Below are 72,089 nucleotides of genomic sequence, written 5' to 3'. Positions count from 1 at the left end.
GTATTTCTTTATTTTAAAAAATCCTGATTTTATTTCATATTGTTACCTCTTGTGAAAGAAGAAATCTCATTTCATCTGCTTCTCCTACTCTCTTTTTCCTTTAAATTTCTTAAAATCAGGATTGGCTTTTACAAGGAATTGAAATTATCCAATCAAAAGGTATTTAGTGAGCATTTAGTTTGTGCCTTCCCTTTGGGGATAGAAAGAGTGAAATAAAGCACAACCCCCATGTGTGAGAATTTACCATGACATTTGGAGAGAGAATGTAGCATACACAGAGAATTTGATGCACACACGTATTGTCACGCAGCAGCCTACCCGTCTGTCCCCTCATACCTACCCCTAAAGAAAGGAGAGTCTGTGAGACTAATCCTTTCAGGGACTTTGCTTCACCTTTGTGCTTACACTTTATGTCTCCCTGTTTGGCCCAGGGGATGGCTGGTCAGCCAATGACAGGTAAGATTACACATGGGGGGAACGACCTAAGCCAGGCACAGCTGCATGGGAACCAACAGGAGAACCCACGGGGTTGATAGAGGTGGGCACAGACCCCCACCTTCCCCCAGCTAAGGAGAGATTCTGCCTTTGTGGCTGCATTCCTTCCCACAACCTGCTTGGGAAGAGATTCAGTGATGTAATAACATCAGTTCTCCATCTATCCATTTCAGTTATTTAAGTTTCAGCATAAAGGTTTTGTCCCTTGGGGATGTACATCCTGAAACTGACGGTTCCGCTGCTTGCAGGCAAGTGTAATTAGTTCAAATCAGTTTCTTAGTATAATGTGTGAAATTCATAGACCATGGAGAAAAGAATGTTGCTTTCTTGCGTGTGCATCAATAAAAGCCACAAGGCAGCCGATTCGGGGCTCTCAATCCTTTGAAGTTGTGAGACCCTTGGCCTCCTGTTTCATAACTTTCTTAATTTCTGTTTCTTTCTTAACCCTTCACTACCCTTTCTCATTCGCTTACTGCCTGTATGGCGCTGGACACCATACACACGTATCAGCCCAGTGGATTCCCTAGGAGAAGGACAAATAGAATTACAGCCAGGTTCAGGCACCTTTATGTTTTCAACCCCTTTAGCATTGCACGTGGCTTTGAATCACTACAATGTCTTCTCTTTTTAGACAAAAACACAAGACCATGTGCATCATGGAAAGCCTCTCTGAGGCTTAACAACAGCTGAAATTTCTTACTCAAGTCCCTTCCCATGTTTTTTATATGTCATATTTCAAAGTTATGAAATAAGAATGCACCACGATTTCACATTTAATTGAAGTGTGCAGTATGCACAGTGCTTTCCACATTTGTGCCATTTTGATTATTTGGTTAGAGGGCAGCACATGCAGCCTCACATTCCCACATTTCTTCATTCTCTAGGGAACAGAGCAAACAGCACCATAGAGTTGTGTTGTTTTGTTGCGTTTTGTTTCATTTTTTTCCTCCTCCCCCCTAAGTCGTAGCAAGATTGTACAAGCAAGTGTGTCAATTTTACAGCCAGGGAGGTTGCTTAGAGGCTGCGAGGTAAGCACAATTCCTGCCTGAATTCCCCCGCTTTGGGTCAAGTGTGTGTACTGAATCTAATAGGATGCATTTATTATGAAGAAAATTGTAAAGTTACATTTAAGTGTTTTGCAGTTTAAAAAGTTAAACCAACTATTCAGAGTCCTTGGTAAATTTTGGAGAGAGTAATCCCCTATAGTGAGGCTCACCCTGCTAAGCTATGTCCCTAAGGTGAGTGAGCATTAGTTCTCAGGCCATGACTTATTTATTCTGTCTCAGCTAGATGCCTGAGGGTCCTGCTTGATGTCAGGCTTAGCTCCTTTCTCTCATTCATATCCAATCACCAAGCCCTGGGACTGCATCTTCTAAATTGTTCCAGGATCATTTTCCCTCTATTTTTTCCTGCAACCACTCGCTTAGCCAAATGGTGTTCCCTGTGGTTGGTTTCCAGGTGTCCCATAAGTCACCTGTGTTCATAGTGTTCCAGAAGCTCCTGTCTTATGGCACAATATACCTAAAGATCACTACATTCTGAGTTCCATGCAGCTAAAACCCTGGAAGCACAAATACTCCAGTCTGAAACTGGCTTCTGTGGATGGTGGGACTCTTTCTGGCTTGATCCAGTAACAGAGACTTCCCTAACTGGTGGCCACGGCTCCAGCTTCAGCCATGAAGGTAAATCTCTCTCTTGCTGGAGTATATCCCAAACATCATTTAAAATTTTTCTTCAGTTTACTTCTGCAGAGAGTTCCAAGAAGTTACCCCAGTTGTTTTTCTCCCATGTCTATTTTTTAATGTCTCAGACCCAAGTTACTGCTTGTCCTTGGTCAACTACAAAATTGAAAAGAGTCAGTTTCTCCCGAAACTCCAGTCCCTCATATACATTCATAACTTCAGATGTTTTCTATCATATATAAGACAGGAGCAAAAAGGGCTGGGGGTTACTTCCCAAGTTTTGCTCTAAGGATAAGGACATGGAGCAGTCAGATAGGTTATTATTCCCTCATTCCAGACTATCGAGTGGGTAAAGGAATGTAACTTATTTCCTCCAGGGCAAAGATGACTTTCTTACTATTATCCTATCCATGTGCTTTGAGGTGGCCCGAGTGTCCCACTGCTCATCTCTATGACGCTGAAATTTTAACATCCAGAGTAGGCTTTTTCAGATTATTATTATGTTATCTCTTTACTTGTTATATAGATCTGTTCAGATTTTCTATTCTTGAGGAAATTTCTGGAGGTCGTCTTTTTATAGAATTTGTCCATTTCATCTAGATTATCTAATTTGGTGAATAGATCTATTGTTGAAAATGGTGTGTTGAAGTCTCCAATGATTATTGTTGAATTGTTTATTCCTCCCTCCAATCCTGTCAGTTTTGCTACATGTATTTTGAGGCTTTGTTAGGTACGTATTATGTTTACAGAAAGAGCTATTTGGGGCAAGTTAATTAATCCCTTTAAGTGCATTTTCTCTAAAAACATTTTATTGAAAAAAAACAGCAGTAATAATATAAATTAAAAACTCAGGAATATTGGGAGAAAACAAATCCTCAGCAGTGCCAGTCCCAACTTGAGTTCCTCTGCGTCATTTATCAGTGAGACTATCTCTCCTTGAGAATTGTATTCATGGTGGTCAGTTGCCACAGCATCCCACAGATGCCTCCTTACTGCCTTACTGATGGTGTTCCAGAATGTGCTTCCATGAGGTCATACATTCTGTGTTCCAGGTTCCTTGGATACAAGGAGCACAAACACCTCAAAGTGCAGGCTATCTCTGGAGAGGCAGTCAGAGTTTTTCCAGCTGTGATCCAGTAACGCTGATTCCTTCAACTTACAAGGGTTCCATTGTTGAATGTCCCCGTCTTTCTTCCTGTGAAGGTCAAGGCCTATCCTTTAGGGTAAATTGCCAGAGGAATTACTGTTACCCTGGAGACTCCTGATTAGTAGGTACTATTTGATACCTTTCGTAGGTACTGCAAACCTGCCTTGCCAGAATTTAAGCTGTGGAGTGCTATAAAGCAGACAATTTATAAAGTATACTTATAGATATAGCTTGTAAGAACACTTTTAAAATCTTTCCTTTTTACTGCTACTATGAAATGCAGGATTTGTCATAAACTCAATGCCCATAGGAGGCTGTCTTATTATATGGCTCTCTAGTATGCTTTTGAAATCTCTTAGAGGAAGTCTCTCATTGTTTATCAAAATTTTCTTCCCTTCTCAGAAATTTTCTCTGCTAGATGAACTTTAGAATCTAAAATGGCCCGCTAAAAATCTTATTAAATTATTTTTATTTTGTGGTATTTATATATCAATATGTGTGTGGGAAGAAGGGGATAAATTTACATCTCTAAAATATTTAGACTTCTTCCCAGAAATTATATTTGCATCTTTTCAATTACATGTGCCTTTTAAAATTTTATAATGTTCTTTTATATCTTAGATATTTCTTCACAGGTTAATTGCTAGGTACTTAAAGTGTCTCTGGATGTCTAAATGATGTATATTTAATGACATTTTCTTGTTGGATTTTGCAGATGCATGAGAATTTTTTATTTATGTATTTCTTATATGGTTTTCTTAAACATCTTTTAAAAATAATAGACTTTTAAAAATTTTTAGTAATTTTTTATTTTTTACAGTTTACATACAATATTATATTATTATGTTAGTTACAGGTGTACAACATAGTGATTAGACATTTATATAACTTACGTGGTGATCACCCTGATAAATCTAGTACCCATCTGACACCATACATAGTTATTACAATATTATTGACTATATTCCTTAAGCTATACTTTACATTCCCATGACTATTTTGTAACTGCCAATTTACACTTCTTAATTCCTTCCTCTTTTTTTCACCAGTTTCCTCAACCCCTCTCTGATCTGCAACCATCAAAATGTTCTCTGTTTCTATGAGTTTGTTTCTGTTTTGTTTATTCATTTATTTTGTTCTTTAGATTCCACATATAAGTGAAATCATATGGTATTTGTCTTTCTCTGTCTGACTTACTCCACTTAGCACAATATCCTTTAGGTCCATCCATGTTGTTGCAGATGGCAAGATTTCATTCTTTTTCATAGCTAAGTAATATTCCATTACATATATGTGTTAACAGAGGCTCACAGGGATGTCCAAGGGGGACTCAACCCGGAGCAGCAGTGACCAGTTTCTTGTCTTCATTCAAGAAAGAATTCAAGAGTGAGACAGATGGAGGAAAGCATACGAGGTTTATTGAAATGAAAGTACACACTTGAGAGAGAAGTGCAACAAACTCAGAGATTGAGTTTTGCCCAGGAAGTCTTGACCAGGGGTATTTATACCTCCCAGGGGCAGGTTTTGGTAATATCCCATTGACAAGTCTCATCAGTTTGCTCCCAGCAGCTAGGATCATCAGTTTCTTGCTCTTTCTTCCTTATTTAGCTCCTCCGAACTGTTATGGCATCAGATGCATGCTGGGAGTATTAGCCACAATGTAAATGATATTACAATGACATTATAATTAGCTAAAGGTCAGGTCCTGGTCAAGGGGATTAGCCTTGCTGGTTAAAACTGGTTCTTGTTTTTCTCCACCTCCAGGTGCTGGATAGAGTCACTTGTTACTTGTGTAACCAGTGAGGTGCCTTACATTGTATCTGGACAGGGTTTGTCAGTTTCCTAGGCTACCTATCCTGCCTCATATGTACCACCTCTTCTTTACCCATTCATCCACTGATGGACACCAAGGTTGCCTCTATATCTTGGCTATTGGAAATAACGCTGCAATGAACATATGGATGTACATGTTCCTTCGAAGAAATATTTTGGGTTTCTTCAGATAAATACCCAAAAGTGAGATTACTGGGTCCTTCTTTGTCTCTTGTTATAGCCTTTGTTTTAAAGTCTATTTGGCCTGGTATAAGTTTTGCTACCCCAGCTTTTGTTTTGTTTTGTTTCCATTTTCATGAATTAATCTCTTCCCATTCCTTTACTTTTAGTCTATGTGTGTGTCTTTCAATCTGAAGTGAGTCTCTTGTAGGCAGCATATTCATTTAGCCACTCCATGTTCTTTTAACTAAAGGATTTAATCCATTTACGTTTGTACTTGTAGGTAGTAATTGTTGATACTGTGCTTCCCCGAAAATAAGACCTAGCTAGACAATCAGCTCTAATGCATCTTTTGGGGCAAAAATTAATATAAGACCCGGTATTATATTATATTATATTATATTATATATTATATATATTATATTATTATATTATATTATATTATATTAATTATATTATATTATTATATTATATTATAGACCCGGTCTTATATTATAGTAAAATAAGATTGGGTTTTATATTAATTTTTGCTCCAAAAGATGCATTAGAGCTGATTGTCTGGCTAGGTCTTATTTTCAAGGAAACATGGTAGATATGAGTTATTACCATTTTATTATTCATATTTGATCTTTTTCTTCTACTGCTTCCGAAAGAAGTCCCTTTAACATTTCTTGTAATACTGGTTTGGTGTTGATGAACTCCTTTAGTTTTTACTTGTCTGGGAAGCTCTTTATCTGTCCTTCAATTCTAAATGACAGTTTTAATGAGTAATCTTGGCTCTAGGTCCTCACTTTTCATCACTTTGAATATTTCCTGCCAATCCCTGCTGGCCTGCAAAATTTCTGCTGTGGAATCAGCTGATAGTCTTATGGGAGCTCCCTTGTAGGTAACTAACTGCTTTTCTCTTGCTGCTTTTAAGATTCTCTCTTTGTCTTTAACCTAGGCATTTTAATTATGGTGTGCCTTGGTGTGGGACTCTTTGGGTTCATCTTCTTTGGTACTCTGCACTCCCTATGCTCGTATGTCTATTTCCTTCACAAAGTTAGAGAAATTTAACAGCACTGCTTGCTGAAATAAGTTTTCAATCCCTTGGTCTCTCTTCTTCTTCTACTACCCCTATGATGTGAATGTCAGTATGCTTGATGTTGTCCCAGAGGCCCTTTAAACTATACTTGTTTAAATTTTATTTTCTTTTTGCTGTTCTGATTGGGTGTTTTATGGTACCTTGTCTTCTAAATTGCTGATTTGATTCTCTGCTTCATCTAATCTACTGTTGATTCTGTCTAATATATCCTTTATTTCATTTATTGTACTCTTCATTTCTGACTGGTTCTTTTTTTATGTTTTCTATCTCCATTTTTGTTTCCTATCTCTTTGTTTGAAGGTCTCACTGATATCACTGAGCATCCATGTAACCAGTGTTGTGAACTCTAAATTTGGTAGATTGCTTGTTTCCATTCTTTTTAGTTCTCTTTCTGGAACTTTGTTCTATTCTTTCATTTGGGGCTTCATTCAGGCTGTCTCCTTGTTTTTGTTTCTATATATTAGGTAGAGTTGCTATGTCTCCTGGTCTTAGTAGAGTGTCCTTATGTAGTCACACAACAGCCTAGCCAACTGTCCCCCCATGTCTTTCCTTAAGGAAAGAAGAGTCTGTGAGACTGTGCCTTTCTGGGACTCTGCTCCATCCTTGTGTTTACACCTTATGTCTCTCTGTCTGGTCCCCAAAAGATGGTATGCAGCCAAAGACTGGTAAGATATCTTACGGGAGATACAACCTAAGCCAGGCGGAACCGAGTGGGGACCCCCAATGAGCTGCCTTAGAAAAATAAGGGAAGGGGCTTGCTTCCCCTTCCCCCTGCCTAGGAAAAGCCATTGCCTGCTCTGGCTTTTCCCTGGCATCTGTTTGTGAGAGAAGTCATGAGGACAATAAAGATCAGTTCTCTCCACTTATCTCAACGGAACTGTTACAATATGAGAGACTTGACCCTGAGAGGGCACATACCTTAATTAAGACATCATGGGACCTTGTGCTTCGGTTATTTACAGACAAAGGGTGATTGGAATAAACATTTTTCTGCTATGATGTATGAGTCTCACAAACCGTGTAAGAAACAATGTTACTTTCTTGTATTTGTATACCTATCGATAAAAACCTCCAGTCGGCCTTATTCTGGACTCCAGTCCTCTAAGACTGAGAGACCCCTGGCCTTCGGAGAGATTTAACTACATTAAGTCTCTGTTTGTTTCTTTCTTAAAAACTTAACCCAAATCGCCCCTTCTCGCACCCTCACTGCCCGTGTTGCGCTGGACACGACATCCTTATATAGTAGGTGTTCTGTGGGGCCAAGTGGCACAGTCTCCCGGGTCACCTGAGCCAGGTGCTCCAGGTGTATCCCTTGTGTGGGTTGTGTGTGCCCTCCTGTGGTAGTTGAGTTTTAGTTTCTGTTTGCACATCAATGGGAGGAATTGACCCACAGGCTGATTGAGGACTGGCTGTGATTCCAGTGGAGTAGTTGTTGTGCAGCAGCTGATCCTATGTAGCAGGATTCACTTTAGTATGGCTCTGGTGCCTGCCCAGTCTGCCCTTTGAGTTTGTCATTTTTGGAGGCAGTTGGGTGGTGGCCTGGTGTGGTCTGATGCTGTCTGCTGAGTATATTGGTTCTGGGGCCTCTTGGGATGGGTTCTGTTGCAGTCCAAGGTCAGTCACTGCCTGTGCCCTGCCTAGGGTCACTTGGAATGATCACAAAGTGATGGTTGCCACTTGTGCTGGGCTTAGAGGTGCCTGGGAGAGGCTAAGCTGGGAACTGAGGCCAGCTGCTGCTAGTGCTGGGCTCGGGGCTGCTTAGCAAGAGGTATGGGGCATGCCAAGCCAGATGCTACTTGTTTGGGATTTGTGAACCTTTGAGAGATTATAGTAAAGTGCAGAGGATGCGCCAAGACAGGCCATTTGTATGGAATAGCCACTGGAAATTGCTTGGGTGGACCTGGAAGCTGTATGGGGTGGGGTCTCAGGGAATCACCAGGGTGGAGCAAACGGTGTTAGCTACGGTAGGTTGATGGAGACTCAGATATAGTGGCCACCTGGTGGACTGGGCAAGGGCTCAACAAAGGAACAATGGCTTCAGCCAGCACTTGTGTCTGGAGAAAGCTGTCCCTTCAGCCCTCACCTTGAAGCCAGACAATTCAGTTCTTCCCTGTATGTCCTCACATCTTTTGAACTGTTTCCCCAGTGCTGGAGCTCAGAGCAAGTGAGTCCATCAGCAAATATGTCTGTGTGCTGGTGCTTTAAGAGAAATGCCTGAGATTCCAGCAGCCCTGTTTCACTCAGCCACAATCTACACTGGTTTTCACATCCAGAAATTGTGGGGACCTCTCTTTCTGACACTGGAACCCTTTCTCTCTATCATCTATCTTTTCTTTCTTTTTCTTCTCTCCTCTCTCTCTCTCTTCCTTGTCTCCCTCCTTCATAATTCCAATTCTAGACTCTTCAGTCTGGCTTTTGAAGACCTCCATAACTTGACCTGACCATTATTAACAATGTATTTCTCTTATTTCCCTAACACATGTCCTAAAATCCTGGCAAACAAGTCTTTTTGTGGATTCTTATCTATAGCTGATATTTTATACCTAAAAATTCTACTTTGCTTTTCCTGAATTCTTCTTTCACTCTTCTGACTTCCCAAATCCTTTTCATCATTGCTTGATTTCTGCCTAAAGTACTACCCCTCTTAATGAAACTTTCTTGACTACACCTCTTCTCTGTGAAAGCATCACCTTTGTTCTACCAGTGGCACAAGAGATTGGGTCGTAGAAATGAGCCCTTACCTGTGGATTGCCTCAGTGTTCCATGAGAGTGGCACTGTTCCTCTCTATAACATTGTATGTAGCTTGAGAACAGGGATTAGAATGCAAAGATTTGCTTCTCCTAAGAAAGTCTCCCCCAAATTTATATTACAATACCAGCCACTCATTCTGGCTGGCTTGCCAGCACAGCTACACCTGCTCCTGAGTGGATGCTTTCACATTTTATGGGTTAATAAATAAGCACTTCATCACATATATGGTAGCAGAAGGAAGTTAGACTTTGGGTGGTGAGCATGCAATTGAGTATACAGATACTAAATTATCATGTGGTACACCTGAAATTCATATGTTATTAACCAAAGTTACCATAATAAAAAAAGTCTAAATTTTTTTTTTAAATAGAAAAAAGCTTATAGAATAAGGATACAAAGAGAGAGAGAGAGAAAAAAAAACCCACTTAGAGGATTTAACAATTCCAAACAATCAACTGTGAGCCACAAATAAAGCAAAAACTCTTATTTTTCAGAATGATTTCTCTTTCTCATTTGATTTATTTCTAAGAATTTGTTTAGAAAATTTAAGAAAACAATTGAAATATTGTTGCTGCCTTAGGAATTTTATCAAATGAGTAAGCTTTGTTTTATATTAGTAATTTTAGTTCTGAAATATTTTTGTGGCACCAAAACAGTAAATACATGGCCCTAGATTTTTTTTGCTGTTGTTATTCTATTCTTCCACCAATTACAGGATTTGGATGGCTAAGCTTTTTATTTATAAGATTTACATAATAAAAAATTTAGCATTTCAAAATTTTAAAGTATACAATTTAATGGCTTTTAGCACATTCACATTATTTTGCAACCATCATATCTAATTCCAGAACATTTTTATCACCCCACAGAGCAACGCTGTATCATTAATGGGGAGCAGTCATTCCCATTCTCTGACAAATACTAAACTGCTTTCTGTCTTTATGGATTTGCCTGTTCTAAATATTTCGTATAAATGGAATGTATTTTCCCCCCTTCATTCCATTAATATAGTGTTTTACATTTATAGTGTTTTATATTATAGTGTTGCCATGCAGCAGCCTACCTGTCTGTATTCTTGTACCTGCCCCTAAAGAAAGGCGAGCCTGTGAGATGGATGTTTTCAGGGATTTTGCTTTGCCTTTGTGCTTGTGCCTCATGTCTCCCTGTTTGGCCCCCAAAAGATGGCTGGTCAGCCAATGATGAGTAAGATTCCCCACGGGGGGACAACTCAAGCCAGGCGCAGTCAAGTGGGGACCAACAGGAGAACCCACGGGGTTCATAGAGGTGGGCACACCACCCCACCTTCCCCAGGCTAAAGAAAGCCTCTGCCTCTGTGGCTGCATTTCACCTTCCCAAAGCGTGCAAGGGAAGTGATACAGTGATGTGCTCTCCATCAATTCATATGCATATAGGTTTTGTCCCTTGGGGAAGTACAGACATCCAGAGACTTATGGTTCTGTTGCCTGCAGGCAAGGGTGATTGGCTTTAATCAGTTTCCTATTATGATGTGTGGGATTCTCAGATCTTGAGATTGACAAGCTTTATTTCCTTTACTTCCCCACCTAACTAATAAAAGCTAGTGCATAGGCCCTGATTCAGGGCATCCAGTCCTTGAGACTGGGGGTCCCTTGGCCCTGCTTATAATCTATTATTGACTACTGTCTTTTCTTAACCCTGCGCCACCCTCCTCGCTCCCCACAACCCTCGTAGTGCGGGACGCGACATACATTGATCTCCAGATGTTGAACCAGGAACCCATTCAGTTATGGTGTAACTTTTAAGATGCTGCTGGATTCAGTTGCTAGTATTTTTTTGAGGAATTTTACATCTATACCTATAAAGGATATTGGTCTGTAGTAGACTTTTCTTGTGACATCTTTGTTACACTTGCTATTAGGGTAATACTAGTATCATAGAATGAGTTAAAAAGTGTTCCCTCCTCTTCTAATATTTGGAAGAGTTTGAGAAGGATTGGCGTTAGTTCTTCTTTAAGTGTTTGGTAGAATTCATCAGTGAAGTCATCTGGTCCTGGGATTATCTTTTTAGAAAGATTACCAATTCAACCTCCTTACTCGTTATTGGTCTGTTCAGATTTTCTATTTATTCATGATTAAGTTTTTGTAATTTGTGTGTTTCTAGCAATTTGTCCATTTCATCTAGATTAATTTGTTGACATACACTTTTTTTAAAAAATTAAAGTTTATTGGGGTGACAACTGTTAGTAAAGTTACATAGATTTCAGGTGTATAATTCTGTATTACATCATCTATAAATCCTATTGTGTGTTCACCACCCAGAGTCAGTTCTCCTTCCATCACCATATATTTGATCCCCTTTACCCTCATCTACCACCCCCTCTCCCCTTACCCTCTGATAACCACTAAACTATTATCTGTGTCTATGAGTTTCTGTTTCTCATTTATTTGTCTTCTTCTTTTGTTGTTTTTGGTTTATATACGACACATCAGTGAAATCATATGGTTCTCTGCTTTTTCTGTCTGACATATTTCGCTTAGCATTATAATCCCAAGATCCATCCATGTTGTCACAAATGGTCCTATTTCATCTTTTCTTACCGCCAAATAGTATTCTATTGCGTATATATACCACAACTTCTTTATCCATTCATCTATCAAAGGACATTTTGGTTGTTTCCATGTCTTGGCCACCGTAAACAAAGCTGCAACGAACATTGGAGCACACGTGTCTTTATGGATAAATGTTTTCAGATTTTTTGGGTAGATACCCAGGAGAGGGATTGCTGGGTCGTACGGTAATTCTATTCGTAATTTTTTGAGGAATCTCCACACTGCCTTCCATAGCGGCTGCACCAGTCTGCATTCCCACCAACAGTGTATGAAGGTTCCTTTTTCTCCACAGCCTCTCCAACACTTGTTACTATTTGTCTTGCTGATGATAGCCATTCTAACTGAGGTGAGGTGCTAGCTCATTGTGGTTTTTATTTGCATTTCTCTGATGATTAGTGATGTTGAGCATTTTTTCATATGTCTATTTGCCATTTGTATGTCCTCTTTGGAGAAATGTCTCTTCAGGTCCTCTGCCCATTTTTCAATTGGGTTGTTTTTTTGTTGTTGAGTTGTATGAGTTCTTTGTATATTTTGGATATTAGCCCCTTATCGGAGGCGCTGTTTGCAAAAATCTTCTCCCATTCAGTTGGTTGCCTCTTTATTTTGTCGATGGTTTCTTTTGCTGTGCAGAAGCTTTTAAGTTTGATATAGTCCCATTAATTTATTTCAACTTTTACTTCCCTTGCCTTTGGAGTCAAATTCATAAAACTCTCTTTGAACCGAAGGTCCATAAGTTTAGTACCTATGTTTTCTTCTATGCAGTTTATTGTTTCAGGTCTTATGCTTAAGTCTTTGATCCATTTTGAATTAATTTTGGTACATGGAGACAGATAGCAGTCCAGTTTCATTCTTTTGCACGTGGCTTTCCAATTCTGCCAGCACCATTTATTGAAGAGGCTGTCTTTTCTGCATTGTATGTTTTTTGCTTCTTTGTCAAAAATTATCTGTCCATATTTATGTGGGTTTATTTCTGGGTTCTCGACTCTATTCCATTGGTCCATGTATCTGTTTCTGTGCCAGTACCATGCTGTTTTGATTATTGTTGCCCTGTAGTATAAGCTGAAGTCAGGGAGTGTGATACCTCCAGCACTGTTCTTTTTTCTTAGGATTGCTTTGGCTTTTAGGGGTCTTTTGTGATTCCATACAAATCTGATGATTTTTTGTTCTAGTTCTTTAAAAAATGCCATTGGGAATTTGATGGGGATTGCAGAAATCTGTATATTGCTTTGGGTAATATGGTCATTTTAATTATGTTGATTCTTCCAATCCATCAATTTTGGTATTTATTTTCTATATAGCTCATATACTTTTATTCCCAATTCTTCCAATGTTGCCTTCTTTTGCATTTATTTTTAAAGTGTACCATTTTGATTCCTTCTCAAAATGTATGTTTTGTATATACATATTTATATATGTACAGGATGTATTTCTGTATGTTTTTTCTAGTTATTTTATTTTGTTACCCTGAAAATTATAATTATCGTCTTAAATTTATAACAAGCAATTATAGTTTGAATTAATACCAACTTAAATAATATACAAAAATTCTGCTCCTATACAATTTCATCCCCCTTTATGTTGTTATTGACACCAATTACATCTTTATACATTGTGTGCTCATTAACACGGGTTTCTAATTATTGTTTATGCATATGTCTTTTAAATCACATGGGGGGAAAGAAGACTTACATGCCAAAAATACAATAATAATAATACAATACTGATAAAAATACAATAAAATTGATTTCATACTTAACAGCTGCCTTTCTGGCTTTATTTATTTACTTATTTACTTACATGGCTTCAAGATTCTGTCTAGTGTCCTTTCATTTCAGCCTCTAGAATTTCTTGTAGGCTAGGTCTACTGGTGACAAATTCCCTTAGTTTATCTGAAAAAAATCTTAATTTCTCCTTTAATCCTGTCAGATATAGAATTCTTGGTTGACCTTTTTTTTTTCAGCACCTTAAATTTACTATCCTACCGTCTTCTGACATTACTATCTAATGAAAAATCAGCTGTTAATCTTATTGAGGATTTCTTGTATGTGACAAGTCTCTTTTCTTTTGCTGCTTTCCTTTTTCTTTTGACAGTTTGACTATTATGTGTCTTGGTGTGGATCTCTGCATTTATCTTACCTGGAGTTCATTGAGCTTCTTGACTGTGTAATTTCATGTATTTCACCACATTTGGGAGATTTGGGGTCATTATTTCTTCTAACATTTTCTCTGCCCTTCTCTCTTCTTCTGGAACTCCTATTTTGTATATGTTGGTATGTGTAATGGTGTCCCATTGTTCTCTAAGGCTCATTTTTATTCACTCTTTTTTTTTCCCTGCTTCTCGTATTTGATAATCTCATTTGAACTACCTTAAAGTTTACTGATTCTTTTTCTGCTGTGAATCCCTCTGATTTTTCATTTCAATTATTGTACTTTTCAGCTCTAGAATTTGTTAGTTTCCTTCTTGTAATTTCTATTTCTTCATTGATATTTTCTATTTGGTGACACTTTATTCTCCTGGTTTTATTTCTTTATTTAGATTTCCTTTAGCTCTCTGAGCATATTTTAATACAGTTGATTTAAAGTCTTGATCTAGTAAGTCCAATGTCTGGGGTGTCTTGGGGACAGTCTCTATTAATTTCTTTTTTCCCTGTGAATTGTTCATAATTTCTTGTTTCTTTGCATGCTTCATAACTTTTTGTTGAAAACTGAAAATTTTGATTACTACAGTGTGGCAACTCTAGAAATCAGATTCTGCCCTCTCCCAGGCCTTGTTGTTTCTGCTTGTTGTAAGTTGTTTCTTTAGTGACTTTTCTAAACCATTTTTGTAAAGCCTGTATTCTCTGTAGCCAAAGTCTCTGTTCTGTTAGCTTAATGGTCAGCTAATGACTTGACAGAGATCTCCTTAAACACCTAGAGCCAAAAATACAAAATACTTTCATTTTGTAGGTTGGTTATGTGAGGCACTCCAGTGTTTAGACACGCTGTCTAAAACGCTGCCTTAGCCTTTATTCCTCTGTGTAGCCTTAAAGTTGGCCAAAGGTGAAAGATTAGGGTCTTTTCAGGTCTTTTATGAGCTTATGTCCAGCCATAAGCATGTAGGTGGCCATCTAGATTTCCTGGTGTATGTGTAGACCTTTTAAAGCCCCTATTCCCCCCTACCCCCAAGTATCCTAACCTCTTCCTTCTCAGACATTTTGGCTATTGTTTTCCCCTCTGTTATCTCTTGCCTCAGGTGGCTGAGATTAATACATTTACCTTTAAATGCTTTCAATAAATGCCACTTGAGAATCTGCTTCTGCCCTGGGGAAAGTCCAAGTTAAGTGAAACAAAGGCAAAACCTTGAGTTAATCCTTCAAGGAGTCACCAGATGAATCACACAACCACAATTTATTGGGGAAAAGATCCACATTGTTTCCTCTGGTACCAACAACCCTCACCCAAAATATGGATGAACTGCTGTCTTCATGGCTGCTGCTGAGCTGGGGATGGGAGATGTTAGGTAGATAAGCTATAATGCCACAGCACTCTCTTACCAAAGTCCAACAGCTTCATTCTTCATTTAGCATTCCCCTCCTTGTTTTAAGTTTAATATATTAAACTTAAGTTATATATACATACACACACACACACACACACACACACACACACACATATATATATTAAACTTGTTATATATTAAACTTAAGTTATATATATATAAGTTTAATATATATATATGGATTCCAGAGCTCTGAAGAAAATTGATTCTCACAGTTTTTGCCAACTTATTCTTTGCTTTTGGGGAGGAGCAGAGTTTAGAATTCCCTATTTTACCATTTTCACTGACATCACTGTTGCATGGCTAAGTTTTATCCTGTTTACAGCAAGTAGAAGTGTCATTTTCTTAAAAACAGAAGTGAAAAAAAATGATAGGAAGTTCAGAACCAGAGACACTCTTGGATAGTTTTTGAGTATATAAATATTTTCATGAACTAGGTGTTCAATACTGCTGAATTAATGTGAGAAAACAATACCAGGCTCTAGAAAAATGAAAGAAACTCTAGTCTCAAGCCAAAGAAGAGATATTATGTGTTAATAACATATAAAGGACTCTCATTAAAATAAATGTTCAGTCTCACAGATATTCAGAGATATTAATTCCCTTAGTAAAGACATTTTGAGATACTGAGAACTATTTATATTGGGATATATGGTATAAATCTATTTGTACTTTTTTCCCCCACTGGTAGCTATCCTGATCTAAATAGTATTTAATTTACTGTGTCAGGACTTGAAAACTATCAAACAATAACAACAACAACAACAACAACAAGAAACTTAGAAATCTATGATTTATGAAAATATTGATGGAAAACATCGCATTTTCAGGCCATTTTAAAAGAATAATCTTCATAGAATTTATATCCAAAATAACCTAAAGTTTGAGGCAAATTTCAATGAATAATATTTCTGGTCCATTTTGAAGAAAAAAATGATGTAAGACTTACATCCAAAAAAGTCTATAATTTGAATATAGATTTAGAAAAACATATATTGGTGAATATGGGTTTGGTGAAAAATTATGGTGAGTAATTTGTGTCCAAAACCTTCCAAGATTTAGCAGATTTGGATATTTTGGTTTCACACTACTTCAAAAGAAAAATATGGCATATGACTACATCCAAAAATCATTATTATGTCCAAGGCAAATTTGGATGAAAAACCATCTTTCTGAACCGTTTTGAAAGAACGGTTGCATGGGACTTAAATCCAAAGAAACCCACTTTTTGGGAAAAAGCTGGCATAGAGCTTATGTCCACGAAACTGCATTTTGGAATGAACTTGGATGTAACAAGTATCATGTTTGGGGGCCACTTTAGAAGAAAATCTGGCACAGGACTTATGTCCAATAAATCTTACTATATTAGTATACTTTAACAAAAGGTAACCTTTTATTGACATTTGCAAAGAACAATTTGGCACAGGGCTTACCAAAAGCCCCACAATTTGAGGACATTTGGGTGAAATGTCACATTTTAGACCACTCTGGAAGAAAATTTGGCAAAGGAATTAGTCCAAAAACTAAAAAATTATTTGAGTCAATTTGAAAAATCACATTTCCAGGCCATTTGGGAAAAAAGTCTTGCTAGGACTAATGTCCAAAAGATGCCAAAATCTGAGTGAACTTGGATAAGAAATCACATTTTCTGCATATTTTAGAATAATCTGTTGTAGGACTTATTTTCAATAAGCCCCCAAATTTGAGCAGACTTGGTTGAAAATATCATATTGCTAGGGATTGTGGGGACACCTAGCTGGCATATAGCTTATTTCCTAGAACTCCACTATTTACATGAAATTGGATTTTTAAAACCATGTTTCTTGTCCATTTGGGGGTAGGAGAGTATTTGACAAAGGATTTGTGCTCCCCCAAATCGATGATTTGAATGAATTTTTATGAAAAAGTATACTTTTAGGTGATTTTGTGAAATAATGTAGCAGAGAATTTATAACCATAACACCCTAACAATTTGAGCAAATATAGATGAAAAAATTTTTGGGTCATCTTAGAAAAATCTGGCATAAGAATTATTTCCAAACCCCATAAGATTTAGTAAATTGGGGTAAAAAAATTGATTGTTCAAGACCAGTGTGGTATTATGGCCAGAAAATCTCCCTTGTGCCAATTTAGATGAAAATGTCTTTCTGGGCCAGTTTAGAAGAAAACTCAGATGTGTAAGTTTAAATGAAAAAATTAAACTGTTTGAGTGAATTTAGATGAAAAATTGCATATCCTGGGTTATTTTGGAATAAAATTCTGCTGTAGAGCTCATGATCAAGCAACTCCTCTACTTGATTGCTGAGGCATTAGTAAGTCTGAAATTGGCAAATGTAAGTCCTTCAACTTAGTTCTTCTAAAAATGCACTAGATCCTCTCATTTAAGTACATAGAGATGTTTCTCTCATCCTCTGACAACATAATACAGTTTTATTTGTGCATAATTGACTTATTTAATGAATTCCTCTATTAGTGAACATTTTTCTTAACTAAAATTTTAAGTTACTACTGCACTAAAGAACTTATATAAACTATTTTGCACATTAATATGTATAGCTATTAATTTCCTTAAGCAAGATTATGGACTCAAGGGGAATATAAATTTTTAATTTGGGTAGATATCACCAAGTTGTCCACCATAAGACTAGTACCAATTTATATTCCTAAGACTAATGTATAAGAGTACCTGTTTCCACAGTATACAATGGTATGTTTTTAAATTTTGTAATTTTTGCCAACCTGCAAATGATACATCTCTGCAAGGTTTTCATTTGTATCCTTACTGACATTAAAGATATTTTCAAATGAAAAAAATGACTTCCTATACTGTGATCTTTCTGAGTCTGATCAGTCTGTCTGAGTCTGAGTATTTTTTGTTGCATTGTTAGTTTTTAAAACTCCATGTCTAGAGATACCATGCAGATATCTCTGTAATATGAACTATAATATTTCACTCAGTTTGTCTTTTGTTTTGGCTAAAGGTGGGTTGCCTTGCAGCATTTATTTTTGTGTAGCCAAACCTGACCTATTTTCATTATGGCTTCAAGATTCTGAGTCAAAGAAGTCAATTCTATCTTATAAAGGAGTTACAATTATCTATTATTATATAACATACAACACTAAAATTTTGGGCTTAAGAAAACCATTTTATTATCATTATCCCTCACAGTTCTGTTTACTGACTGGGCTCAGCTGAATGGTTCTCATTTAAGGTTGGAAGTCTTGACAGAATGGAGTTCCAAGATGACTCAATCACATAACTGGAGTTCATGTTCACTGTTGGCTAGCTCAGCTGGAGCTGTTGACCAGAGTGACTCATGAGGCCTCTCCATGTGGCTTGAGGTTTACACAGCATGGTAGAGGGGTTCAAAAAGTAGAATCTGTAAGGTTTCTTATGAACTAGCATCAGAAGTCCCATAATACTTCTTCTTCTACATTCTATTGATCAAGCAAGTCACTAAGGCCAGTCCAGACTTCTGGTGAGGGTAACTAGTGTCCATCTCATCATATACTCCTGTGTATGAGACTATATGAGAAGGAATTGATGATGTTCATCTTGGGGACTATCTCCACAGTTCACCCTCTGAACACCAAATTTCATGTCCATCCCATGTGAAATATACACTCATCCTTAAGACCCCCAGTCTTATCCCATTATGGCATTGGCTCAAAGTTCAGTATCTAAATCAGGGCAGGGTATATATGATGCTTTAACTGAAGACTTGTGAATAAAGAAGCATATCTAACATCCAGTGTTGATGCAGGGATAGGATAACCACAATAGCTACTTCTATTTGAAAAATGGAGAAATAGCATACACACACACAGCAGGCACTGGTTCATACAAATTCTGAAATTCAACTGGGCACATGCCATCAGCTCTTTGATTAGTGCCCAGTACTGCCTCTTGGGAGTAATTCTCTGTAGGTTTTGTGTCTACACTCTTGAGTTATTCTTCCTTTTCTATAAGAAATGATCCGTATTTGCAGCTTAGATTTCTCAGCCTGCCTCTCTGTCCAAAGAGGTTTTTCTTTGTCCTTTTCAGACTATGCTGTGTTTTTATTACAAATGTCATGGGTTGCCCAGGCCTCTTATTGAAGTTCACTCCATTAGAATGAAACCACATCTACAAAACTCTTCAAATCAACCGCTCTCTGGTTTGGGTTGACTGTCAGGGTGCTGTAGGACGGTATCCTCAAAATTCATAGAAACCATTTTGTGTGATTGACAGGGTCTAGGAGCTACATACTTAAATCTTCTGACAACGTAAAAAAGGGTCTTACAGCTGCATCCCTGAGACGATATTTACCTTAAAGGCCACTTGTCTTGGGCAAACCCTTTGGACTGAAACAATGGAGGAGGTATGATTAAGAATCTTCAAATATCTTCAGCTTTGTAATTGGAAAACTATTAAGGGTGTGAGCCTAAGGGGCCTTAAACCAGTTAGTAGATGGCTGACATGGGGATTGGGCGTGGGATGGAGTACTGAGGAGCATGATTGTAAGTTCTAAACCCTGGTATTATAGGACTGATTTGGGAGTGTGGCTTTAAGAGCCTTTTCCCTGTTGTTGGAGGGCTGAGGAGAGAAGATGGTTAAAGGTCTTTATATTATTGGAGTGCTGATGAGGTGGTATAGCGAGGGGTGACCTGATATGAGTGTGGCTGGAGACCCAAGATTCTGAGACTAAAGAATTGCTTGGTCATAGCTCAAACACCAAGCCCTGAGACTTGAGTGTGGGGACTTGAGGGTGTTGAGGGCGCTCCATGATGGGAGAACCAGAGACTAAAGCCTGAGAAAAGCAAAAGAGGTGGTTAGTGGATGATTCAGCAAAGGCAATAAACACCTGAGAGGTAAGAAGAGATGCAAGCAAGAGAGCTGTCATAAAAGCCAAGGCAAGAGGGCAATTGCAGATGAAAGTGGACTCCAGAGGAAGACATGTTTTCTGGAAGAAACCTGGAAGATTCCCTCCCCTCACCTGAAATCCCTGAACACAGTTCCTAGATTCTCTAATACAAGGGACCACTTTCCAATCAATATACTAGTGACCCAGTTCTTATGTCTCCCAAGGAATTGAGTTCTTGTGGAACAGTGGATTTTGGAAGAGTTCAAGATATCTGTACCACTCCTTATTCCCTATCGTTATAGATGAGTGAATGAGGTACACAGCCAGGTTACAGATTTGTAAAGAAGCAAAGTTTATTAAAACAAAAGGCCACAAAACATGAAGATTTAGTGTGGGGAAAGTAAACTAAGCCAAATGTCCTCTGACCACTTATGGAATGCATTTTTCTACTCCATTTCATGAAAGTGTAAAAATGTTGATTTAGTCCTCACCACCATCTTTACTTTCAAAGACCACGTAAGGAGTCAGAATATTGCCCCAAACAGAGAAGAGGTTTGAGAGTCAGGTTGGAGTGGTGGATTGTGGTGGAGATGTTTCATCCTCCTGTGTCTGTTAAGGTGAGACTACCAGCTAAAGCCTTGCCCACAGGTCTTGCACACCTAAGGCTTCTCCCCCTGATGTGTCACCTGATGTAAGATGAGGTGTGACTTTTGGATAAAGCCTTGGCCACACTCTGTGCATACACAAGGCTTCTCTTTTGAATGTACCCATTTATGCGTAATTAAAGCGGACTTATTGCTAAAGCCTAGTCCACACTGCCTGCACATGTAAGGCTTCTCCCTCAAGTGTTTCCTTTTGTGCCTGATGAGACCTGCCTGGTGACTGAAGCCCCGCCCACACTCCCTGCACACATACGGCTTTTCCCCTGAGTGTGTCCTCTGGTGTGCAATGAGGTTTGACTTCTGGCTGAAGCCTCGCCCACACTCCTCACATACCATGGGCTTTTCCCCTGAGTGTGTCCTCTGGTGTCTGATGAGATTTGACTGCTGGCTGAAGCCTCGCCCACAATCCTTGCACATGATGGGCTTATCCCCTGAGTGTATGTTCTGGTGTCTGTTGAGGTGTGACTTCAGACTAAAGCCTCGTCCACACACCCCACACACATAAGGCTTCTCCCCAGTATGTGTCCGTCTGTGTGAGATGAGGGTTGAATTTTGGCTAAAGCTGTGGCCACACACTCCACATACATAAGGCTTCTCCTTTGAATGTGTCCTCTGGTGGTTGACGAGGGTTGTCCTCTGTCTAAAGCATCGCCCACACTCCTTGCAGGCATAAGGCTTCTCGCCTGAGTGCGTTCTCTGGTGTGAGATGAGGTTCGACCTATCACTGAAGCCTAGTCCACAATCACTGCACACAATGGTCTTCTCCTCTAAGTGTGTCCTCTGGTGTCTAACGACAGCTGACTTCTGGCTAAAGCCTTTCCCACATTCCCGGCACACATAGGGCTTCTCCCCCGAATGTGTCCTCTGGTGTATAATGAGGTTTGATTTCTGACTGAAGCCTCGCCCACATTCACTGCACATATAAGGCTTTTCGCCTGAGTGTGTCCTCTCGTGTATGATGAGTGTTGACTTCCGGTTAAATCCTCGTCCACACTCTCTGCACACAATAGGTTTCTCTCCCGAGTGTGCCTTCTGGTGCCTGGCAAGGCTTTTCTTTAGACTAAAGCCCTTCTCACACACCCCACACACATATGGCTTCTCCCCTGAGTGTATCCTCTGGTGACTAAGCAGGTTTGTCATTTTGCTGAAGCCCAGTCCACACTCTCCACAATTGACTGTTCCAAATCCTAAGACTTCTATGCTGTTCAGCAATTTGTCTGTTTCCTCAGGATTCCCCACCTGAGTGGGGCTGGCCTCTATTTCCACCCCTTTGATGCCATTCCTAGAGCTGACTGGCTGCCTTTGGGGTGGCGTGGAAAATGCTGCTAAAGTCCTTTTCTTTGTCTTTCCAAATGAAAGCTTGGCTCCTCTCTCATGACCTTCTGCTGTTTCCCTCCAGGAACTTGGATCAGAGGCTTGTTCCTGCTTCTTCTGGTCCCCTGGGCACAGATCCCCTGGCTGGACATGAGTTCCTGCACACAAGCATGGGAAGGTCCAGGGGGGATGATTACACAGCATGTGCTGCATGGGGAACTTAGGACTGGAGAAATCCGGAGGGCAAAAAGGACAGAAGTGGAGTTCTTGCTTTGGTTCTGCTGCAGAGAGAAGAGTCTGAGTCAGAACTGAGACTCGGTGGGGCAACCTGAGCCATTCCCCCAAGTCTGATGGCAAGACTCGATTCCCTGTTCTTCAAAATGCTTAAAACTTAAGTGCGACCCAGTCAAGACTTCCTTTACATGATCTACTTTTCCAGCCTATCACATCTTCCAATTTCCATTACAATCCAGAAAACCTACTCCTAAGCCTCTTCTATGTATCAGACTATAAAAGCATCACAGGCAGTTTTGGCTCTCTAAATAGGGCCATTATGCAACAATCTTTTCCCCTTACTACAATTATCTTCTAACTAACAACGACCCACACTGATATAAACTGTGTCCATAAGCATTTTCTTTGACAGATATCTAACCGGGGATCCATGTGGAAATGTCCTATCTTTTGCTATTTCCCTATGAGGACAGAGGGATAGATTGAGAGAGTAGTCATTCAGACTGGAGAACCCCTAGTGCAGGAAGCAGCACAAAAGTGGCTAAAGAAATTGTGTGTGAGATATCTGAACTAGAGTTTCCCCATTCACTAACAAATAAAAAAAGAGGATTATTTTGTACCAGAATTCCTACAAGGCAGTAGGTTTTCAACAAAGTCAGCTGAAGGCAATAAATAACCACACAATTTGAAAAATCCGGTACAGATCTTACTGGATCTACCTGAACACGCTATCCCTGATCAATGAACTGAACTTTTAAAAAACAACTATGTATACATCTACATTTCAGAATTATTCCCTTATGTAAAATGCTACTGTATTTGGAGACAGGGCCTTTAAGAAGGTAATTCAGGTTTAAAAAGCTGGTAAGGGTGAGGCTCTAACCCAATATGATGGTGTCCTTATAAGAGGAGGAAGAGATAGCAGGGATGTGTACGCCCAGAGAAAATACGTGAGGACATAGTGATAAGGCAGCTATCCGCAAGCCAAGGTGAGAGGCCTCCTAAGAGACCAAACCTGCTGACACCTTGATTTTCCAAGAACTATAAGCCTCCGAACTGTAAAAAAACTTCTGCTGTTTAGGCCACCCAGTCTGTGGTATTTTGTTCTGGCAGCCCAAGCTGAAGTAGATGCTTTACTTCCTCTGCCCTGACCTCTCCTATCACTGTAGTCAAGCACCTATGCATCTGCCCCATAGTCAGCTCCTAAGTAAGTCCTGTGAAACTTATCAGTTATTACAGTAAATGTGGAAGGGACACAGTCCCTATTATAAAAGACAACACTTAGTTTGGCATAAAATGTAATACCAGCTACATGCTGCTACTTAAAAGAAGAACACCCAAATCACATTATTTTTATTTAAAAATAAAAGGATGAACACAGAAATACCATACCAAAAAAATACACAAGAAAGTTGGTGTTAAGACTAACCAGAAAGAAAGGGAAAGTTAAACAAATATCACATGGAACAAACAGAATTTTAATGTTAAAAACTTCATTAATAAATGAGATTATAATTGTCATGAATCTTTAACAGTTTACTGAAGTGAAATATAAGGCAAAAACTTAGAAATAAATGGCGAATTTGATATAAATTACAATGACACTGGGGAGCTTTATGACTCTTCCTAGCAGATAAAAAGTAAGGATAGCAACAACCCAAATAATAGGAATAATTTCTATTATATATGCTATATTCCCTCGATTCAAAGACAATTAATTGTAAGACTCTTTTTAAAATTTAATAAAACAGAAATAGAAAATTTCTTACATAGAAAAAGAAAACATACTTTTTTGTGCATGAGACATTTATAAAATTGACAAAAGTATTTCAAAAATTAACACACACACATAATTCTTTAAAGTTATCTATACCATTATAATTTAAAAATAATGCTAAGCAGAAAGAAAAATTCCCAGAAATCCTTGCCCCACTCTCTCCAATTCTATTCCCATCACGGTAATCACTAGTAATGGTAAATAACAATACAGACTTCTATGTTCACATAAACGTATCAGTATACAGTCTTTCACACACTTCCCTTTTTAAACAAAATACTGAACAGTGTATATCTTCTGCAACTTTTTCATTTAATAATATATAGATTAAGTATCTGAGTTTTCTGTTAAAGAAAGTAAAGAAAAATTGACTCATCATTAATAAACAGATAAGAAATATCAAACAAAAAGAGAAAATTATAATAAAAGTAAATGGAAATGACAGAACTAAAAAGTACAACATCTGAAATGAAAAATGCACTGGCCAGGGGCTTAATAGCATATTGGAGATGACAGACGAGACAGTAAACTTGAAGAGAGATCAACAGAAATCATCCAATCTGAAGAACAGAGAGAAAAAAAGATTTAAAAATACAGATAGGCTCCTTAACCTATCATGTGAGACAATACCAAAAGGACTAATACACATGTAACTGTAGTCCCAAAAAGGGAACAGAAAAAAACATGTGAAGGAACAATGTCTGAAAATTTCCCAAATTTGGCTCTAGCTGTAAATTTACAGATTCAAAAATCTCAGTGAATCCCAAGCAGGAAAAATATAAAGAAAAGTATGCTTGAACAGTCACATTAAGGTCAAACAACTGAATACCAAACAAAGGGAAAACTTTGAAAGTAGTCAGAGGGGATAAAACGGGGTAACAATTATGGAAATGACAGCTACTCTATGCCATTATTGAATTGTATGAACTTCAGTCATTCAGATGCTTCAGTATCGAAAAGGGGAACATCATCTTTACAGCACTAAAAAGAAAAATCAATCTAGAATTCTATATCCAATGAAAATATCCTTCAAGAATGAAGGTGAAGTAAAGATACATTCAGAAAAACAAAATATAGCAAATACACTGCCACCTGCACCACAGAAAAATGGTAAGCAAGTCCTTTAGGGTGAAGAAACTCAGATCTCCAGGAAAAAAATGAATGAGTATAGAAGTTGGTAAATTATCTAGATGCATATAAAAGAATATGTTTTATCTTGATTTAAAGAATACATGAGTGTTTAAAACAAATATTTTAACATTGTATTAGGGAGTTTACAATGTATGTAGGTATAACACAAATGACAACTATAAAGGATGCTGGGGGGAGGGGTTAATTGGGAACTATGCAATTGCAATGTTCTTATATTTTTACATAAAATGGGAACCAGAATAAATAGAATTAGAAAAGTTAGGGCTGTATATTGTAATCCCCTAGAACAGGAGTCAGCAAACTTTTTCTTAAACAGTCAGATAGTAAATAATTTAAGCTTTGAGGGCTAAAGTAAAACTGAGGATATTATATAGGTACATACGTAACCATTAAAAAATCTAAAAACTATTCTTGGCTCAGTTTTTTAAGAATTCCATTTCAATTTATGAACTGGATTTTTAGCCTTCCTCCTAGGCTTATTAACCTTCTTTCTTTAGCTCACTTAGTTTCCCTCTTCCCCTTACACACACCCCCCCCCGCCCCCACCATTCTTGTGTGATCTTTTTTAAAAAAAATAGTAACGAAAAAGAAGCCCATGAATGTGAAAGAGAACTGAGTGAGGTAGAGAAGGCAAACACAGTGGGAGAAAGAAAGGCTTCTAGTGGAGGAAAGCCCCTTCACACTCGAGTGAAGATGAAGGTCTGGAAGGGAAGGAAGCCTGCCAGGAAATGCAAACAGCAACCCAGAGGTGAGGAGAAAGGCTTCTCTCTCCAGCACCTGAGCAATGTTTCCTCTCTCCCACCCCCGAGCTGCCTGCAGTTCTCTGCTCCACTTGCCCAGAGTTCTCCACTCACCTGGACAGGTGGCTGGTAGGCATTTTCTCTCCTCTCTCCAGGTTTCCTTCCCTTGCTCCAGCTGGGTGATGAGCTTTGGTTTAGAAAATGGAATTCCTGCTCACAGGAAAAGAAAACAAGGTGGCTACAGGTTATGGGCTCGAGGGCCAAGTCAGAAAGCAAGATAGCTGCTTCAAGCACATCCTAAAGTACACAGCAGCAAGAATAAGATTCCTAAGAGATGCCAGGCTTACCCAGTGAGACCAAGTTGCTGTAGTTTTCCAGCATCACCTCCCTGTACAGGGACCTCTGAGCAGGGCTCAGCAGCATCCACTCTTCTTGGGTGAAGTCCACAGCCACATCCCTGAATGCCATGTGTGCCTGTAACACAAAACACAGCCCTGTTCACTGAAGAGCCAGCCTTGTCCATGACTCAGGGTGAAGGGTAGGGAGAAGACTGCCCTGGGGCAGGCAGGAGAGATATCTAGATCCTGCCACCATGTGTTCCAAGACCTGTAAACCTTTGTTATTAGCTATCCAGCAGCACCTGTGAATCTACATTCAAGATTCTGGGTGGGCTGTTTAGAGAATACATGCAAAAAAGAGTCCCTAACTCTCAGGAACTTTAAATCTAGGGAGAGAGAAGAGCAGACAACATATAAAAATTAAATAGTAGTAAAGCATAACAGACTTTCTGAGTTTTAAGAATTTTAAAGATTAAAAATTATGACCAATCAAATAAATATTGAAGCATCTGAGTGACTAAAGTTCATACAATTCAGTAATGGCATAGACTAAACTACAACTCGGTCCTTCCCCTAAATCCCAAGCCCCCTTGGCCTTCTCAGGCCTGAGTGGCACAAGCGGAAAGTGATAAAGAGCACAGACTTGAATCGCACACCCTAGGTTTGGGGTCGTCTTGTGCCATCAACCAGTACCTCGGTTTTCTCACCTGTGAATTTATGGCCCTACACTGTGGATGATCAGGGCGGACCTTCTTGGCCACTCATCTACAAATTCATTTCTAAACCCCATTTTCATCCTCCTGCCCAGTTTTACTCGTATATCCTTAACACTATTCCAAAATGGAGGGCATACTGGAACACACACATCGGGAAAGACTTCATGAGAGAGGCCCAAGAGTTTGGTCTTGAAGGATGGCCAGGAATCGTGGCAAGAGAAAAGTACTAGGTATTCCAGCTAACCCATGTGAGAAGCAGAGGACAGTGTGGGCAAAGGAAGAGAAGACTGTTGCAGTCTAGGATTTTTAAATTTTTAATATAAAATATACACAACAAAAATTTTACTATTTTTATCATTTTTATAATAAGTGTACACTTCAGTAGCATTAAGTATATTCATATTGTTGTATAACCATCACCACGGTATCCATTTCCAGAACTCATTCATCATCCCATGCTGGAACTCTATAACCATTAAACAATAACTCCCTCCTCCTCACCGAACCCTGGTAACCACCATTTTATTTTTCATTTCGAGTATGAAGCTATTCTATGTAATGTAAATAAGTGGAATTATACAATATTTGTCCTCTGTGTTTGGCTAATTTCACGCACAATGTCTTCAATATTCATTCATGCAGAAATGTTGTCAGGATTTCCTTCCTTTTCAAGAGTAAAAACTATTCAATTGTATGTATATGCCATTCATTATCAATGGGCATTTGGTTTGTGCCCGTTAACTACTGTGAATAATACTACCATGCAAATTGGTGTATAATTATTTGTTTGAATCTTTGCTTTCAATTCTTTTGGGTTAATACCCAGAAGTGGAATTGCCAGAACACATGGTAATTTTGTTTTTCTTTTTCAGTAAATACTGTACTGTTTTCCATAGTGACTGCACTATTTTACATCCCCACTAGCAGTGCAAAAGGGTTCTAATTTCTCCATATCCTCGCCAACACTTGTTGTTTTCTTTTTTTTTTTTTTTATTATTATGGCCATCCTATTATATAATACGTATATAATAGGTATAAAGTGGTACCTCATTGTGGCCTTAAGTTGTATTTCCCTAATGATTAGTGATGATTAGCATAGTTTCATGTGATTGTTGGCCATTTGTATATCTTCTTTGCAAAAATGTCTATTCCTGTGTAGATGCATGACCAATGTGCTGTACAACTGAAGGTGTATTAGAATAATAGACAAATACGCGCACGCGTGCACACACACACACACACACACACACACAAAGGTCTGACAATTGAGTTCACGAACTCATAACTCTGTGAGTAGTGTAAATGTCTAACTATTATGTTGCTTTGTATGCATGAAACTAATAATAATAACAATAACAATAATAATAATAAATCTATTCAAGTTCTTTGCCCATTCTTGAATTGGGTGTTTGGTTTTTTCATTGTTGGGTTATAGGAGTTCGTTATATATTCTGGATCTTAATCATTTATCAGATAAATAATTGACAAATATATTCCATGTCTTTAATGCACAAAAAGGTTTTCATTTTGATGAAGTCCCATTTCTTTTTTTGTTGTTGTTGCCTGGGCTTTTGGTGTAATAGCCAAAAAATCATCACTAAATCCAACTTTATGGAGTTTTCCCTTATGTTTTATAGTTTTATGTTACCCCTAAGAGATTTATATCTTTAGCTCTTGTTTAGTTCTTTCACCCACTGAGTTAATTTTTGTATATAGTGTTAGGTAATGATCTGACAAACATCCTTTTGCATATAGGTATAGTTTTCCCAACAATATCTACTAAATAGGCTATCTTTTCCATATTGAATGGTCTTGGTACTCTTGTCAGAAATCATTTGATCATTATGTGAAGGTTCGTTTTGGGGCTCTCTATTCTGGTCCATTGTCTGTAATTCTTTCTTTATCCCAGTATCACACAGTTTGGATTACTATAGCTTTGTAGAAAATTTCGAAATCAAGAACTGTCAGTTATTCAACTTTGTTCTTTTTCAAGATTGTTTTAGCTTTTCAGAGTCCCTTGTGATTCCATATGAATTTTAAGATGAATTTTTCTATTTCTTGGGGAAAAAGTCATTGGGTTTTTGATAGGGATTACACTGTACTGGTTTGCATACTATTGTCATCTTAGCAATATTAACTTTTCCAATCCATGAACATGTAATGTTTTTCCATTCATTTCCTTGTCTTCTTTAATTCACTCAGCAATGTTTTATAGTTTTCAATGCACGTGTTTCACTTCCTTGCTTAAGTTAATTACTACTAAGTATTTTATTCTTCTTGATGCTACTGGAAGTGGAATTTTCCTTTTAAAAAAACATATAATTTATTGTTAAACAAAGAAGTTACAAAGGAAAACGGAGTGAGACAGACATCAAAGATAAATTTAAAAAACAGTTTTTGTACGGAGGAAAAATGGCGGCGTGAGGAGAGCCTCTATAAAGCTCCCCTGGAATTTACAATGAATCGAACAACTATAACTCCACAAAGGACTCCCTGCACAGCAGACAGGCAAGACGAAGAGGCCCACTACTGAAATCACCTACAGGTGGGAGATTCGCGCGGGCGGGGGGAGGAGGAAAGGGAGCAATGCAGAGACGGAGCCGCGCGGGCGCAGGACTCAGACCTAGCTCAGTGCTCCGAGCTCACTGCTTCCCGGAACTACCGCAGCTGCGGGAGAGGGAAGAACTCGGACTGCTAGGGCTCTGCTTGTGGCCCACAGGGCTGAGGGGACAGCATATACCACGGCTGAACCCAACGCTCATGGCAGAGACCTCGGAGAAAAGACTGAGGGAAGAAGGCTGAAAACGGTGGTTTAAGCCCGCACTGCCGAGCAGAGAACGGAAGCCTTAGGCACTGAGACTAGCAGCCCCCTCCCTACCCTCCCAGAGCTCGCCCTGCCCCCACCTGCCCGGTGCTAGAAACAGAACAGTAGCTGTGTCAGATCAAAAGAACAGAATATTTGCTGTACTCAGAAATGTGGACCACAGACACAAATTCGCAGCCCAACTAGTTCCGGCAAAGGGGAGGGAGCTGTGGAAGCAGGACCGGCTGTGGTGGTGGTCGCCGCCATTGCTCTGGGCCACCTCTCACAACTCACCCCGCCCCTGGCCCCACATATCTGGGCAGATCCCTGCAGAAGTAAACAGAACTGCTGAAACAGGGCTCTGAATCTGGAGCTGGAAGAGCTTTGGAACATCAAAAGCTCTCCGCATACCCACCGGGACACTGCGCCCTGTGACCTAGACGAACTATTAACAGAGGAGCAGCCCGTCTCCCAGAGAATCCCCCCATTGTGTGAGAAGCTGGAATAGTGCAGAGAAAACATAGCACTATCGTGTGGGAGAAGAAAAATAAGCTGCAGTTGGAGAAAAAATAAAACATTCTACCAACAAGTACTGGAAAACAAAACAAAGACCGCTTCCTATCAACTTGTTGCAGAAGCCACTCCTGTAGATGTGTAGGAAGAGAAATAGTAAATCAGTAATTGCCATGAATAACCAAGGCAACAAGACTGCTCAGAAAAAAAGTGAAAAATCTCCAGAAAAGGCAATTAAAGATACAGAAATATGTGACTTAAATGACAGAGAAATCAAAATTGCAGTTCTGAAAAAACTCAACAAGATGCAAGAAAACACAGATAGGCAGTTAAATGAACTCAGAAACTCAATCAAAAAACAGCATGAGCATTTTACGAAAGAGATTGAAATTTTAAAAAGAACCAAATAGAATTTCTGGAGATTAAGAACTCAATAGAAGAAATTAAGAATGAAATAACCAGCTTAGGTAGTAGAGTTGACCAGATGGAGGAAAGAATCAGTGACATCGAAGATAGAAACCTGGAAATGACACAGATGGAAGAAGAAAGAGACTTGAGACTTAAAAGAAATGAAAGAACTCTACAAGAACTTTCTGACTCCATCAGAAAGAGCAATATAAGAATAATGGGCATACCAGAAGGAGAAGAAAGAGAAGGGAACAGAGAACATATTCAAACAAATTATCGATGAGAACTTCCCAAACTTGTGGACAGAACTGGACCCTCGAATCCAAGAAGCAAATAGAACACCTAGTTACCTCAATCCCAACAGGCCTTCTCCAAGGCACATTGTATTGAAGCTGTCTAAAATCAACGACAAAGAAAGAATCCTCAAGGCAGCCAGGGAAAAGAAGACAGTAACTTACAAAGGAAAGCCCATTAGATTATCATCAGATTTTTCAGCAGAAACTCTACAAGCCAGGAGGGAGTGGAACCAAATATTCAAACTATTGAAAGAGAGAAATCATGAGCCAAGAATAATATATCCAGCAAATATATCCTTTAGATATGAAGGAGGAATAAAGACCTTTCCAGACATACAGAAGCTGAGGGAATTTTCTAATACAAGACCTATATGCTGAAAACTATAAGACATTTTTGAAAGAAATTGAAGAAGACACAAAGAAATGGAAAGACATTCCATGCTCATGGATTGGAAGAATCAACATAGTAAAATGGCCATATTACCCAAAGCAATATACAGATTCAAAGCAATCCCCATCAAATTCCCAATGGCATTTTTTAAAGAAATAGAACAAAAAATCATCAGATTTGTTTGGAACCACAAAAGACCCCGAATAGCCAAAGCAATCTTAAGAAAAAAGAACAATAATGGAGGTATCACACTTCCTGACTTTGGCTTGTACTACAGGGCTACAATAATCAAAACAGCATGGTATTGGCAGAAAAACAGGCACATAGACCAATGGAATAGAATTGAGAATGCAGAAATAAAACCACATAAATATGGCCAGATAATTTTTTACAAAGAAGCAAAAAACATACAATGCAGAAAAGACAGCCTCTTCAATAAATGGTGCTGGGAGAATTGGATAGCCACGTGCAAAAGAATGAAACTGGACTGCTATTTGTCACCGTGTACCAAAATTAATTCAAAATGGATCAAAGACTTAAGCATAAGACCTGACACAATAAACTGCATAGAAGAAAACATAGGTACTAAACTTATGGACCTTGGGTTCAAAGAGCATTTTATGAATTTGACTCCAAAGGCAATGAAAGTAAAAGCTAAAATAAACAAATGGGACTATATGAAACTTAAAAGCTTCTGCACAGCAAAAGAAACCATCGACAAAATAAAGAGGCAACCAACTGAATGGGAGAAAATTTTTGCAAACATTGCCTCCGATAAGGGGCTAATATCCAGAATATACAAGGAACTCATGCAACTCAACAACAAAAAAACAAACAACCCAATTGAAAAATGGGCAGAGGACTTGGAGACATTTCTCCAAAGAGGACATACAAATGGCAAATAGACATATGAAAAAATGCTCAACATCACTAATCATCAGAGAAATGCAAATCAAAACCACAATGAGATATCACCTCACCCCAGTCAGAATGGCTATCATCAACAAGACAAATAGTAACAAGTGTCGAGAGGCTGTGGAGAAAAAGGAAACCTCAAATACTGTTGGTGGGAATGCAGACTGGTGCAGCCGTTATGGAAGGCAGTGTGGAGGTTCCTCAAAAAATTACGAATAGAGTTGCCATATGACCCAGCAATCCCTCTCCTGGGTATCTACCCAAAAAATCTGAAAACATTTAGAGATAAAGACACGTGTGCTCCAATGTTCACTGCAGCTTTGTTTACGGTGGCCAAGACATGGAAACAACCAAAATGTCCTCCGATAGATGAATGGATAAAGAAGTTGTGGTATATATACACAATGGAATACTATTCGGCGGTAAGAAAAGATGATATAGGAACATTTGTGACAACATGGATGGATCTTGAGAGTGTAATGCTGAGCAAAATAAGTCAGACAGAAAAAGCAGAGAACCATGTGATTTCACTGATATGTGGTATATAAACCAAAAACAACAAAAGAAGAAGACAAACAAATGAGAAACAGAAACTCATAGACACAGACAATAGTTTAGTGGTTACCAGAGGGTAAGGGGGGTGGGGGGTGGGAGATGAGGGTAAGGGGGATCAAATATATGGTGATGGAAGGAGAACTGATTCTGGGTGGTGAACACACAATAGGATTTATAGATGTTGTAATACAGAATTGTGCACCTGAAAGCTATGTAATTTTACCAACAATTGTCACCCCAATAAATTAAAAAAAAAAATAGTTTTTGTCAAATACTATTCTGAATTTCCTAAGGTTAGAAACAGGAAAAGTGTCAAATGAAAAGGTAATCATTCTTTTTTACAAGGTCTGGCTGGATTTGAAAAGAAAAGCTTTTCTCTGAAAATAAAATCACCCTTATCACATGAAAGACATAATGTAAGAGACTGAGAAGAGATACTTTTTTTGATTTTTACAACAACGTTATTATAAGTGCAAAAACTTGGAAACAACCAAGATGTCCTTCAGTAGGTGAACGGGTAAACCAGTACATCTAGACAATGCTAAAAATCAATGAGTCATAGAGGAATCTTAAATTCATATTACTAAGTGAAGAAGCCAATATGAAAAGGCTACATATTTTATGATTCCAACTCTATGACATTCTGCAAAAAGCAAAACTGTGGAGACAGTAAAAAGATCAGTGACTGTCAGGGGTTGGGGTAGGGGTTAAGAGGTGGAAAGATGCTTTTCTTTTTTTTTAAAGCTTATTATTAAAATATAGCTAACATACAGTATTATATTAGTTTCAGGTGTACATCATAGTTATTCAACAGTACCCACCTAGCTCTATACAGAGTTATCACCACATTATTGATTATATTCCCTATGCTAAAGAAGTGATCACCATGATAAGTCCAGCAAAGATCTGACACTGTACCATGCTATTACAATATTATTGATCTTTTCCCACCTTCTAAAATTTTTCAATTAGAGTTGACATTCAATATTATTTTACATAGTGGTTAGACATTTATATAATTTAGGAAGTGATCCCCTTGACTAGTACCACCTGGCACTATACATAGTTATTACCATATTCTTGATCATATTCCCTATACTTTACATCCACATGACTATTTTGTGACTACCAATTTGTATTTAATCCCTTCGCCTTTTTCACCCTGCCCAACCCCTTTCCCATCTATCACAATAGATCTAGTACTCATCTGACATCATACATAGTTAATACAATATTATTGACTATATTCCTTATGCTATATCCTACATCCCCATGACTACAATGTAAGAACCAATTTGTACTTCTTAATCCTTCCCCTCTTCACCCACTCCTAACTCCCTCCCATCTGGCAACCACCAAACTGTTCTCTGTACCTATGAGTTTGTTTCTCTTTCATTTGTTAATTTTGTTCTTTAGATTCCACTTATCAGTGAAATCATATAACATTCATCTTTTGCTGTCACTTATTATACGCAGCACAGTACCCTCTAGGTCCATCCATGTTGTTGCAGATGGCAAAATTTCATTCTTTTTTACAGCTGAGTAATATTCCATTGTATAAACATAACACCTCTTTATCCATTCTTCCATTCAGGGACACCCAGGTTGACTTCATATTTTGGCTACTGTAAATAATGCTGCAATGAACACGGGGATGAGCACGTCCCCTCAAAATAGCATTTTGGCTTTGTTCAGATAAATACCCAGAAGTGGGATTACTAGGTCTGTCTTTGTCTCTTTTTATAGTCTTTGTTTTAAAGTCTATTTTGTCTGATATAAGTATTACTACCCGAGCTCTTTGTTTCTTAGTTTGTTTCCATTTTCATGAAATATCTTTTTCCATCCCTTTACTTTCAGTCTGTGTGTGTCTTTCGATCTGAAGTGCGTCTCTTGTAGGCAGCATATGTAAAGGTCTTGTTTTCTTACCCATTCAGCCCCCCTATCTTTTGATTGGAACATTTAATCCATTCCCATTGAAAGTAATTGTTGATAGGCATGTAGTTATTGCCATTTTATTATTCATATTTTAATTTTTTTTCATCTTAAAGAAGTCCCTGTAAGATTCCTTGTAATACTGGTTTGGTGGTGATGAACTCCTTTAGCCTTTTCTTGTCTGGGAAGCTCTTTATCTGTCCTTTGATTCTAAATGATAGCTTTGCTGGGTAGAGTAATCTTGGTTGTAGGTCCTTGCTTTGCATCACTTTGAATATTTCCTGCCAATCCCTTCTGTCCTGCAAAGTTTCTGTTGAGAAATCAGATGACAGTCTTATGGGGGCTCCACTGTAGGTAACTAACTGCTTTTCTCTTGCTGCTTTTAAGATTCTCTTTGTCTTTAACCTGTGGCATTTTACGACATGTCTTGGTGTTGGCCTGTTTGGGTTCATCTTGCTTGGGACTCTCTGAGCTTCCTGGGCTTGTAAATCTATTTCCTTCATCAGGTGAGGGCAGTTTCCTGTCCTTATTTCTTCAACTAGGTTTTCAATTCCTTGCTCTCTTCTCTTTCTGGTACCCATATAATGCGAATGTTGGTACATTTGATGTTGTCCCATAGGCTCCTTAAACTTTCATTTTGGGGGATTTTTTTCTTTTTGCTGTTCTGATTTGTTGTTTTCTGCTACTTTATCTTCTATATCACTGGTTGGATCCTCTGCTTCATCTAATTTACTAACGATTCCCTGTAATGTGTTCTTCAATTCTGTTATTGTATTCTTCATTTCTGACTTGTTATTTTTCATGTTTTCTACCTCCAGTTTTATGCTTCCTATCTCTTTATTGAAGTTCTCCCTGAGATCATTGAGCATCCTTATAACCAGTGTTTGGAACTCTCTGTCTGATAGGTTGCTTGTCTCCATTTTGTTTAGTTCCTTTTCTGGAGATTTGTTCTGTTCTTTTATTTGGGACATGTTTGTCTCCCCATTTTGGCTGCCTCTCTGTGTTTATCTCTATTTATTAGGTAAAGCTGCTATGTCTTCCGGTCTTGGTACAACGGCCTTATGTAGTAGGTGTGCTGTGGAGCTCAGTGGTGCAGTCTTCCTGGTCACTTGAGCCATGCACTGCAGGTGTGTCCCTTGTGTGGATTGTGTGCGCTTCCTTGTGTAGTTGAGCCTTGGTTGCTATTTGCACATCAGTGGGAGGGACTGACCTTTGGGCTCACTGGTTGTGAGGAGTGGCTGAGTACAGTGGTGGAGTTGTGGTGCAAGGGCTGTCCCTACAGAACAGGATCTGCCTCAGCAGGGCTCTGATGCTTGCCCAATCTGCCCCTTAGGTGTGTGTTGTTCTTGGAGGCAGCTGAGTGATTCTCCAGCTTGTTTAGAAGCTGGCCACTAGGGGATCTGATCCAGGTCAAGTTCAGCTGCAGACTGTGCTCCACCTGGGGCAACCTGGCAGGAGCCAGAGAAATCCGTACATGGCTGCTGCCCATGCCATGCTTGGAAGTACCTCAAAAGGCCACGCTGTGAACCAAGGCTAGTTGTCACTAATGCCGGGCTTAGGACTGCTCAGTCATAGATACAGGACATGCTCAAGCCAGACGCTGCTTTCTGGGTTCCACAAACCTTTGGGGGAGCCTAGGAAACTCTGTAACATGAGCTAAGGCAGGTGGTTTGTAGGAAAACGCCACTGACAGAAGCTTGGGTGTGTCTGAAAGTTGGTCAGGGCAGGGTCTCAAATCACCAGGGCATGGCAAACAAACGGTGGAGACTCAGATATGGTGGCTGCCTGCGTCTGCATGCTGGGAGGAGGGAGGGCTCAACAAAGAACCAATGGCCTCTGCCAGTTCCTCTGTCCAGGAGAAAGCTGCCCTTCCAGCCCCTGCCCCAAGCCAGACAACTCAGTTCCCACCACATGTCCCTGCTGCCTTTCCAGCTGCTACCCCAGCACTGGAGCTCAGAGCCAGTCCTTGCACTGTCCCTTTAAGAGAAGTGGGTGGGACTCCAGCTGCCCTCCATCTCTCTAAGTCACAATCTCCACTGTTTTTCACAACTAGAAATTATGGGGACTTCTCTCCCTGGTACTGGAACCCTGGGCTGGGATGGGGCTGGGACCTCTCATTCTTGGAGGAACAGGGGACGAAAGGGATCTCCACAGCCAAGATATCCCTCCCAACTTTTAATGGTCACCGATGGGTGTGGAACCAGCCCATTCTGCATATGCCCTTCCTACCAGTCTTGAGGTGGTTTCTAATACATGTCCTTCATTGTAAGGCTTTGGTTTTGCAGGATTTTAGGCAATTCTCAATGATGGTTGTTTAGTAGTTTAGTTGTAATTTCAATGTGGTCATAAGAGAAGGTAAGCACAGTGTTTACCTACTGTGCCATCTTGACTGGAACCCCCACAAGAGACTTTTTAATTAATGATTACACTGTATCTCCCAGATACACTTAGGAATGTTTGGCTTTTAATGAGCTTTAAAAATCATTGTTTCCACCTTGCAAACCAACATGAATCTACCACTGATAATGTAACTTATCTACCCTGAAGTGTCCTACTGTGTCTTCACATGCTTCCTTTTATGCAACTTGCAGCCAAGCTGGTTTGAAGGATTAGAAAGAACTAAAGTTGGTTCCCTAGTGAATAACTTAAAATAAAACCTGCTTTTCCATTAGCATTACACATTCACAATCACTCACTTCTACTTACTTGACTGATATAGTTCAGATTTTCTCCACACCTAGAATGATTTGTCTGACGTTAACTCAATCCCCCTAAAACAAAATCTCATATAGACATTTCAGAACCATGCTATAAACAAAGGCCCTATCCTTCTGCACTTGTCTCTCCTGCCATGCTGCCCAGGATTGGGTTCTGAGCTCATTCAAGTGTCCCTATTGGGCCAGAGGAAAGCCTTGGGAATTCTGTTAACATAATTTAAAAATTATATTTACCACTTGTCTTAAATGACAAGAGTATGGAATCAGAGAGAAAAATCCATTTTTAACCACAAATGCTGTGTATTTACTCTTCCAAATGCAAGAAGTATTTGTTGCTCTGCATTACTAAGGAGAGTGCCCCTATGAGGGGTCCCGACTGAGCCTCACTGTGGCAAACTTGGGACCACCCTGCTCACTGAAGGCTCCACTGAGGGGATGTGTCCCATCAGTTACGAGCATGACAGACTAAATGTTGTTAAATCTGAAGAGGACACTAGACAATTTGGCTCTATAGGCCTCCACTGACTTTAAATGTGCGTGAGTATCACCATACCTGCTCTCCTTGGAACAAAAGTCCCTGCTGTGGCTCCAAGGTACCCACAGAGCTATCAATTCTGCTTTCAGAACAGATGAAAGCTGTCAATAGAAACAGGGAGATATAGCGGGAGTCTGAACTTAAAATACTCTGTAACCCTTGAGCCCTTGACATAATTTGGGTATATTCAAAGGAAATATTCATGATTTGTTGTTTTCAATACTGGAAGAGAAAAAGCCATGTGCCACTTTCTTCACTCAAAAACCTCAGGGATTTGCAGGAGGAAGAATTAAGGGTTGGGGTGAGGCAGAGCAGGTTGGGGGTGAAGCCTGAGGCAACCTGGCCCACTGCAGCTTTCTAGCCCAGCCCCCTACCCCCTGCTTCAGAGGCCAGTTCAGCTGAATTCACAAAGTTTCTTCATTTCACACCTAATACCATGAGTGTGAATTACACTAAACTGAACACTTAAAAAGAAATGTGTACCATCGTAGCAGCACCCAAGTTTTGGAATTGGACTTGTGACATCATTCACTATTTTGAATTCACCTTTGCTTCACCTGGGGGGCGCATTTTCCTTGTTTTTGGCTGAGACCTAAGGCATTGGCAGAATTCTTTGCAATGTTGACATTATCAAAGGCCTAAGATCAGTTGACCCAGGGCGCCTGGAGAAGACACCCATTGTGACGAAGCAGATCACCTGAAATATAGACAGACATCCTAGGTGTGGCCACCAGTTCCCATCATGAGTGAAACCCCCCTTGTGGAGTCCCAAAAAGCATTTTTCCTAAGCATTCTTTTAAAATGCCATTTCTCTCTAAAGAAAATACCGTTTCTCTTTACTATGTTTTGCCTCATGAAAAAAATAGGAAAGTATTTGGAAACCCAAAAATACATATTAGGAGAGTTACACAAGCCTACAGAGACATTAACAGATGCCAAGAGTGAGGGGTGCTTTGCCAGAGCCTGAGCTCAGAAGCAACAGGTGGAAGGAACCAGAACGGAAGCCACTGCTCCCAAACTCTGCCACCACTTGACCTGACCATCCCAGAGGTGAAAACAGAATGAACCTTTTCTTTCTTTTTTAAAAAGGCATCTTATATTGCAATTTGGAATTTTTGTGATGTCATTAAAAAAATTTAGAGAATTCCAAGAGATAGAAATGGAAATGAAAAATGGAATGGAATTCAACTCTCCACAGATTGAACCCATATGGGTGTCACAGCTTACTGAATTAGCATCACTTTCATAGCAGTGAAGACATCTGAGGCTGAAATTTCTTAAAACTCACTTTTTCCATTCCAGAGAGTTCCCCATGCTCTTCCTCAAACTGACCAATGGAAGAGGAGCTCTCCCCTCCCTCCCTATTTCAAATTGTGGCCATTTTCCTTTTGCTCCAGTCATCTTTTTATTTTCTCATCAAATTGAGACTTTGGGGGAAACTGCAGCAGCAAATGAGAAATACACTCCTTTTAAAAACAATTTGAAAAAAATTTAAAAACAAAATTCTCAATTACTATAGATGCCATGACATTTTTTTTTTCTTCCCCAGGCTGGGCTTAGACATATGTCTAGATTAGACTTCTAGGGGTATAAGTGACACTCAAGGGCAGTGTGGCCCAACTTGGCCAGGGCAGAGGAAGAACTGGTCCAGCCCCACACAGCCTTGTTGAGTCAGCACTCATCTGAGAGGTAATCACTGCCCAGGAACTCTGTGGCTTCAAGCTCCACACTGGACAGGAACCTCCACAGTGTCTTGCAGCAGTTGTAATTCAGGGTGGTGGTGTAGACGGTCTTGGGGAACTCTGGGTAGGTGATGGTGGTGCTAAGGAAGCAGTGGCCTTGTGACAAGGTTCAAAGTGCAGCTCAGCCTTGTAGTTGTGCCATGTGCAAATGGGGATGCAGGTGATTGGCCACAAGAGGCCACTGCCAGGCCCAGTGACACATGGACATTGTTAACAAAGTGCCTCTCTGGACTAAGGAAGTGTGCATTACTTCTATCTGTAGTAAGGGGTCAAACTCTACTCCGCCAAAGGATAGGGGGCATATCCTTGGAGCGCAGGTGGAGGTCAGGGGGGTGGGGAGAGGCTGCATTCAGGGCTCTGGGGTTGCTGCCACGTTGGGCTCCAGTGCCCCAGGTGCCAGGGTGCACTCCCCACTACTGCCACAATCCCCAGCTGTCGTAAGCCCCCATTGGCTGGGGCTGGCCCAGAGTCTGGGCTGTCCAGGATGCCGCTGCCCTTCTTCTTCACATGCATGAGTTTGGACACACCCTGCAGGCTCAGCAGGCCTACCATGGCTATGGGCAGAGCTGGGCTGGGGTTGGAGCCATGGGCAAACAAGGGCACGAGGGGCCCAGATGTGGGCTGGGGCTGCTGCCTGCGCACCATCTGGTACCTGCCCTGGAATTATTTTCTTAATTTCCTTTCAAATTGTTCATTGTTAGTGTATAAAAATGCAACTAATTTTTACGTGTTGGTTTTGTATCCTGCTACTTTGCTGCATTCATATTAGTTCTAACAGGTGTTTTGGTGTGCATCTGGAATCTTTTCTACATATCAGATCATGTCATTTGCAAACAGATAGTTTGACTTCTTCTTTTACAAGAAATTTAGATGTCTTTTGTTTCTTTTTCTTGCCACTTGCTCTGGATAGAATTTCCAAATACTATGTTCAATACAAAGGGCAAAAGTGGGCATACTTGTCATATTCCTGTTCTTACAGGGAAGGTTTTCAGTCTTTCACCATGGAGTATGTTAGCTGTGACTTTTTCATATATGGCGTTTACTATGTTGAGGTATGTTCCCTCTATTCCCACTTTGCTGAGAGCTTTTATCATAAACAGATGCTGGATTTTGTTAAATGCTTTTTCTGCATCTATTGATATGATCAAATGATTTTAACCCTTCAGTGTGCTTATGTGGTATATCACATTAATTGATTTATGGATATTGAACCAACCTTGCATCCCAGGAATAAATCCCACTTGACCATGGTTTTGAATGTACTGCTGAATTCGGTTTGCTAATATTTTGTTGAGCATTTTTGCATCTATATTCATCAGGGATATTGGCCTATAACTTCTTCTTTTCCTCCCTTCCTCTCTCCCTCCCTCCCTCCCTTCCTGTCCTCTCTCTCTCTCTCTCTCTCTCTCTCTCTCTCTTTCTCTCTTTTTGGTAATGTCTTTGTCTGCTTTGGAATCAAGATAATGGTGGCATTGTAAAATGAGTTGGGAGCCTTCCATGTTCTTGAATTTTTGAAATAGTTTGAGAAGGTGTTAATTCTTCTTTGAATATTTGTAAGATTCACCTGTGAAGCCACCTGGTATAGGATTTTTGTTTGTGAGGAGTTTTTCAATTACTGATTTGATTTCATTAGAAGTTATCAGTCTGTTAAGATTTTCTGTTTCTTCTTTACTCACTCTTGGAAGATTGCATGTTTCTAGAAATTTATCCATTTCTTCCAGATTGCCAAATTTGTTGGCATGTAATTGTAGCATTTTCTTACAATCCTTTGTATTTCTGTAGTGTCAGTTGTCACTTTTCTTTTTGATTCCTGATTTTATTTATTTGAGTCCTCTTTTTCTTTGATGAGTCTGGCTCAAGGTTTATCAATTTTATCTTTGCAAAGAACCACTTCTTGATTTCATTGACCTTTTGTATTGCTTTTTTTAAAGACCCTATTTCATCTATTTCCACTCTTGTGTTTATTATTTCCTTCCCTGGTACTCACTTTGGGTTTTGCTTGGTGTTCTTTATCTAATTCCTTTAGGTGTAGGGTTAGATTGTTTATTTGGGATTTTCTTGTTTCTTGAGGTAGATCTGTATTGCGATTAATTTCCCTCTTAGGACTGCTTTCACTGTGTCCCATAGATTTTGGGTCATTGTGTTTTTGTTTTCATTTGTCTCAGGTATCTTTTGACTTCTTCCTTGAGCTCACTGTTAACCCATCGTTGTTTAGTACCATGTTATTTAGCCTCCATGTGTTTGTGTGTTTTTCAGTTTTTTCTTGTAATTAATTTCTAGTTTCACACCATTGTGATCAGAGAAGATGCTTGGTATGATTTCAATCTTCTTAAATTTATTCAGACTTGTCTCGTGGCCTAACATGTGGTCTATTTTGGAAAATGTCCCATGTGCACTTGAAAAGAATGTATATTCTGCTGCTTTGGGTTGAAATGCTCTAAGAAGGTCAATTAAATCCATCTGATCTAATGTGTCATTTAAGGGTACAGTTTCTTTCTTTGTTGAATTTCTGTCTGGAAGATCTACCCCTTGATGTCAATGGGGTTGTTAAAGCCCCCTATGATTATATTACTGTCAATCTCTCTATTTACGTTGGTTAATATTTGCTTTATGTACTCAGGTGCTCCTATGTTCGATGCATAAACGTTTACAAGGGTTATATCATCTTGTTGGATTGATTCCTTTATCATTATGAAATGTCCTTGTCTCTTATTATAGCCTTTGTTTTAAGGTCTACTTTGTCTGACATAAATATTGCTACCCCAGCTTCTTTTTCATTTCCATTCAGGTGAATGGAGCACTTTTCCAACACTTTACTTTCAGTCTGTGTGTATCTTTTGACATGAAGTGGGTCTCTTGTAAACAGAATGTTTTCTTATCCATTCAGCTACCCTATGTCTTTTGATTGGAACACTTAATCCATTTACATTTAAAGTAATTATTGATAGGTATGTAGTTATTGCCATTTTATTATTCATATTTATGTTCTTCCCACCAGCCTTCTTCTTCTTCTTAAAGAAATTGCTTTAACATTTCTTGCAATAGTGGTGTGGTGATGATGAATTCCTTTAGCTTTTTCTTGTCTGGGAAGATCTTTATCTCTCTTTCCATCTTAAATGATAGCTTTGCTGAGTAGAGTAGTCTTAGTTGTAGTTTCTTGCCTTACTTTGAATATTTCCTGCCAATCCCTTCTGGCCTGCAAAGTTTCTGCTAAGAAATCAGCTGACAGTCTTATGGGACCTCCCTTGTAGGTAACTAACTGCTTTTCTCTCACTGCTTTTAAGATTCTCTTTGTCTTTAACCTTTGACATTTTAATTATGATGTGTCTTGGTGTGGGCCTCTTTGGGTTCATCTTGTTTGGGACTCTCTGCACTGCCTGGGCTTGTATGTCTATTTCCTTCACCAGGTTAGGGAAGTTTTCTGTCATTATTTCTTCAGATAGGTTCCCAATCCCTTGTTCTCTCTCTTCTCCTTCTGGTACCCCTATGATGCGAGTGTTGTTATGTTTGATGTTGTCCCAAAGTTCCTTTAAACTACCCTTTTATTAAAAAATTCTTTGCTTTTTTTGTTGTTCTGATTGGGTGTTTTCTGCTACCTTGTCTTCCAAATCACTGGTTCGATCCTCTGCTTCATCTAACCTGCTGTTGATTCCTTGTAGTGTAGTTTTCATTTCAGTTATTGTATTGTTCATTTCTGACTGCGTTTTTCTTTAATGGTTTTTAATGTCATTTTTTATGCTTACTATGTTTTTGATGAAGTTCTCACTAAATTCCTTAAGCATCCTACAACCAGCGTTTTGAACTCTGTATCTGGTAGATTGCTCGTTCTATTTTGTTTAGTTCTTTTTCTAGAGTTTTCCTCTATTCTTTCACTTGGGACATTCTGTTTATTTGTTTCCTCATTTGGCTGCCTCTCTGTGTTTGTTTCTATGCATTAAATAGATCTGTTATGTCTCCCAGTCTTGGCAGGGTGGCCTTATGCAGTAGGTGACCTGTGGCGCCTGGTGGCACAAGCTTCCTGGTCAGATGCTGAGTCAGATGCTCCAGGAGTGTCCCTCATGTGGGTTGTGTGTGCCTTCCTACTGTAGTTGAGCCTTGATGGCTGTTGGCACATCAGTGGGTGGGATTGACTCTCAGGCTTACTGGCTGTGAGGACTGGTCATGACCACAGCATATGAGCTGCTGGTTGACCCAGTTGAGCAGGATTTGCCACAGCAGGCTCTGGTACCTGCCAAGACAACCCTTTGGGTGGGCTCCTTGTGGGGCCAATAGAGTAGTATTCTGTTGTGGTTTGAAGCTGGCCACTGGACATGCTGCTTCTGGGGCCTCTTGGGAGGAGCTCCTGTATAGGCCATGGTCAACCATTGCCTGTGACTGGTCCAGAGCTACCTGGTAGGAGCTACAAAACTATCTGTAGTTGGTTGCTGCCTGGTTGGACCTGGAGATGTGTGCAAGAGGCCACGCTGTGAACTGAGGCTGGCCATCACCAGTACTGGGCCTGCGGTAGTTCAGCAAAAAGCCGAAGGCACCCTGAGGCCTGCTGGCTGTCCTGAAGGATCAGCCACTGAAAAAAACCTTGGGAGTTGGGTGGTGCAGAGTCTCAGGGAGCCACCAGCACAGTCACGTGGTGTTCAATGGATTCATACAGATTCAGATTTGATGCCAGTTCTGAGACTGGGCTATTCCGCAAAAGGCTCAGAGCACAGCAAGGCCAGCTGCCACCTGCCGGGGCCTGTGGACCCCTGAAAGCTGTCCAAGAAAGACTGCAACGCAGGCCAACATCGGCTACACACAGGCCACCAGCCTCCAGCAATGCACAACTTGCATGGGGCAGTGTCCCAAGGTGTCACCAGCATAGGGCAAGTGATATTCAACGGGTTAATGTGGATTCAGATTTGACCCCCGTTTTGAACCTGGGTTCACTCTGCAAAAGTCTCAAAGCACACTGTGGCCAGCCGCCCACCTAGGGCCTGCAGACACGAGATATGTCCAAAAAAGACTGCAGCAACAGCTAACACCAGCTGCCTGCCAGCCCCAAAAAGGACTCTGGCATTGAGTAAGCTGGGTGGGGCAAAGCCCTAAGGAGTCATCAGGGTGGAGTGAGCAGAGCTTATCAGGACAATGAAAATTCAAATTTGGACGTGGGGGGACAGCTCAACACAGGAAAGACGGCATCTGCCTGCCAGCTACATCAGAGGGTTCAAACCAGGGACAATGGGACTTTCCCTCCAGCCCTTGCCCTGCAGCCACACAACTCAAGTCTCTTCTTGTATGTCAATGGCACCACCCGAGACACAGTGCCTCCGCTGGAGTCCAGTGTGAGTGCCTGGGAGTGAGTCTGTGCACGGACCCTTTAAGAGGACACCTTTCCAGCCGCCTTCCATCTTACCCAGACGAATGGAACCTCACTGATGTTCACAGCCAGATGTTGTGGGGGCTCCTCTTCCCAGCACTGGTGCTCCAGACTGGAGAGCCAGTATGGCGCTAGGACCCCTCACTCTTCATGGAAGACCTCTGCAGTCAGGATGTTTCTCCTAATTCTCCACTGCCACTTGTGGGTGTGGGGACAGCCTGTTTCACATCTCTGCCCCTCCCACTAGTCTCAAGGTGCCTTCTTCTTTATATCCTTAGTTATAGGACTTCTGTTCAGCTAGTCTTCAGATGGTTACCCAGGTTGATTGTTCTATTTTAATATGGTCATGGAAGGAGGCAAGCATGCATTTACCTACTCCACCATCTTCACCAGTGGAATTCTTTTAATAGCTTTTAAGTGTATAATTTGTTTAATATGGTGAACTCATTTTGCTAGTATTGTGAAAATTTTGTACCAGTGTTCATAGGGATATTGGCCTGTTGTTTTCTTTACTGTCTTTGCCTGTTTTTGGTGTCAGTGTAATGCTGGACTCATAGAATGAGCTAGACAGTGTTCCCTCTTCAATTTTTTTGGAGAAGTTTGAGAATCGGTGTTAGTTATTTAAATGCAGACTTCACCAGTGAACCCATCATGTCCAGGGCATTTCTTTATCAGGCAGTTCTTGATTACTGATTTAATCTGCTTATTAGTCTATTCAGAATTTCTATTTCTTCATGATTCTGTCTTGATAGGCTTTTGTTACTAAGAAATTATCCATTTCATCTAGGTCATCCAGTTTGTTGGTGTACAATAGTTCATAATACTCTTATAACCCTTTTCATTTTTGTAGAATCGGTAGTAATGGTCCCACTTTCATTTCTGACGTCAGTAATTTGAGTCTTCTTGTTTTCTTAGTCAAGCTAGCTAAAGGTTTTGTTGATTTTGGCAATCTTTTCAAAGAACCAACTTTTGGTTTTATTGATTTTCTCTTTTGAACATGTTTGAAAAATTTTGATTAATAAAAATTATTTTAAAATTCTTAAACATCACCACAAAACAGATGCAATAAATATCGTAAAATATTAAGAAGTGTTAAATCAAGATGATGCACATAAGATGTTCATTATACTATTGTCTCCTTTAATTTTTATGTTTCATTAAAAGTCAAAAGTATACAGTTTTTCATTGGGTAGCCAGGGCAGAGAAAACACTGCACTGAGAACAAAACCAGTAAAACCTAAAGCAATAACCAAGGGGAAAAAATTGGCCAGAATGAATTATCAGTTTGAAGCAATGATTTATGACAACTCAGATTAAACTAATAATAAATATTATGATTTCAAAGAAAAGGTTAGGAAAGAAATGAAAACTGCAAATCATAGGGGAAGTCAAAAGACGTTTCAAGAAATTTATATTTGTGGTATAATTTCATTACATAGATGTGTGTGTGTGTGTGTAATTAACATGTTTGTTAGTGTTATAAAGAATCCAAAGCAGTCTGAAGATTACAAAGTAAAAACTTTAGTTCTCTTTCTGGACCCACCTCCTTCCCCAGAGTAACTTGTATTAACTGTTTCCTGTTTCATGACTACTCCTTGATTTATACCTTTGTCTCTTCATTTTCATTCATATTTGTGTACATGTGCAAATAATGTTATTTTCCCATAAATAAAAACCATCTGTACCATTCTCATTTTCCTTTAACATCTTGGGGCTGTTTGTACACCACCACTATCGATCTAACTCCATTCTTTTTAATAATTGTCATACTATTTCCACCAGCAGACCACAATATTTTAAACAAAGTAGTCTTCTGTCAATTGATAGACTGTAGTGTTTATCACCATCAAGGTTACAAGCAATACCTTTTTGCACATGTCAGTATTTTTGTAGGAGTGATAAAGGAGTGGCATTACTAGTCTTAATATTGAATACACGTTTATACTGCCAAATTGTTCTCCAAAGGTATACCAATTCACAATCCCAACAACCACATATGAAAGTACCCCTTTCCACACTTCTAATAATACATATTCCATCATTTTTTTTAAAATTACCAATGTAATAAATTTAAAAAACCAACGACTTGTTTTCACTTGCCTTCAATTCAAGAAAAGTAGGGGAGAAAAAAAGAAACAAAAGAATGTTTTAAAAAGAACAAGAGAAAAACAAAAAAAATTTTGAAAAACAACAAAAATAGAAGACAATAATAAAGAAAACAATAAAAAGAACAAGAAATAGTAAATTAAAAACCAGTACCATTAGATTCTGATACTGATAGAATAGCTTGCATTCAACTAACCACTAATAATACAGGTAACCCCCAGACAACATGGCACCTCTATAACACAGTTTCGCTCTAACACAGTTAGAGAATTGGGGGTAACCCTCGTACAACATGGCATTCTAGAACACAGTTTTACTCTAACACTATTTGAGACTTAGAGAAATCCCCTAACAACAGGGAGTGTAATAAGAGCTTTTAAGAACAAAAAATATGTCATTCGAAATTAGGGAAATCCCCGAACAACACGGAGCATAATAAGAGTTTTTAAGAAAAAATATCTCATTCGAAATTAGGGAAATCCCCGAATAACATGGAACGTAATGAAAGCTTTTAAGAGCAAAAGATATCTCATTTGAAATTTTTCATTCAAGCGTGAATGTCGTATCAGATTTGACTGCAGAATTTTAAAATTAGTATTTTAAATCCATTTTGTTTGTGGAGTATTAAGTTCAGAGGATGAAGATATCTTGTCAAAAGAAAAACACCCTCGGTTAATGGTGCTTAGTAGTGATGACGAAGAAAACATTGTTTAATACATATTAATATGTTATACTTTTGATGAGAGTTACTTTAACAAAGATATTTCTCTTAGTTATAAAAATATAATAGTACATTTTTTAAAAATTTTTTTCGAACCTAACCCCCTTTTTTGTACCAGTTCTCTGTTTCATATAACATGGATTTGCATAACATGGCACTTTTTAGGAACCTAACAACTATATTATATGGGGGTTAACTGTATAAACCCTATATAAATCAAAATATAAAAAACAACTATCTAAAGACACTGCAACCAAAAGCAGTCACAAACTGGAAAGGATACAACCCTTCAAAGAAGGGACACAGAGTGGGTGAGACCTGTATCTAACTGGCTTTTCATCTGAGGGCACTCCCCAGTCCCTCACGTGGCACAAGGGGAGCTGACCAAGAGTCTGAGGCATCCAGACTTCCTGGAATTTGTACAGTAAAATCCAAGAAAAGTGGGAGCAACAATGGACGGAGCCCTAACTCTACAGATAAGCTCCTCTCAAAGTCTTTGGTTGACTACTTTGCCTGAATACATAAGACAAGTAGACAACAAGGAGCTCAAGTGGATAATAACACCTGGAAGACTGAATGACCTGTGCAAATTTCAACTACTGTTCACCACAGGAGAGATCAAGTTGAGAATTTGAGTCCAATCAAGTAAAAGAAGATTGCTACATAACAGTTAAGTTTCTACTGAGACACAAGTATACTACACAAAGCATACATTCTTTCAGCATTACTAGAAAGAGAATGTGCTAATTCCAAATTACCTGTAAATAATTACCTATAAAGAAATGAAAAGCATTAAATCAGTAAGCTATCTCCCACACTCCCTACATTAGGCCATTTTGGGAGCAGTAGAGCAGCTCAGGGAGGGAAACTACATGAACAAGAGAAGAGAGGCACTAACAGCAGATTTAAAGTTGACTGAAAACAACCATCATAAAAATGAGGTCACCATATGTGGTAATATACTGAAAAAGTATTCTGATAGTTCAGAGCACCTACTACATACAGGAAAGAGACTTTAAAGTATAGACAGAATGAGATTAGGAAGTCTTGCAAAGTTAAGCTTCAGGGGAAAGAGGGATTATAAGCAAGGAAAGGCATCCCTTAGAAACTACAAGGTAAAACAAGCAAGAAGGAGGAAATTATGAGTCCTGCAAAACAGAAGAGAATCTTAAAAATTAAAAATGAAAGAACAAGAGACACAATAAAATGGTGGCATGAGGTGAGCCTCTTGAAATCTCCCCTAGAATTTATAACAAATTGAACAACTACAACACCACAAAGGACTCCCTGTGCAGCACACAGGCAAGACTAAGAGGCACTCGACTGAAATCACCTAAAGGTGGGCAAATTGTGGGGGGGGGGAGGGAAAGAAGACGTGCAGAGACGGGGAGCAAGTGGAGATTAAACAACATACTTTTAAAGAACAATCAGGTCAAAAAAGAAATAAGAGGAGAGATCAAAAGATACATAGAAACAAATGAGAAGGAAAATACATCCTACCAAAATTTTTGGGATGCAGCAAAAGCAGTTTTAAGAGGGAAATTTATATCATTACAGGCCTATCTCAAGAAACAAGAAAAATCCCAATAAACAACCTCAGGTTACACCTTAAAGAACTAGAAAAAGAAGAACAAATGAAACCCAGGGTCAGCTGAAGAAAGGAAATAATAATCAGAGCAGAACTAAGTGAAATAGAGAAGAAAAAGACAATAGAAAAAATTAATGTCACAAACAGCTGATTCTTTGATAAGATTAATAAAATTGACAAACCTTTGGCTAGACTCACTAAATAAAAAGAGAAAAGACACTAATAAACAAAATCAGAAATCAAAGAGGGGAAGTTATCACGGACACCACAGAAATACAAAGGATCATCCAAGAATACTATGAAGAACTATATGCCCACAAATTCAATAACCTAGAAGAAATGTTCTTAGAACATATAGCCCTCTTAGGCTGAATCACGAAGAACTGGAAAATCTAAATAGACCAATCACCAGTAAGGAAATTGAATCAGTCATCCAAAACCTTCCCAAAAGTAAAAGTCCGGGACCAGATGGCTTCACTAGCGAATTCTACCAAACATTCAAAGAGAATCTAATACCTGTCCTACTCAAACTCTTCCAAAAAATTGAAGAAGAGACAGTACTCCCTAATTCATTTTATGAGGCCAACATTACCCTGATACCAAAACCTGGTAAGGGTAACACAAAAAAAGAAAACTACAGACCAATATCTCTGATGAATACAGATGCAAAAACTCCTAAACAAAATTCAAGCAAATCGGATGCAACAATACATTAAAAAGATTATTCATCCCGACCAAGTGGGGTTCATCCCCGGGGCACAAGGATGATTCAACATCCACAAATATATCAATGTGATACATCACATAAACAAAATAAAGGACAAAAATCACATGATTATATCAATTGATGCAGAAAAAGTGTTTGACAAGATACATAAACATCCATTTATGATTAAAACACTTAATAAAATAGGTATAGAAGGAAAATACCTTAACATAATAAAGGACATATATGACAAGCCCTCAGCTAATCTCATAATTAATGGTGAAAAACTGAAGCCCTTTGCTCTACATTCAGGAACACAACAGGGCTGTCCGCTATCATCTCTGCTTTTCAACATAGTATTGGAAGTCCTTGCCAGAACAATCAGGCAAGAGAAAGAAATAAAAGTCGTCCAAATTGGAAATGAAGAAGTTAAATTATCATTCTTTGCAGATGACATGATGCTATATATAGAAAACCCTAAAGACCCCACCAAAAAGCTATTAGAAACAATCAACGAATACAGTAAAGTTGCCGGCTACAAAATCAACGCACAAAAGTCCATTGCCTTCCTATATACTAACAATGAAATCTCAAAAAAAGATATAAAAAAACAATTCCTTTTGCAATTGCAGCAAAAAGAATAAAATACCTAGGAATAAACTTAACCAAGGATGTGAAAGACCTATATGCTGAAAACTACCAGACATTTTAAAAAGAAATTGAAGAAGACACAAAGAAATGGAAAGACATTCCATGCTCATGATTGGAAGAATCAACACAGTTAAAATAGCCATATTACCCAAAGCAATATATAGATTTAATGCGATCCCCATCAAAATTCCAATGGTACTTTTTAAAGAAATAGAACAAAAAAATCATCAGATTTGTTTCGAACCACAAAAGACTCGGAATAGCCAAAGCAATCCTAAGAAAAAAGAACAATACTGGAGGTATCACACTCCCTGACTTTAGCTTGTACTACAGGGCTACAATAATCAAAACAGCATGGTATTGGCAGAAAAACTGACACACAGACCAATGGAATAGAACTGAGAACACAGAAATAAAACCACATAAATATGGACAGATAATTTTTGACAAAGAAGCTAAAAGCATACAATGGAGGAAAGACAGCCTCTTCAATAAATGGTGTTGGCAGAATTGGAAAGTCGCGTGCAAAAGAATGAAACTGGATTGCTATCTGTCACCATGTACCAAAATTAATTCAAAATGGATCAAAGACTTAAGCATAAGACCTGAAAACAATAAACTGCATAGAAGAAAACATAGGTACTAAACTTATGGACCTTGGGTTCAAAGAGCGTTTTATGAATTTGACCCAAAGGCAAGGGAAGTAAAAGCTAAAATAAATGAATGGGACCATATCAAACTTAAAAGCTCTGCACAGCAAAAGAAACCATCGACAAAATAAAGAGGCAACCAACTGAATGGCAGAAGATTTTTGCAAACAGTGCCCCCGATAAGGGGCTAATATCCAAAATATACAAGGAACTCATGCAACTCAACAACAAAAAAACAAACAACCCAATTGAAAAATGGGCAGAGGACCTGAAGAAACATTTTTCCAAAGAGGACATACAAATGGCAAATAGACATGAAAAAATGCTCAACATCACTAATCATCAGAGAAATGCAAATCAAAACCATAATGAGATATCACCTCACCCCAGTCAGAATGGCTATCATCAGCAAGACAAATAGTAACAAGTGTTGGAGAGGCTGTGGAGAAAAAGGAACCCTCATACACTGTCGGTGGGAAGGCAGACTGCTGCAGACGCTATGGAAGGCAGTGTGGAGGTTCCTCAAAAAATTACGAATAGAATTACCGTACGACCCAGCAATCCCTCTCCTGGGTATCTACCCAAAAAATCTGAAAATATTTATCCATGAAGACACGTGTGCTCCAATGTTCACTGAAGCTTTATTTACAGTGGCCAAGACATGGAAACAACCAAAATGTCCTTCGATAGATGAATGGATAAATAAGTTGTCATATATATACAGAATGGAATACTATTTGGCGGTAAGAAAAGATGAAATAGGACCATTTGTGACAAGATGGGTGGATCTTGAGATTATAATGCCAAGCGAAATAAGTCAGACAGAAAAAGTAGAGAACCTATGATTTCACTGATATGTGGCATATAAACCGCAAACAACAAAAGAACAAGACAAACAACTGAAAGAACAGAAACTCAAGGACACAGACAATAGTTTAAGGATTACCAGAAGGTAAACGGGGGTGGGGGAGCGGGGCTCTAGAAGAGGGTTAATGGGGTCTGATATGTGTTGATGGAAAGAGAACTGACTGTGGGTGGTGAACAATGTGAGATATAATGTATTACAGAATTGTACACCTTAAATCTATGTAACTTTACTAACAATTGTCACCCCAATAAACTTTGATTTAAAAAAAAAAAAGAAAGAACACACAATCTCCCCTCTTCTTGTAATCCACTAAAGAAATCATACTTACTATACTGACAGAAGGGTTTTCCTGAACTAGAAATTTCAAAAAAACTAGAATCTCACAGTTGTCTACAAAAATGCAGACGTACAATTTTCATCTATAGAAAATCAAAACAGAAAAATGAGAATCCAAAATGCAGCTAAAAAAAATTCTACCAAAAAATTTTAAAAAGTGACACAAAGAAAGCCATAACAAAATACTCCAAGCTGAATTAAATATCCTCAAACATTTGGGAATATGAGAAATCATTTTGAATCAAAAATTCGTATCTGTAACTATGTAACTATGTGAGGTGATGGATGTTAACTAAACTTATTGTTGTAATCATTTTGCAATATATACATGTACCAAATCATTATGTTGCACACCTTTAACACAATGTTGTATGTCAATTATATCTCAATAAAACTAGAAACAAAATTCAAAAGGTAAGAAGAAAAATAGACTAAAACAGAATGAGAGTTGACAACTTCAGAAAAAGAGACGATATCATATGAAAAATGAAGAGTAAATTATAAGACACCAATGAAGAATAGATTGAAATGAAAACACATAGGCACTGAAGAACAGGAACAGCGCTTAAAAGAATAACAATAAAATAATGTAAAAAGGATTATAAAGTGGAAAACAGGCAAAGAAAAAATATCGTTTGTGTAAATTATAGTTCCTGAAGAAAACAAACAAAACAGAGAACAGAACTCATATTTAAAACTATAATCCAAGAAAACTTTTGAAAAATAGATGAACTAAATATAAATATTAAAGGGCCTTTAGAGTACCCAGGAAAAGTTGATTCACAACCACCGACTTTGAGATACCTACTAGAAAATCTATCAGATTTTGAATAAGAACAAAAATCCTAAGTGATTCTAGGCCAAAATTATACCATCAGACTTCCATCAGACTTACCAAACTCTTCATTCAACACTTGTGTATTGCTGGTAGAAATGTACAGTGAAACATCCACTATGGAAAACAATATAGTGGTTTCTCAAAATTATCATATGGTGTACCAACTCTACTGATGGATATATCCTCAAGAGAACTAAAAGCAGGGACTTGAATATATTTGTACACTCACGTTTATAAGCAAGCAGCATTATTCACAATAGCTAAGACATAGAAGCAACCCAAGTATCCATCAACAGATGAATGGATAAACAAAATGTGATATATACATATATATGGAGAGGGAGAGAGAGAAAGAGAAAGAGAGAGAGAAAGAGAGAGAGAGAGAGAGAGAGAGAGGGAGAGAGAGGAGGGACCCATTGTGTGTGTTTAAAAGGCAATTCTGACACATGCTACGTGTCATGGATGAATCTTGACGACATTATGCTAAGTGAAATAAACCAGACACAAGAGAACAAATAAATATTGTATTGTTCTACTTATATGAGGTACTTAGAGTAATCAAATTCATATAGACAGAAAGTAGAATGATGATTGTGAGGGGTTGGGGAAGGGGAAATAGGGAGTTATTGTTTAATAAGTACTGAGTTTCAGTTTGAAAAGATAAAACAAGTTCTGGAGATGGAAAGTGGGGATGGTTGTACAACAATGTGAATGTACTTAATGTTACTGAACTATACTCTTAAAAATAATTAAAATAGTAAATTTAATTATATATATACATATATATGTATACACACACACACACACAACATACACCGTATTTCCCCCAAAATAAGACCTAACCGAAAAATAAGCCCTAGCATGATTTTTCAGGATGCTCATAATATAAGCCCTACCCCAAAATAAGCCCCAGTTAAGATTGTCAGCCAGACAGACGCATTTAGTGCATCCACTGTAACACATGACGTACTATTTTATAATTTGTCCCACGACGAATTATAAAATATTAACATATAATTAAATATAAATAAATATCATTGACATTAATACTTAAAATCAATGATAATATAAATTATAATTAAGTATTTGTAAATACCCAAGCGGGTGCCTTTGGACGAGATATAAACACCTATGTAAACAGATGAACTCAAACTTATTGCCGAAATGACCAATCAGAGCACAGACACAATGCATGAATAATGTGCACACTTGATAACAAACGGACGTGCTTGTGTCTAATATGAATCTTCATAATTCAATACGCCATGTGTTGTAATGGAAGTACTTAATGCACTCATGTGAAATAAAGAAATGTTTTCTAAATTTTGGTGCGTGCAATTTTTTATCGCTTTTGTGTGGACCATCATTCTTAACTGTCACCATTTTTGTTGCCACTCCTGTCTCTTAAGTCTTCAATTAACACTTGATTTAATGGTAGATTTAAAGGGAATAATATTTTGACCCCCAGACAAGATGAGTACAAAAAGAAAGAGCTCTTCCGTCGAGTACAAGAAAGGAATCGTGGAGGACTCCTGGGGCAAGAATCTTACAGCTTTTTGCAAAGAGAAGAAGCAGGATCTCCGAATGGTCCAAAAATGGCAAGCAGAGAATGATAACCTCAGGCAAAAGGTGGACAAGGGAAATGCTAAGAAGCACAAGTGTGGATCAGGTCGGCAACCATTATTTCCTGAGCTGGAAAACATCATCTGTGAATGGATTGCTGACAGGAGAGCAAAGACCTTGGTTGTGCGCAGGGCTGATATTCAAGCATTTGCCCTTGCAGTGGCACCACAGTTAGAAATATCCCCAGAAGAATTCAAAGCATCACAACACTGGCTGGATGGCTTCCTTCAGCGATATGAACTGTCTCTAAGATCGACAATACTGTTCAAGCTGGAAGATACTGAAGTTATTAAACGTGCACTTGCATTCAAGTCTTTTGTTGATGGCATCGACTTTTCTAAATACCAACTCTCCAACATAATTGCTATAGATGAAACTGCAGTGTTTATGGGCTAAGGATGTCAAACGACAATTGATCAGAGGAGTGCCTTGTCTATCTATATTCCCTCCACTGGTTATGAAAGTGCATGTGTTATCTATATTTTGGCAATTCGTCTGGATGGAAAGAAAGCCCCACCTCTAATCATCAGTAAGGGCAAGAAAGATAAGGTTGAACATGTTGCAGGCATTATGTTCTTGAAACCGAAAAAGCCTGGTGCACATAAGCCGTTATAAGGAAGTGGGTCAATTTAATGCTGCCACTTGTTTTGCAAGGTGGCCAAAGAGGTCTGCTAGTCTGGGATTCAGCCAGCACTCACCGCGCTAAAGACTTGAAGAACTTCCTTACAGAGAGAAGACTAGATCAAATAATGATTCCCGCAGGAATGACTGCCTATCTCCAGACTCTTGATATTGCAATAAACAAGCCATTCAAGGACCATTTGCACATGGAAATCAATGACTACACTGACAATAGAATGGAGAGAAATCAGCGTGGAAATTTTGTGAAGCTAGCCTGCAAGAGGTCGTGACTTGGGTGAAGAATTCATGGGATAAAATCACTGATAGCTGTGTTGCCAATGCACTACGAGCAGCCTACATGGACAAGAAGTGCTCATTTAAAGAGAGCTCTATTGCTGGACATGAGAGATTGGGGCCAAAGGTTCTACAGGAAATGGAGTTGCAAGAAATTCAAGCCAGAATTGAATTACGTTATGACAGTGTTCAGAAGATGACATGACCATATTTGAATAAATGTAGATTGTTGTACATGAATAAATGTAGATTGTTGTATGTTAAAAAATAAGACATCCCCTGGAAATAAGCCCTAATGCGTTTTTTGGAGCAAAACTTAATATAAGACCCGGTCTTATTTTCAGGGAAACATGGTACACATATACATATATATATATCCACAATAAAAAAATATGGCAATGAAAAGTCATTCAAAGCAAGGCAATAAAATGGAGCTACATTTACAAGAAACTTAAGGAAAGAGATTATGAACCAAAAGTTTTATATCCATCCAAAGGATTCTTTAAGTAAGACTATTAAAAATGTTTTGCACACGTAAGAGCTCAAGGAATTCTCTAGCCATGAGCTCTTTGTGAGGAAACGACTAGAAGATGAATATTAAACATATGACATGATAGGGGAAACTCAGTTAAAGAACAATGGTGAGCATTTAATCTATTTAATTGTAGATCCAGCACTAAATAGTATGGAAGAGAGAGGAAGAAAAATATACGAGGTCAACAATTAAGTTCACGAACTCATCCCAGAAAAAGTGCTACATACCTCATTGCTGAATATCAGTACAGTCACTTTGGGAAACTATGCACCTAGTCCACCCTTCAAAGCAATTTTGGAACTCTTTTTCTGGAATGGCCATCAGAACTGTCGTCATATTACCCTTGATGTCCTGAATGTCATCAAAATGTCTTCCCTACAATATTTCCTTTATCTTTGGGTAAAGAAAGAAGTCACTGGGGGCCAGATCAGGTGAGTAGGGAGGGTGTTCCAATACAGTTATTTGTTTACTGGCTAAAACTCCCTCACAGACAGCGCCATGTGAGCTAGTGCATTGTGATGCATTGTGAGTTGTGATGCCATAGCCGTGAACTGTTGACGAAAAGTTCAGGTCGTCTGACTTTTTCACGCACCGTTTCCGGTATTTCCAAATAGTAAACTTGGTTAACTGTTTGTCCAGTTGGTACACATTCATAACAAATAATCCCTCTGACATAAAAAAAGGTTAGCAACATCATTGCAACAAGTTCACGAACTTAATTGCCTGACCTCCGTCGTATACTAATGGTATATGGCTGTCTTTCCTATAAAGTAGAAATGCCACTAAAATGGAAGAAAAGGGAAGAGGAAAATAAAAGAAGTTCATTTAATGTTGCACAGGCAATAGGTAGGAGTTAAAGGGAAAACACAAAATGAAGTTACAGAATTTCTAAAAAATAATAAAAACATATATATGAGATTCATTTAAAATAGCGAGATGAAGAAAATGTACTGCCTTAGACACTTAAAGATAAAAGCAGAAATTAATAAAAAAGTCTAATAAATCAAATCCAATTTCTTAAAAAATTAGTGAAATAAACATGGCCAACTTAATCAAGAAAAGAGAGAAAGTCTAAATATTCAAATAAGAAATGACAGAGAAGAATTAACTATTCAATCACTAAAACACATTTTTAAAAAGTCATATAAGAGTATTTTGCAGACCTCTATGAAAATAAATTTGTATACCTAGATGAAGTGAATAACCTCTAAGGAAATATAATTTACCAAAATTGACCCTAGATGGTATGAGAATTCTACCAAACTTTCAAACCAGATAGGCCCCATACTCTGCATACTGTCCCAGAGCACTGAAAAATTAAGGAAAACTTCCTCATTCTTTTTATAAAGCATCTAAAATATTGATGACACCAAAACTTGATGATAGCTCAAAAAACAGAAAATTATAGACCAATATAATGTATGAATACTGAAGCAAAATTCTAAATAAAATATTAGCTAAAAGATTGCAACACCACAATAAGAAAATGTTTCACCATGACAGAGGGATTTACCCAGAAATTCAAGATTAGTTCAGTATTAGGAAATTCATTACTATAATATACCATTTTAGTTAACAGAAAAACCATGGTTGCTTTTATACGTGCTGAAATATTCTTGAACAAAACTCAACATTCATTCCTCACTTAAAAAAACTCAAGAATATAAGATTGATGGATTTTTAACTTATTTTGAACTAATTTTAGACTTAACAGAAAAGTTGCAAAAATATCATTTCCCATATAACCTTCATTCTATTTTCTCTAATGTTAATGTCTTAGAAAACCACAGTACAATGATCAAAATCAGGAAATTAACACCGACACAATACTATTAACTAAACTACATTCTTTAATCAAAGGTCACCAGTTCTTCCACTTACATCTTTTTCCTGGTCCAAGATTCAACTCAAGGTATCCACATTGCATGCATTTAGTTGCTGTATATGTTGAATCTCCAACCTATGACAGTTCAGTCTTTTCTTCTTCCATCAACTTGATACTTTTGAAAAATATCCCTCAATTTCAGTTTATTGGATGATTTTTCATGATTAGAAGGAGGTTAGTCCATTTTTGGCTAGTATACCTCAGAAGTGATGTGTCTTTTCAGTGAACCATATCAGGGATTCATGATATTGGTAGTTCTCATTACTGATATTAACCTTGATCTTGATCACTTGGTTAAGTCAGTGTCTGCTGAGTTTTTCCACTGTAAAATCACTATTTTTCCCTTTATAATTAATAAATATCTTGAGACAGGTACTTTGAAATTATTCAAATATCCTCTTTCTCTTCAAACTTCCATCCAATAATTTTAGCATACATTTGTGGGAACTGTCTGAAAGAGTTATTACTGTGGTGCTTGCCAAATGATGATGTTCTATTTCCCTCTTTCATTATAAATTCATTAAGTGGAATTCTTCTGTAAGCAAAAACTATCCTTTATACCCCACCTATTTACTTATTTATTCAATTATTTATTCAATTATTTATTTATTTATGTCAGTATGGATTCACATCTTATTCTATGGTTTATAACAATATTATCACTTTATTTGGCTGCTCAAATTATTCCAGCTTCAAAACACTGGGAGCTCCTTCGGGCTGGCCTTGTTTATGCTTTAACCAATAAATGTGTCACAAGTGATACTGTACCAGTTACAGACTTAAGTCTTAAGAAGGCTTTAGCTCTTGGGAGGTCTGAGATACCATATAACGAGTTTAACATCTCTGCTGGAGAGACCATGAGGAGGCAGAGCCCCTGATACTACATGGAAAGGGAGTGAGGCCCAGCTGTCCCGGTTGACCTCAGCCTTCTAGCCAACTCACTAAACTGTCAAATACATGAGGGAACTATTTTCAATGTTCTAACGCAAAGGAATCTGCAAATGACTAGTCACAAGCCACATCTATAACTCAGAGTAAAACTTAAAACTGCCCAGCTGATCCTGGTAAACCCAAGGAACTGTGAGAGATTATAACATGATGGTTCTTCTAAGCCACTAAGTTTTGGGATGGTTTGTTGTGCAGCAATCAATAATCAGAACCCTTCCAGCCATACTGTGCCTTTTCTATCCTCAACTTTCTTAACAACAGAAGCACCTTCCCTATCATCCACATGCCTATTCAGGCACCACAAGTATTTCCCTGCCTCCTATACCAAATCAATCACCAAGGCCAACTAATTCCACCTCTGAGAACTCTCAATGCCTCGGCACCACCACATCAGCTGAGAGACAAGGAGAGTGGCAACAGTCCCTCTTGACAGAGTCTCTGGAGACTATATCCCAGTTGGCCTAATCCATTCCTCTAAGAATAGCTCTATATACACAGGGTTGAATTATTCACTCATTCTGTAAGTATTTATTGAGCTCCAACTGTGTGACAGGCTCTATTTTAGACACAGGATATAGAAGTGAACAAAGACAAAAACATCTGTCTTCACTGATGTAAAAGTCTAGGGGGAAGAAGACGGACATATTAGTAAATAAAACACATAGTACATCAGAAAGTGATGAGTAAGATGAAGAAAAATATAGCAGGAAGGAAAAAAGAAGTAGCAGAAGTGGGGTAGGTTTTAGAATTTTAAATAGTGGTTAGGGAAGGCCTCGCTGAGATGATAATTGAGTAAAAATCTGAAGGATATGAGGGAATGAGCCAAGTGAGTAACTTTGAAAAGAGCATCGCAGGCAACAGAGCAGCCAGTGCAAAGGCCTTAATGTTTTATAAATTTAGTGTAGCCTAAGTATACAGTTTACAAAGTCTACAGTAGAGTATAGTCATGTCCAAGGCCTTCACATCCACTCACTGCTTACTCATTGACTCACCCAGAGCAACTTCCAGTCCTGCAAGCTCCATTCATGGTAAATACAGGTGTACCATTTTTTATCTTTTATACTGTGTTTTTACTGTAACTTTTCCATGTTGAGATATATTCAGATACACAAATACTTACTACTGTATTAAAATTGTGTACAATAACATGCTGTACAGCTTTGTAGCCTAGGAGCAATAGGTTATACCATATAGCCGAGAGGTATAGTAGGCTTATACCATCTAAGTTTGTGTAAGTATACTCTATGATATCTGCACAGTAACAAAATTGTCTAACAACACATTTCTCAGGATGCATCCCCATTGTTAAGCAGCATTTATATTTATTTATACATTAGGAGCCCAACTCAGGAGGTGGGAGAAAAAAAGAAGAAGATGGTGGAGAACAGAGAGGAAGCTAGTAGGGTGATGCAGGAGTGGAGACAAAGGGAAGGAGGAGGAATCAAGGGGTACCATATAGGTGGAACTGAGAGGACACAACAGCCAACCAAATGTGAGGTAGGTTTGGAAAGAAGAAAGAGGCAAGGAAAATTCAAAATGCTTGTACCACAACTAGTAGTTGCAGCTGTTACCCTAGATCAGTAAGATCAGAAATGGGAGGAAAGAGAGGCAGTGACAGGGAAAACAACCATGCTAAATTCCAGATATGTCTCCCTCTCCTACCTTTGATGAGGGCTATTCTGACTGACAAAATAAATAAATAAAAGATATTTTTTAAACAACTGGGGAAAGAAATATTAATTTTGTTGTTGGGTGTAACAATGAAATTGTGGTTATGTGTTAGAGATGCCTACTGAAGGTCAAATGACATGATGAGGATTTGCTGCAAACTACTCCAGCAGGGAAAAGAGTCAGTGAGGGCACTAGATAGAATGAGAACAGAATATTGATAACTTCACAAGCAGACAAGCCCTGGAAATGAGCAGTCTGAACAAATGCTGAGAGAAGAAATGCTAGGGCAAGGATGGAGGAGTCATGAACGAGGACACCAGGTCTGAAGAATAGGCCCTCCGAAAATTGTCACCTTTACAATAGGCCTTGTTTCCTGGGGAAACCGGCTGGGGCTCTAATCCCTGGATGGGACAATCTGGGCACAAGACGTCAAAGTTGATGAAGGAAACCTACCAGTGGTTCAGCATACAAAAGGTAAGTGGTTCCCATCTGAAGCTGGGCTTCCAGGAGCCCAGGAGTCCTCTCTTTGCCCACCAGGCAACCATCTTGGGGCAGGCAATAGCTGCCGGGGTAGAGGATGGGTGGGTAGGTGGGGGAGGCACAGAACAAGAACAAAAAGGTTCAGGAGAGTCACTAGAAACACTCAAGTTCCAGCAGGGTAGGGCCTCTTCTTCCTTAAAGGCATCAGGAATGGACCTGCCACAGAAGAAAAAGACTGTGGGCAACTTGCTGGAAACAGAACTGATATGTGGGCTGTGAACACTGCCTGCCCAGACATGCTACTGACGCTGACCCTGAGCTGATCCTGTGTGACCTTTGCTCTTAATAAGGAAAGTTAATACCAGAGACTGTCTCAGGCACTGCAAGAATTTTACCTTATTCTATCCTCAACCCAATGAAATATGATTTATTATCTCCATTTTACAGATAAGAAAATTGAGACAGTGAGGTCAGTCTTTTGACCAAGGTGACACAGATATTAAGTGACAAAGCCTGGATGAAATAAGGTTGAGGAGGCCATGCTCTTAAACAGGGCAGTAATGGTGAACCACTGTGAGTTGTAAGGGTTTTCAGCGCGTCATTTTGAAATGAATCAAGAGTGATTACGAGGTGATAAGCATTGAATCTGTATGACGGGTCTATGAAGTTCTATCTACTTTTGTCTGAAATTTTTCTATAACAAAGTTAAAATGGAATTTAAAATCCCAAAGCCTGACTACACCAGATATGTGGGAATCTGTGAGTCCTGTGATCAGTGACAGTCCCCGGGACCTTCCAAAAACTTGCCCAGTGGGCCCCAACCCGACCTCATCCTCCAAGGCCCGAACCCAGGGGCGGCCTGCCAAATAGAGACCCTAAGACAGAGCCAAAATGGCCACTTCAACACCTAGTCCAAGCCGGGTACGTTTGACCAAGCCCGCCGGCCCCTCTCCCGGCCTCTGCAAAGCGGAGGGTAGTTGGGCCCAAAGTAAAACTATCAGCCTCCACCTACAAAAACCCAAATACATGGACCCAGGGGCAGCTTCCACTCCACCACCTGGGAAATATCAGGCCCCCAAAGCCTGCTTACTCAACTCCTCAAAACCCGGGGACCTGTGGCATAAGCGACCCCTCTCCTTATATCGTTGTTTCGGCCAAGGCCGAAAATGTCCGACCCACAGGAACCCTAGGACGAAAGGCGGGAGCCCAGCACCCACCACCACCACTAGACTTCACCGCTGAGCTGACCCACGTCCCTCGGAGATTCGCGCCCACACCCCCAAATGAGACATCCGGGAGAGCACGGCCTGAGCCACGACAGCGCGACCGCACCACTACCTCCTCTCCCCGCCATCTGCACCGTCCCCAGCCTGTCCACAGGCCAGCCTTTCAGTACCTACCTTTCTGTGCAGGGAAGGGCACGGTTGCGGCAAAGGTCCCGGGAGTCTCCCTCACCAACGCCACTAAAGAACAAGGGGTCACTTCAGCCTCCAGCTGGGGATCTACTCCAGCACCGCGCCGGAACTACACTACCCAGAATCCTCGGCCTGGCGCTGGGCCCACGGCGCACCCAGAAGCACGCTCACGGCCAGCAGCTCCCATTGGCTTCCGAGGTTGCTGATTCCAGGCAACGTTCTCCGGTGACTGGATAATGACCACTGTGGCACCTGTATTCATCCTCTTTTTTCTTAAAACCACGTTCACAAAACATGTACAGGAACCTGGCTGAAGTTCTCCGTCATGCCGTGATCCTCTTCTAACACCTTGGCCTCAAAGACTACACTTCCCAGTGACGCCTGTAGTAATTTCCGCGTCGGGCACCAGGCCCGGCCCTCGGCGCGCGGAAATGACGTCCCGGGACTGACTGTTGGGATTCTGAGGTTGACGCTGATCGGATACCGTGCGGTAGTAAAGTTTCGCGGGTCCAGTTACGGATTGCAAACCTGTGCCCAGTATTCTGTGAGCGCTTGGCAGGCGTGTTCTCGGCTAGCAGACATACCTTTTTAACTGCGACTAACCCCATGGAGAGACCGAAGCTAGGAGAGATACAGCAGTCTTCCCAGGGTCTCGTCAGTGCGAGGTAGACCCAGATTCTGAGCACTCGTCCTCAACCCGAACACTTCACTGCGAGTGCCCAGAGACCTTTTTCTTCTGCTGGAATCCACAAATTATGGTCAAACTCTCATTCTTCTGCGGGGACAGAAACCTCACTCTTAGGCCATAGCTTAGAGCAGAGCCCGCCTGTCGGCTTGGCTCTGGTCTTTTTTCGGGGCTTTGGTTGAGAACAGGGCTGCGCTGGTGCCACCTGGGACACCTCAACTGGGGAGCCCGAGAGCAAGCCCCACTTCACATGTAGGGGGGCATTTCCACCCCGGCACCCTCTAAATTCTCTACTTAGGTATGCTTTTTAAACTTACTCCTTCTCTAGGAAGACCAAGAAAATGTCCACGTGTCTTAGAGACCAGGGAGAGATGCAAATTTTATAAAATTCTTTCTAAGCTCTAGAAGGTTGAATCCATTCCCTTCTTTTCCCCCCAGGCTACCTTTTTCGTAATGAATTCACTTCCGCCCAGCAGGCCCCAGATAAGTGCCTAGTCTTAGAACCCTATCTGGACATCTCTCAGAGAGCCACACCTGTAACTCAGTCATTCACCCAGAAATTGGCTGTTAACACACAAGCAAGTTCAAAGTAACAATGCAAGGACTTCTATGTTTAAGTGTCCAGTGGTGCTATATGCGACCTACAGGAATAGCTGGAATCTCAGCATCCTGCAATAAGAGACCAGGAGAGACTTCCAAGATGAGGGGCTGTATGAGCTTCCCTGATGGGAAAAGGCAAGGTGAAGAGTTGGAGAAAGGCCAGTGGGAAGAGAGCAGGAAGCAAGGCCAGGGTCTCGGTCTGAGCCACTGGGAAGGTTGTCCTAGATTCAATGAGGGTGGTTTTCAGTAGCAAATGGTCTTGCATCTGGCTGATTTTCCATGCATATAGGTGAGGATGCCCTCTAACTGTCCACATGTGGCATACAGATGTTTGGTTTGGCCAGCCTCATGTTTCACATTTGAAAGAGTTGTCAGCATTTAATAGTTAGGAGTTTCCATGTAGAAATCTGGATTGCCTGCTTTCTAAAATCCTCCTTGCCTTTTTCTCCATCTCCTCCTTCCCTGCAGTACTACCCACCCCACTCTACCCCACTCCATACATCATCTGGAATACCTTGCCTGCTCCTCTTTCCTAACTCTTCTAGATCCTGTCCATCCTTCAACACCAAATTCCCAGCTATCTTTCATGAAACCTTCCTTGATCTCTATCCTGTGGTGACTTCTTGAGATTCAGAGGAATCTCCCTGGCTCTCCATGGGAGCTTTTAAAAATACAGTGCCTGAACACCACCTCCAAAAGATTATGAGTTTGGAGTGGGGCCCTGGCATCCATTATTTGTAACAAAGCTGCTTTCACCCCAAGAAAGGAAAGTGTCACGTGATAATGTAGAGAAAAGACCCTATTTTGGAAAATCAAGTTTAGTTGTTGGTTAATTGTTGCTATTACTAAACTGTGTGTGTGGGTAGATTATTTAACCCAGTGCTTTTCATATTAATGTGCATACATATCACCTGGAATCTTATAAACATGCAAAGTCTGAATCAGCATGACTGGGGTGGAGCCCCAGCATCAGCATTTCTAGCAAGCTTCCAAATGATGTTGACTAAGCTTGTCAACATCAGACCACATTAAGTAGCAAAGATTTAGTCCATTCAGGGCTCAGATCCTTAAAGCTAATAAGTTAGATCAAGTAATCTTCCCATTCCTAAAACAGATGTTTTATTTTTATGTGTAGTCTTCCTAAATTTAAAACACCTCAAGGTTAGGAAATCTATTTTTGCTTGTAAACCCCATAATAGCCAGAATAGGACCTAGATGGTAAACATGTGGTTCTGGTTGGATAGAGAACAGAGTTAATGGTTTTGGAATCTAAGTACCAGGATTCAAAAGCAAGATCTAGACATTTTACCTCTCTTCCTCAAGGCAGCCTTCTTGCTCCTCACTTTGAACTGTGAGCAAGTCTGGCAACAGTGAGGAGAACTGTTTGGCATAGCAGGCTTTCATGGCATTCAGGGTTGTGACTGGATTTCATCTAGGAGGTGTGGAGGCTGTAGAGTGCTGCTCAGAAAAATCAATACAGAGAGGTGACACCGAAGAACTACCAGCAGACTGGTCTCACTCAGTAACAATTGCTTCCCTTACAACTTAAAATCTGACCCAATGAGCAGCTTAAATCCCTTAAATGCAGAAAAGGCAATGGATGCAACAGCTGCCAGGCATAACTGACCTGTGCCATAGGATTGGACTTGACAACAACGATTTGCATTTCCATGTCTCCCCCTCACCCCTTGGGATAGTCTGATGGTTTTTTTTGTTTGTTTTTGTACAGTTGACAATAGGTAGATAGGGGTGTGGGTGTATGGTGGGGCAGGGGGGAGGGAAGAAGAGCGGTGTGTAAACTTCAAGCTTTTTCTCCAGGCTGGATTTTCTTCCTAGATATTCTTGCTTCAAGTGGGGGACATTTTTCATCCACCTATTAGGGAGTAGACTTAATATGCTGTCTGCTGATCTGAGGTTTCCTTCCCTACTCATCCCCTTTGCCACTGCTGAGAGTTCACTCTTCAGAGGTGCCACACTATGGGCTTCCCCTACCCAGTTTAGCTCTGAGTTCTAAAATGGCAGCTTAAGCCATTTCCTAGAATTGCCTCATTCTTTTCCCCCCTATGAGCAGGAATTCCATTTTTCCACACCAAAATTCATTCCCCAGCAGAGCTGTCTAATAGAAGCCACAACATCTTCTGGGCCCCTGTCCAGCTGTGTGTGTGTTGGGGGGGGGGGGGGCGTTGAGTGCAGTTGGCACAGCAGTCAGCAGGTCAGGAAGGAGGAGACATCATTGAGGTACTAGGGAGGAAATTACTCGCTTCCTAGGCTGCTGTTTAGACTGCCTGGCCTTGCCTTCTTTCCAGACTTTCACCTTTACCCAAGAGAGGGGTTTCTGGTATACTTGTCTCCTTTCCCTTTTGGGAAACAGCGCTTCCTCTCCCTGGGCTTTCCTTCTCTAGCTTACACAGTCTCTCTATTCATGCTTTTCTTTCAGTTGCCCTAATTTAAATGAGCACCAGCTCTGTGTGGCCAAGGCTGCCCCAAAAATTGTGTGTCAAATGTCAGAGGGAGGCAATTAATACCTTTATCCTACTTGGCTTTCTTGTATTCTAAGCCAACAGGTTTGCCTTAGGACATTTGGTCGCAATTGACTATGTGGTCATGGTCTAGTGCTTGCCTTCTCCAAGTTGGTCAAAATCATGGTTTTCAGTGCACTAAACACTGAAACAGAAAAGAGTGGCACTAATATGCCCTGTGAGGAAACAAGAAGAAGCCCCAGTCTCTTGGCATTTATACCTTTAATTTTTTGTATACAAGGTCTGACAATTAAGTTCATGAACTTGTTGCAACAATGTTTTTGATATCAGAGGGATTATTCACTATGAATATTTTTTTCAAATTTATTTATTTGTTTTTTAATTAGTTTCAGGTGCACAAGACAAAGCAAAACTTAGACGTTTATCATTTATATCCCTCACACTGTGTGAACCCCCCTCCCCCCATCCACTATCCCTCTGTACGTTCCCCAAATTAATTTTCAAACCCCCATGACCATCTTGTGGCACTATGAATTTGTACCAACTCGTAAAACAGTTAACCAAGTTTACAATTTGGAAGTGCTGAAAGGCTGCATGAAAAAGTTAGACGACCTGAACTTTTTGCCAACAGTTCATGGCTCTTGCATCACGACAATGCACCAGCTCATACGGCACTGTCTGTGAGGGAGTCTTTAGCCAGTAAACAAATAACTGTATTGGAACACCCTCCCTAGTCACCTGATCTGGCCCTCAATGACTTCATTATTTACTCGAAGGTAAAGGAAATACTGAAAGGAAGATTTTTTGACGACATTCAGGACATCAAGGGTACTACGACGACAGCTCTGATGGCCATTCCAGAAAAAGAGTTCCAAAATTGCTTTGTAGGGTGGTTAGGTGCTGGCATCAGTGTATAGCTTCCCAAGGGGAGTACTTCGAAGGTGACTGTAGTGATATTCAGCAACGAGGTAGGTAGCACTTTTTCTAGGATGAGTTCGCAAACAATTGTCCAACACCTTATGTTATGAACCCCTGTCTTATGGCATTACATTTAAAGAGTTAGCTGTATTATAAGGAAATTAAGAAAAAATAAATCTTGTAGTGTCAGCACTTAACATTAAGATTTTTATTGCCAAAGCATGCGTTTCAGAGACATCCATCTCAAATAAATATTGCCAGCTGTATGACAAAGCTACCAGCTACAGAACTAGATAGGGAATCAGACTGCCCCATCCATGAAGGTCCCTCTTTCAGAAAGCCCTGGGTGACTTAGATAACTGATTGCTTGAGTGACCCTGCTTTTCCCTTCCCACACCCTAATTTCCACTCTGATGTTTCAAATTTGGCTGTTGTATCTTTAAATAATTTTCAGCCCCTTTCTCAATTTAGTCTCCCTTTGTGTCTCCAATTACACATATATTAGACCATTTGGTTGTCCCATAGTTCACTGAGGCTCTGTCCAGTTTTCTCCAGTATTTTTTTTTCTGTTTGTCAGATTGGTTAATTTCTGTTGATTTGTCTTCAAGCTCATTGACCTTCCTTTTGCTATATTCAATCTCTTAAGCCCATCTTGTGAATTTTTAAATTTTATATATTATACTTTTCAGTTCTAAAATTACCACTTTGTTCTTTTTTCATAATTTATACCCTTCACCTGAGGTTCCTCCCATCTGTTCACTCATTGGGTACATATGTTCCTTTTTTAAAAAAGAGAGAAAAATTACTATTTTTTAAATTATATTGGGAACAGTGTATTTCTCCAGGGCCCATCAGCTCCAAGTCATCCTTCAATATAGTTGTGGAGTGCGCATTTCAGCTCCAAGCCCAGTCGCCGTTTTCAATCTTTAGTTGCAGGGGGCGCAGCCCACCATCCCATGCGGGAATTGAACCTTGTTGTTGAGAGCTTGCACTCTTACCAACTGAGCCATCAGCCCGCCCCTCCGGAAGCTCAATGGCAATTCATTGTCTTCAATCTAGTTGTGGAGGGCACAGCTCACTGGCCCATGTGGAAATTGAACCGTCAACCCTGCTGTTCAGAGCTCAGCTCTTGTTCTGAGCCATCCGGCTGCCCCCGTATGTTCCTTTAATATACTTACAACAGCTGTTGTAAAGCCAGTTTGCTAAAACCTCTAGGCCATCTCAGGGTCTGTTTTTGTTAACTGCTTTCTCTTTCTTGACTATGGGTCATACTTCCTGTTTTTCTGTGTGTTCAGTAATTAAAAATTTTTAAGCTGGGAATTTTTGTTGATAACACTAAATTCTCTTATGTTCCTCTTAAGAATGTTTTTTGTTCTTGTAGGTAGTTTTAATTATTGGCTGGTCATTTTGAACTTGTGTAGGCTTCATTTTATGTGGCAGTAGGGTAGATCTTTGAAAGTTCAAGGTATTTATCAAGCCCTTCTAACTTGGCAGGGCTCAAACTCCAAGTTCTTTCACCCATACAGATATTAAGTCTTTATTTTAGGTTCAATTAGTGTGTCTAGAGAAGATCTTTCCATAAGGTGTGATTTTTACTGCTGTGGCATGGCCTTTCTGGTTTCTCAGATGAATGATTGAGGTGTTAATGAAATCTATCCACTCTGGCTAGGTCAGAACTTCTACAATTGCCAGCCCTGTTCAGATTTTAGTATTTCTGTTCTCTTAACCCCATAGCAACTGTTCTCTGGTAATCCTTGCATAGTTCAACATCCATAGGTAAAGCCCACCCTCAGCCAAGGACAGGCTCTGCCCCCTCTACACAGTTTCCTCCCCTCTGATCAGCTCTACAAATTTCATTTTCTTTACCATCCCAAATGCTTTTCTGCCTTCTTACCTTAGTGGGACCAGTGTGCTCTGGCACCACTACCCTGTATCATAGTCAGGAATTGTCAAGCCTGGCAGTTAGCCAGGGAAAGTGTTGGACTCATTTATGAGTTATATGAAAATAGTTATCTCATACTTTCTCCAGTGGTATGGTTATTTATGATGGGACTGATGATCTGATACCAATTATTCCATCATGGCCAGCAGAGCAAGTACATTTGGTAATTACTTTTAATCACAAAATTTATATTTATTTTTCTGGTAATTCTAATTCTAGGACTAATGCTTTACATAGGCAACTACTTTTTAGAATCAATAGGGCCACTCAGCCTTAAGAAGGAAATCCTGTCATTTGTAATGACATGGATGGACCAGGAAAAGAAAACATTATGTTATGTGAACTAAGTCAGTCTCAGAAGGCCAAATACTACATTATTTATCTGAGGCATCTAAAATAGTCAAAGGTATAGTGGTAGACAAAAGAATGATGGTTGTCAGGAGACTGGGGAAGGGGAATATGGGGAGTTGTTCAATGGGTATAAAGTTACAGTTATACAAGATGAGTAAGTTCTGAGATCTGCCAAATAACAAAGAGCCTATACTTAACAATAAGGTAATGTGCACTTAAAAATTTGTTGAGAGGGTATATCTCATACTAGGTATTTTTACTACACACAAACATAAAAGGGCACAAGATAACTTTTGGAGATGATGAATGTGTTTATTATCTGGATTATGATGATAGTAACGTAAGTGTGTACTCGTACATATGTCCAAGCTCACCAAATTATATACATTATTTATATGCATTTTTCTAAATGTGTATACTAAATTTTACCTAGTAAAGTTGGTGAAAAAAAGAATTATTAAGGCCATAGCTGCATAAGGAACTTTAAGTGTTGGGTTTGTCACCCTTTCTCTGGAATACCAATGAGATAGGTACCTTAGTAGGGCACCTACTAAAAAGTCATCAGTTACGATTGTGATAAAACTCATCCATAGAAAAAGTTAATGTTTCATCTTGACTCACAAAAATACACCTCACAGGTAAGTGATATTCGGTAAAATAAGTTCATTTAATGAGTTAAAAGTTTCACAGGCATGCAGTTGGTATTACTATTATCTTTGAAAATACAGCATGAATATTTCAGCTATACTATATATTAGCTTTCCTGTAAAACCTTTTAATACATAATTGTGCTGATGTTAAATTGCAGGATATAATTAATAGTATAACATTCAATGTCCTTATTATGGTTGAATGAACCTTAGGCACATTTTGTTACATTGACTTTCTGACATCTGAGAAATATACTTATAGAATGCACCAAATTTGCTCTGGTTGTACCTCTCCTGGCTTAATGTATTCATGCCAAGGTATGATCACCACACAATGTTGGTTTTGGAGAGAGGATGGAATCTGCCCCTGAGGAATGGTTTTATGTCATTATTTGGTTTAATATGTCTATACTCCTTGGTGAGATCTCAAATGACTTAATCCTCTCTCATCAATGTGCCTGTTGAAATGCAGACTTCCCAGGAGGAGTTGGAGATAACTGGTTTCCATTGCTTTGTGTCCAGGTTTCTCCCTAGGTTTTGCGTGCTTGAATTTAGTAGGATGCGTGTGACACCTGTCCCTTATGATAGCAATTGTGGCCCCTGTAATCTGGGTCTGCTATACAAACAACAGAAAAGCCTTAAATCACTTGCTGCAAAGATACTGGACAAGGAATTGCTTTGGGATATTTATAGACCAAACAAGTTGTCATTTGTGTGCTCGCAATCACTTTTGGGTAAATGCTTATGAATAATAAAGTTCACAAACAAGCCAATTGGTTATCCCAGGTAGGACAAACTCAACTGTCAAATTTTCTTTTATGTGACATGGTTTGGCCAAATAGGAAGTCAGCTGAAGGATCCTCTACAAATGTTAGTTAGGCTATTTATATCTTTATTCCTGTTGCTGCTGTTCAGTGTGTTGTTAATAGGATATTAAATACTTTGACCCATCAATTCAAACCACAGATACATAATATCAAAAGGAAATTGAAGTGACTCTGTTAGAAAACAGGAAGTCCTATGAGAATGACTGAATGACTCTGAAAACATGGAGATGTAGAACTGAAAACCTGATAATTTGGCTATTATTTGTGTGATCATCCCATCATTTTAGGAAAAGGAAGGACCAAACAGAGGGACAAGAAAAGGCAAATATTTCATTTACAGTAGCACTTACTTAGAAGATAATAAAACTGAATTTTATCTCCTTTTAGCTAGAATTGTTAAGAGCCATGAACTTTGAATGACCCCATTAGGCCAAAACCTTGTTGGCTCCAACTCAAGAATTGTTCTTGAACTCTGAAAAATGGAA

The 72,089-nt window shown here is 39.3% G+C and overlaps 1 protein-coding gene and 1 pseudogene across 2 annotated transcripts; both read right to left on the bottom strand.

Moving 5' to 3' along the window:
- Positions 1-20,450: 20,450 nt before the first annotated feature.
- Positions 20,451-63,531, bottom strand: ZNF133 (zinc finger protein 133). Of its 2 annotated transcripts, XM_074317234.1 has the most exons (5): positions 63,137-63,531; positions 61,710-61,952; positions 26,349-26,475; positions 26,116-26,211; positions 20,451-22,379 (listed from the first exon to the last, which is right to left on the bottom strand). In XM_074317234.1, exons 2-5 carry the CDS (start codon positions 61,743-61,745, stop codon positions 20,782-20,784), a joined length of 1,857 nt encoding a protein of 618 aa, XP_074173335.1. In that variant the 5' UTR covers positions 61,746-61,952; positions 63,137-63,531; the 3' UTR covers positions 20,451-20,781. The 2 variants fall into 2 exon arrangements, with proteins under 2 accessions (XP_074173335.1, XP_019566284.2); XM_019710725.2 differs by lacking the exon at positions 61,710-61,952 and having other exon boundaries at positions 63,137-63,522.
- Positions 39,030-40,414, bottom strand: LOC109434050 (refilin-B; annotated as a pseudogene).
- Positions 63,532-72,089: the final 8,558 nt, after the last annotated feature.

The sequence above is a fragment of the Rhinolophus sinicus genome, linkage group LG13, assembly GCF_036562045.2.
Source record: "Rhinolophus sinicus isolate RSC01 linkage group LG13, ASM3656204v1, whole genome shotgun sequence".
Classification (NCBI taxonomy): domain Eukaryota; kingdom Metazoa; phylum Chordata; class Mammalia; order Chiroptera; family Rhinolophidae; genus Rhinolophus; species Rhinolophus sinicus.
The sequence above is the reverse complement of the archived record's forward strand: the minus strand, read 5'-3'. Positions and strand labels throughout refer to the sequence as shown.

Coding starts and splice junctions, on each gene's coding strand:
- ZNF133 (XM_074317234.1), bottom strand. CDS start 61,745: ATGGGAACCACTTACCTTTTGTATGCTGAACCACTG. Junction 26,476..61,709: donor TTTTGTATGCTGAACCACTG/GTAGGTTTCCTT, acceptor TTTGTGTTACAG/GCACACATGGCATTCAGGGA. Junction 26,212..26,348: donor CAGCAACTTGGTCTCACTGG/GTAAGCCTGGCA, acceptor TCCTGTGAGCAG/GAATTCCATTTTCTAAACCA.